The sequence below is a fragment of the Gossypium arboreum genome, chromosome 11 (assembly GCF_025698485.1).
Source record: "Gossypium arboreum isolate Shixiya-1 chromosome 11, ASM2569848v2, whole genome shotgun sequence".
Classification (NCBI taxonomy): Eukaryota; Viridiplantae; Streptophyta; class Magnoliopsida; order Malvales; family Malvaceae; genus Gossypium; species Gossypium arboreum.
In genome coordinates, this window is record NC_069080.1 from 123,904,033 (window position 1) to 123,976,121 (window position 72,089).

The 72,089-nt window shown below is 35.8% G+C and overlaps 1 protein-coding gene, 3 long non-coding RNA genes and 1 pseudogene across 5 annotated transcripts; 2 read left to right on the forward strand and 3 right to left on the reverse strand.

Moving 5' to 3' along the window:
- Window positions 1-24,473: 24,473 nt before the first annotated feature.
- Window positions 24,474-27,745, forward strand: LOC108471282 ((+)-delta-cadinene synthase isozyme A-like; annotated as a pseudogene).
- A 1,158-nt stretch (window positions 27,746-28,903) lies between these two features.
- LOC108473237 (uncharacterized) lies at window positions 28,904-29,802 on the reverse strand. Its single transcript, XR_001869699.2, has 2 exons — window positions 29,645-29,802; window positions 28,904-29,176 (listed from the first exon to the last, which is right to left on the reverse strand). It is a non-coding gene; the product is annotated as an uncharacterized LOC108473237 (long non-coding RNA).
- Window positions 29,803-43,152: 13,350 nt separating this feature from the next.
- Window positions 43,153-45,466, forward strand: LOC128284396 (uncharacterized). 2 transcript variants are annotated; one of them, XR_008274827.1, is made up of 3 exons: window positions 43,178-43,378; window positions 44,295-44,336; window positions 45,225-45,466. It is a non-coding gene; the product is annotated as an uncharacterized LOC128284396 (long non-coding RNA). The 2 variants fall into 2 exon arrangements; XR_008274826.1 differs by lacking the exon at window positions 44,295-44,336 and having other exon boundaries at window positions 43,153-43,378.
- Window positions 45,467-52,628: 7,162 nt separating this feature from the next.
- Window positions 52,629-53,266, reverse strand: LOC108471337 (uncharacterized). Its single transcript, XM_017772970.1, has 2 exons — window positions 52,920-53,266; window positions 52,629-52,857 (listed from the first exon to the last, which is right to left on the reverse strand). Exons 1-2 carry the CDS (start codon window positions 53,264-53,266, stop codon window positions 52,629-52,631), a joined length of 576 nt encoding a protein of 191 aa, XP_017628459.1.
- A 7,957-nt stretch (window positions 53,267-61,223) lies between these two features.
- Window positions 61,224-61,919, reverse strand: LOC128283526 (uncharacterized). Its single transcript, XR_008273886.1, has 3 exons — window positions 61,696-61,919; window positions 61,517-61,618; window positions 61,224-61,357 (listed from the first exon to the last, which is right to left on the reverse strand). It is a non-coding gene; the product is annotated as an uncharacterized LOC128283526 (long non-coding RNA).
- Window positions 61,920-72,089: the final 10,170 nt, after the last annotated feature.

Here is a 72,089-nt window from a genome sequence, read left to right on the forward strand (position 1 = left end):
CGCCAAATGTACCTTTGGAGCCAAGTCTGGAAAGTTGCTCGGATTCGTGGTTAGTGAGAAAGGGATCGAGATTGATCTAGACAAAGTTAAAGCCAAACAAGAGCTATCCCCACCGCACACTCAGAAAGAAGTTCGAGGCTTTCTAGGAAGATTAAATTACATTGCTCGGTTCATTTCTGGCCCGACCGAGAAATGTGACCACATCTTCGCCTCCTCAAGAAACATAACCTAGGTGAATGGGATGAAGAATGCCAAAGGGCTTTCGACAAGGTCAAACAGTATTTATACAATGCCCCGGTGCTGATGCCACCTAACCCCGATAAGCCGTTGATACTGTATTTGGCAGTATTCGAGAACTCCATGGGATGCGTATTGGGTCAGCATGACGAGTCAGCGAAAAGAAAAAGCTATTTACTATCTCAGTAAAAAGTTCACGGAATGTGAGGCAAGGTATCCGCCGATAGAGAAGTTGTGTTGTGCCCTAATTTGGACAACCCGAAGACTGAGACAGTACATGTTATATCACACCACTTGGCTTGTCTCAAAATTGGACCCCTTGAAATACATGATGGAGTCAACAGCTTTGAATGGATGGATGGCCCGATGGCAGATTCTACTTTTTGAATTCGACATAGTCTATGTGAGCCTGAAAGTAGTAAAAGGAAGTGTAATAGCAGATTTTCTGGCCAGTAGAGCCTTGGAAGACTACGAGCCTTTGAACTTTGACTTCCCAAATGAAGGCCTAATATGTGTTGCTACCACTGAAGAAGGTGCCTGGAAGAACTTCCTTGGAAATTGAACTTCGATGGGGCGTCAAATGCTGTGGGCAATGGAATCGGGGCCATCTTAGTATCCCCAAACGGAGATCATTATCCATTCACTAGTAAATTGGATTTTGATTGTACGAATAACATGGTGGAATACGAGGCGTGCATCATAGGAGTCCGTGCAGCTATAGAACGCAAGATTAAAGTGCTAGAGGTGTATGGAGATTCTGCGCTAGTGATTTATCAACTCAAGGGAGAATGGGAGACCAGAGACCCCAAGTTAATCGATTATCAAAAGCTGGTCCTGGAATTGGTTAAAGAGTTTGATGATATTACCTTCAACTACATTCCAAGAGAGGAAAATCAAATGGCTGATGCTTTGGCTACCTTAGCCTCCATGATCAAGGTGAACAAACAAGAAGATGTCAAACCCATCCGGATGAGCATTTATGAAACTTCGGCCCACTGTTATAATATTGAAGAAGATGAAGAGAGAGATGATCACCCTTGGTATCACGATATATTGCAATACGTGAAGAATCGTGAATACCCGGACCAGGCAAGCGAGAATGACAAAAGAATGCTAAGAGGATTGGCCATCGGCTATGTCTTAGATGGAGATATCCTATACAAAAGAAGAAAGAATCAAGTGCTACTAAGATGTGTAGATGCTGTAAAGGCTAAGAAAATCTTAGAAGAAGTCCATGAAGGCGTCTGTGGGACACATGCTAATGGCTTTACAATGGCCAGGCAAATTATGAGATTCGGGTACTATTGGTCCACCATGGAAGGAGACTGTGTCAATTACGCTAAGAGATGTCATAAGTGTCAAATCTACGGAGACAAAATTCATGTGCCTCCTTCACCGCTGCATGTCATGGTTTCTCCATGGCCATTCTCTATGTGGGGCATGGATGTAATTGGACCAATATCGCCGAAAGCTTCCAATGGGCATCGGTTCATCTTCGTGGTTATCGACTACTTCACCAAATGGGTAGAAGCTGCTTCGTATGCTAGTGTGACCAAGTCGGCAGTGAGCAAGTTTCTGAAAAAGGAGATTATATGTCGGTATGGAATGCCGGAGAGGATTATATCTGACAATGCATTAAACTTGAACAATAGTACGATAGCGGAAGTCTGCAGTCAATTCAAGATTAGACATCACAACTCGTCACCATATCGTCCAAAGATGAATGGGGCAGTGGAAGCGGCCAATAAAAACATTTAGAAAATTGTGGGGAAGATGACTGAAACCTACAGAGACTGGCATGAGAAGTTACCATTTGCCCTCTTTGCTTATCAAACGTCAGTCAGAACCTCAACAGGGGCAACCTCTTTCTCTTTGGTTTACGGAATGGAAGCGGTGTTGCCAATCAAAGTCGAGATCCCGTCTCTTCGAGTGTTGTCGGAGTTAAAGTTAGAAGAAGCTGAGTGGATCCAGTCTCAATATGATCAATTGAACCTAATTGAGGAAAATAGGTTAAGAGCTATCCGTCATGGTCAGATGTACCAAAAACGAATGATGCAGGCTTATGACAAAAAGGTTTGCCCTAGAGAATTCCACGAGGGAGACCTGGTTTTGAAAAAGATCCTTCCTATACAGAAGGACTTTCGAGGGAAATGGATGCCTAATTGGGAAGGGCCTTACATGGTGAAAAAAGCTTTCTCTGGAGGAGCATTGATTCTAGCCGAGATGGACGGTAAAAACTTGCCCAATCCTGTAAACTCGGATTCGGTCAAGAAGTATTTCACTTGAAGAAAGGGTGGCCAGAGTGAAAATCGACAAAGGTTGCTCTGAATTCGCCAAAAAAAAAAAGAGGAGAGGCCAATGTGAAAACCCGCAAAGGGCACTTTGGAACCAAAGGGGCCTTTGAGTTGAAAACCCGAAAATGGGCAGCTCAAATTTTGAATATGGGGCATATGACAGTATTGTCCTCCCGAAATCAGCAAGACAGTAGAATGTTACACCTTGGAGCATCAACAAAAGACGCAGGATCTCCTGAACACAAATTTGGTTCGAAGGAGCCTTTGAGAAATTAGAATAGTAAAACTCGTGCTGCGATATCTGGGGCACCTTTTCCTTATTTTATTTTGAGCCTTACCAGATTTGTTGTCCTGTTTAATGTATTCACTTCAAGTTTTGCTTAATAAAATTCCATCTTGTCCATTATGATAATCTCTTTCGAGCATTTTTTTGAAATCACGATTTTGGACTTAAAACATTCACATAAAAGAGGTTACGCATACTACTCTGGAAAGTTTCTAAATAGTACAAGGACCTGAAACAGGGCCACTAGGTAGAACTAACCAGACTCAAAAGCGGGAAACATTGGAAAAAGAATAGTCCAAGTTGTGACTATTTCTTTGAATCTTCTATCAAAGATAACGACTAAGCAGGAAGACACGATAGTGCATCAATGATAAAACCTGGATGAACTATGAGCAACGATACCTTAAACATTTAAAAAGAAACCACTCTCATGATGTTTATACATTCGTAATCATTCATTTAGTTAGGATCATTTGGCTCATTTCGATCATGGCATCCTAATTATTTGACATAAACATAGATTCAGGAAACCCACTCTACAAATCATGTCTTTAGAAGACGATGTAGCGATATTGATCAATTCTACAGACCTTGTTTCCCTGAGATTGCAGTGGAGCAGATCGAAAACGGCGAATCTAGGCTTCCTAATGTTGCAGTGAAGCAGATTTATGCCACCATCCTAGCTCCCTAAAGTTGTAGTGGAGTAGGCTGAAGATTGTAGATCTTGTTTCCCTGAGATTGTAGTGGAGCAGATCAAATATAACAAATCTTATTTCCCTGAAGTTGCAGTGGAACAGATTGAAGCTAAATTACAGATCTTATCTCTCTAAAGTTGCAGTAGAGCAGATTAAAACAGATCTTGTCTCCCTGAAGTTGCAGTGGAACAGATTGAAGACGGTAAATCTTGCCTTTCTGAATTTGCAGTGAAGCAGATTTAAGCCACCATCCTAACTCCCTAAAGTTGTAGTGGAGTAGGCTGAAGATTGTAGATCTTGTTTCCCTGAGATTGCAAAGGAGCGGATCAAATATAGAAAATCTTATTTCCACGAAGTTGCGATGGAGCAGATTGAAGCTAAATTACGATCTTATCTCTCTGAAGTTGCGATGAGAGCGATCAAAACAGATCTTGTCTCTCGGGTTACAAGGAATGATCGAAGACGATAAATCTTGCCTTCCTGAAGTTGCAGTGAAACATATTTAAGCCACCAAGCCTTAATCCCCTAAGCAGTAGGGTAATAGGCTGAAAATTACAAATCTTGCCTTCCTGAAGTTGCAGTGAAGCAGATTCAAGCCACCAAGCCTTAACCCCCTAAGCGATAGGGTAATAGGCTGAAAATCACTAGTCTTATCTCCCTAAAATTGCAGTGGAGCAGACTGAAGACAGCGGATCTTATCTCCTTGAAGTTACAATGGAGCAGATCAAGCTACAATTGTAGAAGAACACATTAAAGCCACAAACCTCATCTCCCTAAAGTTGCAGTGGAATAGGTTAAAGCCACAAGTAGTCACAGTGGAATGAATCAAAGCAACAGTTCTTATACCTTTGAGGATGCAGTGAGGCTACTTGAAGAAAAGAAGCTTCAAGAGAAGTCGAGGCTTGGTAGGTCCCGGCAAAATTTGGCCCTTCTTTAAGTCTTTGGTCTATTCTCGTTACACGACATTGAGTAAAGAGGGGCAGCTGTAGAAAGCCCAATTTGCTCGGCCCAATTTCAATTCAAACCAACCTTAGCCCAACCCAAACCAAAAAAAAAAAATCCTAGGTGTGCCGCCCTACTGTCTGCCACCACAACCTACTCCATAGTTGGCCACCCACCCCCATTTTGCTCCACTTGCCTGCAATGGAAAAGGAAAATAAATTAAAAAAGAACAAGTTGTAAAAGGGGAGAAAAACCTACAATCTCAAGGTAATGTGGGGGGATATCAATCAAAAATACAAAAAACGATAGCAAAGATTCAAGTAAAGATTTTGTAACTTTCCGAATACAAAGAAAATAGAGAAAACACTCAAAGATTGGAGGTGATTTACAATTCATATTTTTCTTTTTTCTTTCTTCTTGCTTTGAAGATACTTTATCATTAAAACAAATAAAGAAGAGATTCCAAAGACACTTACCTGCAGTTTCGATCGTCGGAGGCCATCCTCCGGCTTGGATATCGGACCAAAAGGGCGTAAAAGGGGTCTCCTCTTGTTTTTACGTGACTTAGGTCATGAACCGCGGCAGAGGTGGAGGCGTGAACGCCGATGATACCCGTGAGCAGCCCAAAAGTGATGGCTAAGGCTTGATCTTTGAGTTTGGTTGGAAAAAAATCAAAAGGGGGTTCTTTCGAAATAAAAAAAATTGTATCAAAAACAAAAAGAAAAAAGAAAATTTAGAAGGTTAATTTCATTTTTTTTCCTCTGTTATCTCAATCTTTCTATTTATCTTTGCCTTATTTTATTTTTTTTTCTCATTAACTTACTTTAAAGAAAAAAAAAGAATTAAGGAAGAAGAAGAGACTAACCCGATTTCACGTGGCCCCGACCACTGTCTATGGTGGAAACCACGGTGGCTTCAAGGAGGCATGATGACGGCGCATGAATGGGTTTCTTTTGAAACCCTGGCAGATCTAAAAATGAAGAAAATGGGGGGGAAGTGCTGCTGTTCATTTCTGGAAAAGAAAGAAAATGAAAGATTCATTTTTTTAAAATAATTGGCCCTTTCATACATTAACTAAAACAACGCCGTTTGGGTAAATGGAAATGGTCCATGTGCCTAAAATGGATAATTTGTGTGGCTAATCCCTTCCTTTCTTCTGGGTTCTCATTCTAATCCCATTTTCCTTTTATTTTCTTCAAATTCCCTCTTTAATTTTATTTCATTTTTATTTAACCTAGGGCCTTGTTAGTCAAAATGCAACGATATAAGGACTAGGATATTATCCCATTTAGTCCTGCTAGTTTCAGCAAGCACATAATTTGGTCCTTTGACTTTATTTTATTTCTATTTTACCCCAAACCCCATTTGACTTTCAAATTAGTCCATTTTGTTTGTTTACTCACTCATTCATCTATTTATTTGTTTATAAATATATTTTTCCATTATTTTTTTGTTTTACTTGTTCATTTATTTATTGGTGAATATTATTCGTTTACCTTATTGGAATCATTAATTCATAATTCTTTTATTTCTTTTCAATTTTATTTACTTTTGTTGTTGCTATTTTGTTATCTTTTATTATTTTATTCATCTATCATTCATTTTTATATATATTTTCTTTCATTAATTACTCACTTTATTTATTATCATCATCATTATTATTGATATTATTATTATTATTATTATTATTATTATTATTATTATTATTATTATTATTATTGTCATTATTATATCATTACTATTGGTATTATATTTATACTCATGTTTACTTTATTATTCTTTCATATTTTGTGTATTATTTAAGTTATCATGTACATCGTCAAATTTTTTTAAATGAATTTGTGTTTAAAATATTTTACATATGATTTCTTTTAAATTTATTCTCATCTTGTGTTACATAATCCTACATAATACATCTTTTAAATTATTATTATATGTACGTATATTTTTGATGTCTATGTTTAATCTATATGCAATTTATTAAATCCACGTTCTTTACACTTATAGTTTTCCTTATATGTAAAAATATGATTTCAAGTCTATTACGTGTAGTTTATAATGAAGTTGATTCAAACTTGGATGTATTACTAAAGTGTGTATTCTTTACAAATAATTATTTTTAAATATATTTATACGTATATGTGTTTTTATAAACCTAGTGTATGCATTTAGAAGATTATATTTAACAAAGCTTTTTGTTATTCTCGAATGCCCTATACGTTTTAATTTTTCATATATATATATTCCAATAAACATTTTTCCTTATGTATATTTCTATGATGTTTTTACAATCATTTTAAGTTTATTTATATACATATATACATACACATGACTTGTAAATCCATTATGTTTTAAAGATTATATTTTTATATATATTTTAACTATTATTTTTTTACTTTACACACAATTTAAAATGTTATTCATTACATGTAAATCGTCAATTTTAAAACAATATTCTTCATTACTTTGCATATCATTTGATTCAAAATAGTCATCCTATAACACATGATTTAGTAATTATGCATATATTTTAGTTTATTTTTACCAATAGTTCTAAATTCATCTATTTATACATTGTGTAAATTATGTGTTCATTTATTCGTCATCATCTAAAAATCATTTTTACCACATTGGCTTCTAATTGCTATGTTGTTCTTTTTACGTCTTGCATTGGTCATTCTATATCATGCTATGTACATTATTGTGGCATATTATTATATGTATTGTTTTGCTTGTGTGATTGTTATATTATCATTTTCGTCATTATATTATTATGTCAATTATTCTCCATGCATTATTATAATCGGGTTGCATTTTTAGGTTAGCTATATTTAATTATTAATTTGTTAATTGATTGTATCTCGTATGCGCCTATTACCCCATATCATCATTTTCCACTTGGTTTGTGAAATGCGGTTTTACAAAATCTAAATTTTATGATTAATTTCGTCTTATTTCAAATCGAATTAATGCGTTCTAAGCTAGTTTCACAATTATTAAAAATTCTTTAAAATGAAGACGAGACTCGATATTTGGCAATTCGCGGAATAGTGCCCTAACGTGTTGGGTTACAATTTCGCGTTTGCTCAAAATAATCGAATATCCCTTCAAAATTTCACTCATGCCTTTTAAAAATTCTTTAAAACGAAGACGATATTCGATATTTGGCAATTCGAGGAATAGTGCCCTATCATGCTGGGTTATAATTTCTCGTTTGCTCAAAACAATCGAATATTCCTTTAGGTTTTCACTCATGTTTAAACCTTTCAATACAAAGGATGTTCGATGTTTGGCAATTTGAGAATCGTGCCCTATCGTGTTGGGTTGCGTTTTTTCATTTGTTCTAAACAATCGAAGATTCCTTCGAAATTTCATTCACGTTTTCTAAAAACCCTTTAAAACGAAAGAAGTGTTCGATGTTTGGCAGTTCGGGGAATAATGCCCTATCATGCTGGGCTGCAATCTCCCGTTTGTCCAAAATAATCGAATATCTCTCCGAAATTTCACTTGTATTTTCCAAGGTGAGGCAATGGTCAATGTTTGAAAATTTGAGGAACCGTGCCCTACTGTGCTGGGTTTCGATTTTTCATTGGACTAAATAGTTGAGCATCCTTTTGTGATTTTATAATTATAAATTTTCGAACGTCGAAACAAGAAGATTTTTGGCAAAGGACTCGGGTTATTCAAATGTTATTAACAAGAACCACATTTCAAAAACATTTTTAATTTTAGACAAAAGGACAGTATTTAATTGATTTGGTAAAAATTTTGGGCGTAATGAGGGTGCTAATCCTTCCTCATACGTAACCGACTCCCGAGCCTATTTTCTCATATTTTCATAGACCAAAATCATTGTTTTAGTAAACCAAACTATTTTATTAAAACAACCCAAATTTCTAGGTGATCCGATCACACCTAAACAAGAAAAGATTGGTGGTGACTCCATTTTCGCTTTCCAAAAAGTCGATCCATCATTTTTAAATCGAAAAAAAAAATGTAATAAAAAAATGGTTTCGACAGCTTGGCGACTCCACTGGGGAAAATAAGAGAGTCAAGCCTCAAAATTGATTATTTTCTGTCCTTTTGTCAAAAATTTAAAATTTGATTTTTGACAGATGATCCTTTTACTTCATTTGTTTTGGTTCAAGTCCTATAGAATACTTTTGCATTACATTGCATGACCGTTGTCGTCACACCTTTTAAGTGGGAGTGAGAAACTATGCTTTCGTGAGGTTTTCACCTCCGCATGGGCTAGGGGATCGCTTCCGGAATACATCCGTACTTATGTCTTCGTGAGTTTTTCACCTCCGCATGGGCATAAGGAAATGTATTCCCTTGAACTGAACTTGGTCCATATGAGCCTATAATGGGTGAGGACCGAGTAATCTGCTTGTTCGGGTACCTTATCTCTAGAACTAAACCGCATATAGTAAACCTTAGGAACCATCCTTGGATGAAGCCTCATCGAGCCTTAGTACTTACCCGTATATGCATCATAATTATCGTTTATGTGCTTGCATTCTATCACTATTATTTGACACTAACCGGTGTTTTGTTTGGTTTTGTCTTTTTTGCATAACATTGCATACTAAAGGAGGCGTTAATCTGTATTCAATTACTAAGTTAGAAAATTTGACATGGAGAATGAATTTCTTAGTAAAGTCGAGGATAATGCGGTCGTTCGTGCATGGTCGGAGAGGCTGCAATCGGAGAGAGGGGATAGCTTGGCATAAGGGTATGTATCGGAGTTGCAAGATTTCACTCGCGTCAATGTAGTACAGAACGAGTTGCAAGAGTTGAGAGACATTTGGGCTAGTTGGAATGAAGGAATCAAGTAATTGTTTTACCAAAATTATGGTGACGTATCCTACCTGCTAGACATTAGAGTGGATAAGAATTTGTTCCGAGCCTTGGTGCAGTTTTGGAATTCTGCGTACAAGTGTTTCACTTTTGGAGAAGTGGATTTGGTACCTACCATGGAGGAATACACTACTTTGCTTAGGTGTCCCAAAATTTAGGTCCGGAATACTTATGCTCGGGTTTTTAGTAGTCAGACTTTCGTGAAGAAACTGATGAGCATTTCCGGGATGAGCGAGCCTTGGGTCATTACTCGGATTCAGCAAAAAGGTGATAGCAAATGTATCCCTTGGGAGAATTTGCAAGATTTGATCTTGACACATCCAGATGAAAGAAAGAGGGTTGATAGATTTGCCTTAAGCATCTACAGATTAGTGATCTTTCCTAAGGCTTTGAGGCACGTGGACGAGGCGGCCATTGACTTGTTTGATCGCCTTGAAAAGGGAATCACACCGGTGCCGGTAATATTGGCAGAAACGTTTAGATCTTTGAGCTCATGTCGGAAGATAGGCAAGGGGCGATTCATTGGATGTGCACAATTATTGATAGCATGGTTCCACGGACACTTTTGAAAGGTAGACAAAGTTTCCTATCGAGTCTTCTCCGAAGGTTATTTCCCGCTGAAAGAAGAAGCAGCTATACAGAGGAGAGAGGATATCTCAGAGGAGAAGTAGATGGACATTCTTCAGAACCTCAAGGAAAGGGATATCGAGTGGAGAGCTTATTGGATGGTTCCTGACGAGATCATGTACCGATGTGGTAACTTTGATTGGGTGCCATTGTTAAGAATTTGGGGAGCTACCGGGTATACTCCACTGTTAGCCTTGAGGCAATATAAGTCGAGGCAGTTTGTACCCACGACCTATGGGCTTGCTCAAAGTGAATTCTCATTTAAAGGTGCTCATTATAAGAAAAGAGTTCGGGAGTTATCGGATGCTTGGAAGCAAACTTGTTGGATGAAGAGGTTAGCCGTCGGTTCCATGGTAACGCCCGAGTATAGCGAGTGGTTTAAGAAGAGGATTAATGATAATATTCCTAGGCTAAGCTTGGAGAATGCTCGACCTATCGAGGAATAATTACAAGTCGCCCCATCAGAATTGGAAATTATAAGGCAAGATTTCGAGAAGAAGAGTTCAGAGCTCGAGAAGAAGATCAAACAGTTAGAGGAAGAGAAGATGCATCTAAGGTTAGACGCTGATGTTCAGAGGTCAGAGGCTGAGAAATGGAGAAAAGGAAAAACTAAGGCCGAAGAAGACCTAAACAGCTTGAAGACGGACTACAAGAAGCTGCGCCTATCTATGAGGATTGCGGGTTTAGGTAAGACTTTCGAACAATGGCGCCATGAAATTCGAGAAGAAAAAGCCAATACCGATCGGTGGGAAAGAAAATTTCGAGAAGCTCAATCACGAAACTAAGATTTAGAAAAGAGTCTGTCGGTAAGCAGAAATGAGCGAGGGGAATTAAGTGCTAGAGTGGCAGAACTCGAGAAGTCTCTGCATCAGTACCGAAACCGCAACACCGCAATAGAGTTGAGGGCAAGCTTGAGCAAGATAGAAGAAATGAAAGGAAGAATAGGAGAGTTAGAGGCATCACTGCAGAACTGTGAGATGCGGATCCAGTTTTTCGAGGCAAACGAGGATCGTTGGAAAGAGCAGCTTCACCATGCGCAAGACCAAGTCAGAAACAAAGATTACCTTATGGGGGAAGCCATAACCCAGATTCGGGAGGTAGCAGACTACTTGTAAACTTTAGCGGTTCAAGCGGACACACTGAGCGTGAAGTATGAGTTGGAGTCGGATCGCAGACAAGAGCTGGCCTCGTTGCTTAGAAAAATTAGGACTTTAAGTGTTAGAGCGAAATTTTATTTGTAATTCGACTTTATGTAAAAGATTTTATTTTCGAGTGAAATTTTCTAAGGGCAATTGAATCAAAATTGATGCCTCCTTTGCATTCATGCATTTGCATTACATCATATCATTATGCATTAAAGGCCATAAGAGTTTTCTAATTAATTAATTAAAAATTATTTCAGTAACCTAGAAACCAACGAAAACCAACCAACCACGCACCCCTACGGTACAAGAAAAAAATCAATGGATAAGAGACTCGAGAAATTGGAGCAAATGCAAAAGGACACGCAAGAACAAATGCAGTCTCAGATGGAAGAGCAGCTAGCCAAGATTCAACGAGAGATGAAGGAGCAAATGATGGAGTCCCAAAGAGAAATAGTGTCCCAGTTATCCAAATTGCTGTTGGGAGGAATAGATAAAGGAAAGGGCCCTATAGACCAAGTTGAGGAAACGAATGAAGATCTCCAATACCCCCTGGCTTTACTCCGACGCATGTACCGATGAAGCCTGAGATTAACCTACAAAAACCATCGGTCACAATCATACCCCAGCAAGTTCAAGCCGAAGCTTCAATTTCGATGAACTTCCAAGTCGGCTCAGGCTCTAACTTTGTCAACTACTCGAACTATTCGCCCGTTCCCAGCTTGGATGAAGTTGCTGAAGAGGAAAAGGCGAGGATGGATTCGCAAAAACAATTGGAAGAACGGTGTAGATGGCTCGAGGAAAAATTTAAAGCCATGGAGAACGCGAATCATCATCAAGGGATTGATGCCAAGGATCTGAGTCTGGTCCCAGATTTAGTCCTCCCCCCTAAATTCAAAATACCTGAATTCGAGAAATACAATAGAACAAGTTGCCCTGAAGCCCACATCACCATGTTCTACAGGAGAATGACGGGATATGTTAACAATGACCAGCTACTAATCCATTGCTTTCAAGATAGTCTGGTTGGAGCGGCGTCTAAGTGGTATAATCAACTGAGCCGAGCCAAAATTAACTCATGGAAGGACCTGGCTCAGGCCTTTATGAAGCAATACAACCATGTGACGGACATGACCCCCGACAGAATCACTCTCCAGAATATGGAGAAAAAGTCAAATGAAAGCTTCAGACAGTATGCACAAAGGTGGAGAGAGGTGGCCATACAAGTTCAGCCGCCACTTCTAGAAAAGGAGACAACAGTGCTCTTTATCAACACCTTGAAAGCCCCTTTTATCACCCATATGTTAGGAAGCGCCACAAAAAGCTTCTCCGACATAGTGATGATGGGGGAAATAATCGAGAATACTGTAAGGAGCGGCAAAATAGAGTCGGGAGAGAGTGCCAGAAAGTCGGCCCCAAGGAAAAGGGACAATGAAGTGAACAACACTAGCACATTCAACAATGGGTAGTCCAAGTTAATTACCGTGAATCAACCCAAAATGGTGACTACCAATCAACAAAACTCTGTAAGACAAGAATCCAATGCGAGGAAGAACACGGAAAGGCCACAATTCACCCCTATACCCATGACATATAGGGAGTTGTACCAGAACCTATTCAACGCTCATGTAGTATCCCCTTTCTACCTATAGCCATTGCAGCCCCTATATCCCAAATGGTATGACACAAACGCCCAATGAGAATACCACGCGGGAATTACCGGGCACTCAATCGAGAATTGCATTGCGTTCAAGCAAGTAGTCGAAAGACTCATTAAGGTGGGGATTGTGAGATTTGATAACCCAACCACGCCCAATGTAGCAGGAAACCCACTCCCCAATCATACCGACCAAGGAGTGAATGGGATAAGTGAAGGCTTGAACAAGAAGACCAAGTATGAGGTGGCAGAAGTCAGGACTCCATTGAGGCGGGTATGGAAGGAGATGGCCAAGAGAGGATTGATTGTGTTGGATTCGAGGGAAGAATCCAAAGAAGAGAGAAACTACTGTGAGTTTCACGACAAGGTGGGGCATGAAATCCAAGATTGCATGGAGTTCAAAGCCCTAGTACAAAACATGATGAACAATAAAGAAATTGAATTCTATGAAGAGACCGAAAACCCCGTAGAGGGAGATATATGTGCATCGGAGGGAGAATTGACGGCACAAAATCGAACGCCTAACTATCCCGTGGTGATCATTTCAAGACCCAAAAGTAATGAAGTCGGAGTACAAATGCCACCGAGGGTCATCATCCAAAGACCTGCAGTTTTCCCTTACAAAGACAGCAAAAAGGTCCCATGGAATTATAATTGCAGTGTGATGATGCCGAGAAAGGAGATCCCAGTTGACGCTTCAAGAGGGGACCAAGGCAAAGGTTTCTATACACGCAGCGGGAGGCGTTACGATACGGCGAATGAGGAGGTGCAGCCCACAAAAGGAAAAGCCCAGGTGGTTGAGGAAATGAAGGGAAAAGCAACCAAACCTATTAATGAGCTAGTTAACGAAGAGGAGGTCAAGGAGTTTTTAAAATTCCTAAAGCATAGCGAATACAGCATGGTGGAACAGCTACGTAAACAACTAGCTCGTATTTCGGTGTTGGCCTTACTTCTAAGCTCGGAAGTTCATCGTAGAGCGCTAATGAAGGTCTTAAACGAGACATACGTTGCCAATGACATCTCCATTAACAAGCTGGACCGTTTGGTGAACAACATAAGTGCCGACAATTATATCTTCTTTAATGACGACGAGATACCACCTGGGGGCATGGGGTCGACTAAAGCTCTGCATATCACCACGTGCTGTAAAGGGTATACGCTGCCAGGCGTACTGATTGACAATGGGTTGGCTTTGAACGTCCTGCTTTTGACCACACTGAATAGATTACCTATAGACAGCTCTCACATGAAGGAGTGCCAGAACATCGTAAAAGCATTTGATGGCACGGAGAGAAAGGTGATGGGCAGAATCGAGGTACCTCTTCAGATTGGGCCAAACATATATGAGGTGGATTTCCTCGTAATAGACATCAAGCCCTCATACAATTGCTTGTTGGGAAGGCCCTGGATACATTCGGCTGGGGTAGTGCCTTCCTCGTTGCATCAGAAATTAAAGCTAGTATCGGAAGGGAGATTGATAACGATCAAGGCTAAGGAGGATATTATTACAACTGTGAGCAATAAGACACCTTATTTGGAGACAGATAACGAAGAAATCGAATGCTCATTTCGATCTTTGGAATTTGTTAATGCGATGTTCATCACCGAGGGAAGTAAAATTCTGGTGCCAAAATTGTCCAAAACCACGAGGATAAGCCTCCAGCTGACGATCGAAAGAGGGACCCTACCCGGAAAGGGACTTGGGAGACATCTGCAAGGAAGGGTTGAAACGCCAATGCCGAAAGACAAGAGAGACCGCTTCGGTTTAGGATTTAAGCCGGATGCAAAACAAATGAGAAGGGAGCTGAAAAAGAAGCAAGAAAGAAGAAGAGCTCGATTAACGGGGGAGGAAATCAAGTAGGAACCAATGACATTCCCTCATATATCGAAAACATTTGTGCCCGGGGGAATCATTCATCCCGAGAGAGACACACCAATGACGGGAGCTATAGAAGAAAGGCTGGAAAGCTTGGACATCAACGTCATATGCGAAGAGGAGACAGGAAGAGAGAATTTGTCAAACATTTGTCTCTGCACGCTTGAAAGTGTTCTGGACAACTGGACTACGGAAGAGATTCCTGTAGTTTTTAGAACGGATTCAGAGTAATTTCCAAAACATACTTATTGCTCTAGGCCTACGAGTAATGAGAATCTTTTGTGAAATAGGCCGATGTTTAAAAACGACATTTCAGTAAAATGCACGGTTATTATCATTTTTGAGCAAATGTTATCTCGTCCTTTCAATTCCATTCATAACCATACAAATGATTACTTTCGAATTCTTTTATTCTTGAAACAATCTTTTAAATATTCTTTCATTCGTCATTCATAATCATATCACGCAAATAAATGTTTTGAATTCTTTTGATTCTTTGTATCTGTCTTCGTCCTCATAACAGGTCCCCAGATATTAATGATACGAGTGACACTGCTAGCGACTCAGAATTTCCTTTCGAGCAAGATGTGTGTATGGATGATTATCAGGATTTTGAAGATGACCAAGGCTGTAACCTCTCTCCTTATTTGTTGAGGATGGTAGAACAAGACGAGAAACAAATCCTACCTCACAAAGAATCAGTCAAAATTGTGAGCTTAGGAAGAGGACAAGAGGTGAAGATCGGAACATGTATCACAGCAGAAATGAAGCGAGACCTCATTGAATTACTTCAAGAATTCAAAGATGTCTTTGCATGGTCATACCAAGATATGCCCAGGTTGGGCACTGACATTGTGGTGCACCGACTCCCCATAAAAGAAGAGTGTAAGCCTGTTCAGTAAAAACTCCGAAGAATGAGGCCCGATGTCTTGCTAAAAATAAAGGAAGAAGTTCGAAAGCAGTTTGATGCTGGATTCCTGAAGGTGGTAAAATACTCAGATTGGGTAGCCAACATCGTCCCTGTCCCTAAGAAAGATGGAAAAGTGCGAATGTGTGTGGACTACAGAGATTTGAATAAAGCTAGCCCAAATGACAATTTCCCACTACCTCATATTGACACCCTAGTGGACAACACGGCAGGACACTCACTGTTTTCATTCATAGATGGTTTTTCGGGATATAACCAGATCAAGATGCATTCTGAAGATATGGAGAAAACCATATTTGTAACCATATGGGGCACGTTCTGCTACAAGGTGATGCCGTTTGGACTGAAGAATGCGGGGGCAACTTATCAAAGAGCCATGGTAACCCTTTTTCACAACATGATGCATAAAGAAATCGAGGTCTATGTTGATGACATGATAGCTAAGTCTCGAACAGAGAAAGAGCACATACAAGTCCTGGGAAAATTGTTCTTGAGGTTGAGGAAGTTTCAGCTAAAACTCAACCCCGCCAAATGTACCTTTGGAGCCAAGTCTGGAAAGTTACTCGGATTCGTGGTTGTGAGAAAGGGATCGAGATTGATCTAGACAAAGTTAAAGCCATACAAGAGCTATCCCGCCACAAGCACTCGTAAAGAAGTTCGAGGCTTTCTAGGAAGATTAAATTACATTGCTCGGTTCATTTCTGGCCGACCGAGAAATGTGACCCTATCTTTCGCCTCCTCAAGAAACATAACCCAGGTGAATGGGATGAAGAATGCCAAAGGGCTTTCGACAAGGTCAAACAGTATTTATCCAATGCCCCAGTGCTGATGCCACCTAACCCCGATAAGCCGTTGATACTGTATTTGGCAGTATTCGAGAACTCCATGGGATGCGTATTGGGTCAGCATGACGAGTCAGGGAGGAAAGAAAAAGCTATATTTAATTATTAATTTGTTAATTGATTGTATCTCGTATGCGCCTATTACCCCATATCATCATTTTCCACTTGGTTTATGAAATGTGGTTTTACAAAATCTAAATTTTATGATTAATTTCGTCTTATTTCAAATCGAATTAATGTGTTTTAAGCTAGTTTCACAATTATTAAAAATTCTTTAAAATGAAGACGAGACTCGATATTTGGCAATTCGCGGAATAGTGCCCTAACGTGTTGGGTTACAATTTCGCGTTTGCTCAAAATAATCGAATATCCCTTCAAAATTTCACTCATGCCTTTTAAAAATTCTTTAAAACGAAGATGATATTCGATATTTGGCAATTCGAGGAATAGTGCCCTATCATGCTGGGTTATAATTTCTCGTTTGCTCAAAACAATCAAATATTCCTTTAGGTTTTCACTCATGTTTATTAAAAACCTTTCAATACAAAGGATGTTCGATGTTTGGCGATTTGAGAATCGTGCCCTATCGTGTTGGGTTGCACTTTTTCATTTGTTCTAAACAATCGAAGATTCCTTTGAAATTTCATTCACGTTTTCTAAAAACCCTTTAAAACGAAAGAAGTGTTCGATGTTTGGCAGTTTGGGGAATAATGCCCTATCGTTCTGGGCTGCAATCTCTCGTTTGTCCAAAATAATCGAATATCTCTCCGGAATTTCACTCGTATTTTCCAAGGTGAGGCAATGGTCAATGTTTCGAAATTCGAGGAATCGTGCCCTACTGTGCTGGGTTTCGATTTTTCGTTGGACTAAATAGTTGAGCATCCTTTTGTGATTTTATAATTATAAATTTTCGGACGTCGAAACAAGAAAATTTTTAGCAAAGGACTCGGGTTATTCAAATGTTATTAACAAGAACCACATTTCAAAAACATTTTTAATTTTAGACAAAAGGACAGTATTTAATCGATTTGGTACCAATTTTGGGCGTAATGAGGGTGCTAATCCTTCCTCATACGTAACTGACTCCCGAGCCTATTTTCTCATATTTTTGTAGACCAAAATCATTGTTTTAGTAAACCAAAATGTTTTATTAAAACAACCCAAATTTCTAGGTGATCCGATCACACCTAAACAAGAAAAGATTGGTAACGACTCCATTTTCGCTTTCCAAAAAGTTGATCCATCATTTTTAAATCGAAAAAAAAAACGAAATAAAAAAATGGTTTTGACAAGTTTAGTTGCTACTATTTGATCAGGATTAAGATTTTAGAATTCGAAAAGTAGAAAAATTAAAATTAATTAAATCTGCAACTTAAACAAACTATAAGGATTAATAATAGAATTTGAACTATTTTACAGGGTAACAAACAAAGATAAAAAAAAACACGTGTTGGGAGGACACTTTCACTTGAAAAGACCATTTATTTTCTTTCCCTAGAAAAGAACTGGTCTCTAGGAATATTTAATGGCTAACAAAGAAAGAGGAAAAAAAAAAAAGGTGTTGGAGAGGATGGCTAGTCGAGAAAACAAAGTAGGGGACATTAATTGAATTTGGACTAATTTAAAGGGTAACAAAGAAAGGCGGAAAATAATGGTGTTGGAGAGGACGGATGGTCGAGAAAAGAAGCAACGAACAATCTTTTAGTTGAGGAAAAACCAATTTATAGATTTGGCAACTGTAGTTTAAATTAAAATTAAAATTTTGAAATTTAAAAATATAACAATTAAGAATAATTTAATTGGAGAACATAGACTAAGTTTTAAATAATTGAATTTGGACTATTTTAAAGGGTAACAAAGAAAGAGGAAAAAAGAGGTGTTGGAGAGGATAGATAGTCGAGAAAACAGTAGAGAACTATCTTTTAATTGAGGAGACACTAGAAATAATCTGGTCTCTATTGCTACAGCTGCATTTTGTCACCTTCTCCTACTTTCAGGCGTGTTAAAAAGTTGTTATCGTAAATTACCCATCGAGACATTTTCAGCCACAAAGTTTCAATAATTGAATTTTGACTATTTTAAAGAGTAACAAAGAAAGAGAGAAAAAATGGTGTTGGAGAGGACGGATGGTCGAGAAAACGGAGTAGGGAATAATCTGAGTTGAGAAAACAGTTTCAAGTGTTGAATGGATGGTGCCTAAAAATAGAAGCTACTCATAAAAGCATTTGGATCACACAAAACTCAAACCAGCTTTTACCATACTTCAAATTTTGATTTTTTTACAAGTTTTTTTTTTTTTAGATTTTTAATGGTTGATTTTAGGGTTTTATTGGAACCCACCCATTTGTTTGAAAAGTCAAAATGGGTGGGCACCGAAAGTAGAAAGTAATATTGGTTGGCAAGTTGGGTTAAAAGTTGGCATGGGATAATTGCAATTTTGGTCCCTAATTGTATAGGGACATTGCAAGTTGATCCTTGAACCTCAACTATAAATAGGCCTAACCATTTCTTACTTTCTTCATCCCATAATTGTCATTCTCTACTTAAGGCATTATTCTCTCTCTATTTGTAAATTTCACTTATAATTTTTGGAGTGAAATATATTTGGTAGTGCCCGAGGCGTAGGCAAAATTTCTTGAACCTCGTTAAAATTCGGTGTTCTTTATTATTTATTTTGCATATTTTGTGAATGTGATTGTAGTGATTTATTGTGCTATTAAATTACGATAGAGGGATATTCTGGCTAGGAAAGACTTGGTATTTAAGTGATCTTCGTGATCTACCTTTCTTTCCTGGGAATTGAACTTAGTGTGATTTTTCAGTATAATAATTTTACTCTTTCACACGCTTCCGCACAACAATTGGTACCAGAGCCAGATTCGTACTTGGGGAATACGACACTATTCACGTATACGGTACTATTCATGTATACGATACTATTCATATATACGACACTATTCACGTATATGGTACTATTCACGTATATGGCACTATTCACGTATATGGTAATGTTCATGTATCTGATGAGTTGGGATTGAGGAGAAAAATGGCGTGACATCGTCATCGCAAGGACTCATGTGACAAATGCAAAATTTGAAGTAGAGAAATTTGGCGGTACCAATAATTTTGGTATGTGGCAATGTGAGATCTGGATGTCTTATGTCGCAAGAGCTAGATATAGCCCTTGAAGAAAAACGACAAGATGGATGACAAGGAGTGGGCCAAGATCAATAGACAGGCGTGTGGTACAATCCGCCTATGTTTGGCCAAAGAACAAAAGTACTCATCATGAGGAGACATCGTGAAGAAGTTATGGGATACAATTTGGAAGAAAAGTTTCTAATGAAAAGTCTTGAAAATAGGCTTTATATGAAAAAGAAACTTTATCGATTCACGTATGCACTCGGTATGTCGATGAATGACCATGTGAACTCATTCAATAAACTTTTAGCAGACTTGCTAAATTTGGATGAGAAATTTGAAGATGAAGACAAGGCATTATTGTTGTTGAATTCCCTTCCTGATGAATATGATCATCTTACCACCACATTGCTTCATGGGAAGGACACGATCACATTTGATGCAGTCTGTAGTGCGTTGTATAGATCTGAGACTCGAAAGAAAGATAAAAGAGATCACAGAGACACAACCGCAGAAGTCTTGACAGTAAGAGGTCGTTCACACAGCAGCAAATCTGGTAGAAGGGGAAAGTCCAAAAGGAGACCCGCCAAAGATAAATGTGCCTTTTGCCGTGAAAAAGGGCATTGGAAAAAGAATTGTCCTAAGCTACAAAAGGGCAAGGCTATTTCTAATGCATATGTAGCGAACATGATGAGAGTCGGACTTTAGCTTGGTTGGCATGGCAATGGCATGTCAAGCGGATGAGTGGATTTTGGATTCGGGATGTACTTACCATATGTGTCCTAATAAGGACTGGATTTCTAGTCTTAAAGAGCTAGAAGGTGGAATTGTTCTCATGGGCAATGATAGTGCTTGTAAGACAATGGGAGTGGTACAGTCAATTGAAGAATCACGACGGCTCAATCCAAGTCTTGACAGATGTTCGCTACGTACCTAGCTGAAGAAAAATCTCATCTCATTAGGGGCTCTAGAATCTAAAGGGCTCACAATCACTTTGAGAGATGGATTACTAAAAGTAGTAGTTGGGCAACCGACAAGTGATGAAAGGCACAAGAAGAAATAACTTGTACTTTTTAAATGGAAATGCAGTTATTGGATCAACATCAACAGTTTCTACAAAGATGTAGATTCAGAGGCTACAGATTATGGCATATGCGATTGGGACATCTTTGGTGAAAAAGCTTTGCGGACATTGGCGAAGCAAGGCTTGTTGAAAGGTGCAAATTCTTGCAAAATGGAATTACGTGAACATTGTGTTCGGGCAAGCGAAGAGGGTAAAATTTGGTCCACAATTCACAATCTGAAAGGAATTCGGACTACGTTCACAAAGATGATGTGTGGGACCTACCAAAGTAGCTTCTTTGGGAAGTATGCACTATTTTGTTACTTTTGTTGATGATTATTGAAGAAAATTATGAGTATATCTAATGAAAAGAAAAAGTGAAGTTTTGGATGCATTTTAAAATGGAAGAAGATGGTGGAGACTCGGGCCGGTCGAAAGGTCAAACCACTTGATCGATAATGGTACCGAGTACAAAATGATCCATTTTACAAGTATGCCAAGATGAGGGCATTGTGCGACACTTCACCTGTTCGGGATACACCACAATGAGAATGGGGTGGCTGAACGTATGAATCAAACTATACTGGAGAAAGTTCGATGTATGTTGTCCAATGCTGGATTGGGCAAAGAATTTTGGGCTGAGGCAGTTACATATGCGTGCCATCTAATTAACCGTTTGCCATCAGCTGCAATAAATGGAAAAACTCTTATGGAGATGTGGACTGGTAAATCTGCTACTGATTATGATTCTTTACATGTATTTGGTTCCACTACATATTATCATGTAAAAGAATCTAAGTTAGACCCAAGAGCAAAGAAAGCATTATTCTTGGGTATAACTGATGGAGTAAAAGGATACCGTCTCGGTGTCTGATACAAGGAAAATTGTTTTCGATGAGATGTGACTTTTGATGAATCAACCATGTTGAAGTACAAGGATTCACAAAAGGATGACAAAAACAGTAGTACTTTGCAGTAGGTGGAGCTTGAAAAGGTTAACGATGATCCAGCTAATATTGAAAGGACAAATGATGAAGAGGTTCCTACCCAAGAACCTCTACAGCAACAAGATTCAATTGCATATAGGAGGCCAAGAAGAGAGATTCGTAAGCCTGCTCGCTTTGATGATATAGTGGCCTATGCACTTCCAATTGCAGATGATGATGTTCCTTCTACTTACACAGAAGCAATAAGTAACCCTGATGGTGTAAAGTGGAAGCAAGCAATGAATGAAGAAATGCAGTCTCTTCATAAAAATAGGACCTGGGAGTTGGTGACACTGCTCAAGGGAAAGAAGGCAATTGGATGCAAATGGGTATATGCAAAGAAAGAAGTATTTCCTGGTAAAAATGAAATTCGATACAAGGCTAGATTGGTAGCAAAGGGTTACGCTCAGAAAGAAGGAATAGACTACAATGAAGTGTTTTCTCCAGTTGTGAAGCATTCCTCTATTCGGATTTTGCTAGCCTTGGTTGCGCAATATGATCTTGAACTAGTTTAGCTTGATGTGAAGACCGCGTTTTTACACGGTGATTTGAAAGAGGAAATCTATATGACTCAGCCAGATGGATTCAAGGTTGCTGGAAAATAAAATTGGGTTTGCAAACTGACAAAGTCGCTTTATGGATTGAAGCAATCTCCGAGGCAGTGGTACAAGCGATTTGATCAGTTCATGAAAGGGCAAAGGTACGCAAGAAGTAAATTTGATCATTGCGTGTATTTTCAGAAGCTACAAGGAGGAACTTTCATATACTTGCTCTTATATGTTGATGATATGCTAATAGCATCTAAGAGCAAAGTTTAGATTGAAAGATTGAAGACTCAACTCAATCTCAAGTTTGATATGAAAGATCTAGGAGAAGCTAAAAAGATTCTCGGCATGGAAATATGGAGAGATAGAGCTCATGATAGAGTTAGCTTGTCTCAGAAGCAGTATTTGAAAAAGGTACTACAGCAGTTTGGCATAAACGAGCAGACAAAACCTGTAAGTACCCCGTTGGCTTCTCATTTCAAGCTTTCTGCACAACTATCTCCTTCGACGAATACGGAACGAGAATACATGTTGCAAGTTCCGTATTCTAATGCAATGGTAGCTTGATGTATGCAATGGTGTGTACAAGACCCGACATTTCACAGCAGTTAGTATAGTGAGCGGTATATGCATAATCACGAAAAGGACATTGGTAAGTCAGTGAAATGGATTCTACGGTATATTCGAAGACCGTGGATGTTGGATTACTTGTTCAAGCGGGATAATACACTTGGTAAAGGTGTTATTGGATACGTTGATTACGACTATGCGGTGATTTGGACAAGCGAAGATCAACCACCGGTTATGTGTTTACACTTGCTGGAGGACCAATAAGTTGGAAGTCTACACTACAGTCTACAGTTGCGTTGTCAACCACAGAAGCCGAGTACATGGCATGTAACAGAGGTCGTAAAGGAGGCTATTTGGTTACAAGGTATGGCTAAAACCTTGGGGTTGGTTCAGAGCATATTAACGTGTATTGTGATAGTCAAAGTGCTATTCATTTAGCAAAGAATCAAGTCTATCATGCACGTACAAAGCATATCGACGTACGATTCCATTTTGTGCGGGAAATTATTGAAGAGGGAAAAATTTGTCTTCAGAAGATCAAGACTGCAGATAATCCCGCAGATATGATGACCAAGGTGGTAACAGCAACCAAGTTCGAACATTGTTTGAACTTGATTAATATCCTGCAAGTTTAACAGTTGAAGAAGGCACTATCAAGTATTGTTGTCAAAGGCAGAAAGAATTGTGTGAAGATAAGATTATCCTAATCAAATCTTCAAGGTGGAGATTATTGGAACCCACCCATTTGTTTGAAAAGTCAAAATGGGTGGGCACCGAAAGTAGAAAGTAATATTGGTTGGCAAGTTGGGTTAAAAGTTGGCATGGGATAATTGCAATTTTGGTCCCTAATTGTATAGGGACATTGCAAGTTGATCCTTGAACCTCAACTATAAATAGGCCTAACCATTTCTTACTTTCTTCATCCCATAATTGTCATTCTCTACTTAAGGCATTATTCTCTCTCTCTATTTGTAAATTTCACTTATAATTTTTGGAGTGAAATATATTTGGTAGTGCCCGAGGACGTAGGCAAAATTTGCTGAACCTCGTTAAAATTCTGGTGTTCTTTATTATTTATTTTGCATATTTTGTGAATGTGATTGTAGTGATTTATTGTGCTATTAAATTACGATAGAGGGATATTCTGGCTAGGAAAGACTTGGTATTTAAGTGATCTTCGTGATCTACCTCTCTTTCCTGGGAATTGAACTTAGTGTGATTTTTCAGTACAATAATTTTACTCTTTCACACGCTTCCGCACAACAGGTTTTTTTTCAACTCGCGCATATGATTCTTTTTTTTTTATCATTTTTTTAATTTTAATTATTGATTTAAGTTTTTTCAAATTCTATCTATTTTTTGTTATGTTTTTTTTCCGGCATATAGAGGTTTCAACATTTTCCCAAAAAAATTAATATTTTAAGTAAAGTTAAATTATTCCAACAAACATTATCCGTTTAATGCAAATTGAAGGCGATATTTTCCATTAAAATCACGTGAAGACGGTGTCGTGCAATTTGAAAGCGATATTTTTATTAAAACCACGTGAAGACAGTGTGTAATTGCTGATTAATGACTTTAGTTAGTAAAACCCTTGTTTTTCCTCAAAAATATTATATTTAAATATAATGATGGTACATAAGTTTTATACGCAATAAATAAATTACATCATCAATGTTGAATAAAACCTAAAACTTTTAAATGTTGAAAATCTTCTCATTGAACTTAATAAGTCTAACTTCGTAATAAATAATGTAAAAGAATATTACATAGAACCAAAACAAACAAGTCATCAACTTGGAAAGGAAAATCAACAAGTCATCTAGAAATCTAAAATCAATATGCAGGAAGGTGAAAGAACTCAAAGGATGGTGCCTATAAATACAAGCTGCTCATAAAAGCATTTGGATCACACAAAACTCAAACCAGCTTTCACCATACTAAACAAAAATGTCTTCTCAAATTTCTTCGAATCTTGTTCCATCTCATGATGTTAACACGTCCAAGGAAAATCGTCATTTGGCCAAATTTAGACCTAACTTTTGGGGGGACATTTTCCTCTCTTCTACTTCTGAAATGGTATGTTCGGACTTATGATAATCACTTTTAATTTGTGTTTGTGTGGCATCATATACCTATATTTGATGTAAGTGCTAATATGTGTTTCATACAAATGTATTCAATTTTTAAAAACTATTTTGGTAATTGAAGAGACATACATCTGTTCTCATTTCAATGTGTCGGATACATGCATGTGAATAATTTAAAATTAATGTAAAGCTTTTGATTTGAATAGGAAATGGATGCTGGAACTCAACAAAAGTATGAAGAATTGAAGCAAGAGGTGAGGAGAATGTTAGTGGCAAATATGGATAAATCGTCCCAAAAGTTCCATATAATTGATGCAGCCCAACGCTTAGGTGTGGCTTACCATTTCGAGAAAGAGATAGAAGAGGCCTTGCAAATTATATACCATCATCATTGCAATCATACTGAGATTGATGGTGATGATCTTTACACTACTGCTGTTCGATTTCGCCTGCTAAGAGAGCATGGTTTCGATGTTCACTGTGGTATGGTTATTATATTTAATACTTATTTTATATTGAAAAATTTTAATATAATCAATTGGTTTAACCAGTGTATGGATTGAAATTGTTGAATCCAACTCACCATTTTGACTCAACTTGATATTTTAAATATTAGATTGTATGAATTAATTCGACCAAGCATTAGATTTAAAGTTATTATTCAATATTCAACTTGATATTTTAAATATTAGATTGTATGAACTAATTGAACCAAACATTAGATTTAAAGTTATTGTAATATTGAATGAACCAATTTTATTATCGAATACAAATTTGATTTGGAGATATAATTGAATTAAAAGGTGATTAGATTTTAAAGTTGAATCCTTCCATAAATAATTTTAAATTTGCAAATTGTAACTTAGAAAATAACGTCTCAAATTTGTTTGATGATTAAGCAGAGACATTTAACAAATTCAAAGATGAGAAAGGAAATTTCAAAGAATCTTTAATTGGTGATGTGAAAGGCATGCTAGAATTATATGAAGCTGCACACTTTCAACTACATGGGGAAAATATATTAGAAGAAGCCCTTTCCTTCACTAAATTTCATCTGAAGTTGGCAGAAACTACGGTAGACTATCCTCTCTCCGCACAAATTGCTAATGCTCTAAAGCGACCCCTTCGCAAGAGTGTGCCAAGGTTGATTGCTAGGAGCTACATTTCCATATATGAGGCATACGGTACCCAAGATGAAAATTTGATGAAATTTGCGAAGTTAGATTTCAAAATCTTACAACATTTACACAAGATGGAGATAAACAAGATAAACAGGTAATCGATAGTGCTAAGAGGTTTCCATAAATCAAGCCAAATAAAACCTGTATTCATAGCCTAGCTATTACACAGGTCTACTAATAATATATATGTATCATAATTTCTTCTTCTTTCTTGTTTTAGGTGGTGGAAAGGTTAGATGTTGCGACCAATTTTCCTTTTGTAAGAGATAGATTGGTGGAATGTTATTTCTGGATGATGGGTGCATACTTTGAACCCCATTATGCCGTTGCTAGAGCTTTTGTGACCAAAGTGACATGCCTCCTATCAATTTTGGATGATATTTATGATGCATATGGCACATATGAAGAACTTGAAATCTTTACAAAAGCAATCCAAAGGTCATTCAAAACATATTTCCACCTTTACTTCAAATAATTAGAAGTAAATGTTTTTTTATTGAATAATAGAGAAAATTGACCATTTGCATGAATGATATATTGTAGGTGGGATACCAACTGCATTGATCTACTTCCAGACTACATGAAATTGTGGTATAGTGAAACCTTAAATGTTTATAAAGATATGGAAGATTTGATGTCCAAAGAAGGAAAATCATATCGAGTCCAATTCGCCATAGAAGCAGTATATATGATCTTTACATTTTTTTCTTGAAAAAATTCTTATTTTGCAATATTAATCAGCTACATTAGTTGGTTTTGATAACTTTTATTTCTTTTTTTTTGTTAATAGATGAAACGACAATCTCAAGTTTACTTTGTTGAGGCCAAATGGTTGCATGAAAATTACATACCAACAATGGAGGAGTATATGCCGATTGCATTAGTTTCTTGTGGTTATTGGCTTATTACGATTTCATCTTTTGTTGGCATGGAAGAGAGCATAACAAAGAGACATTCAATTGGGCATTTAATGACCCTAAGATTATCAGAGCTTCAAGCATTATTTGTAGGCTGATGAGTGATATTGTTGGCCACAAGGTACAATAATTTATTTGTTTATTTTTATTATGTGAGTTTGATTTGGTTTGATATAACCATGGACAGCTCTACGTTAGCCCAAATTAGTTTATGTTTATTGTAGGTTGAGCAAGAGAGGACATGTTTCCTCGGCAGTGGAGTGTTACATGAAACAATATGGGGTGTCAATGGAAGAGGCATACGATGAGTTATACAAGCAAATAAACAATGCTTGGAAGGATATAAATGAAGAGTTCTTGAAACCAACAGCAGCACCAACATCGGCTCTTAATCGAATTCTAAACCTTGCAAGGGTCATTGATCTCCTTTACACGGGCGAAGATGCTTATACGGAAGTTGGGGAGTCAGCGAAAACTAGCATCACTGCTTTGCTGATAGATTCAATCCCAATTTGATCAAGAATTTAAGGTTGAAATGAACATGAACTCACTTTTGAAAAGTGACATTCAGAAGATTATTGTCTTATCCTCAAGTTGTCAGCTGATTTGTAAAACAAATAATTATTTGTCAGTGTTTTGTTTTATGGTGCTCTTCAATCTCTTGGCATGTGCTGGAGTTTTAGAGCTGTCTAGTGTCACTGGGATTGTGTTTGTGTTTGCGTCCGTTGTCGTTGTCTTTTAGTGTTGGTTATGTTGCTTTAAATTCAAGTAGCTCCAGTTGTTTAAGCGTGTATTACGTATTGTCTCTTTTGTATTAATAAAACTTAATGAAGGCTCATTATCAGATTTAATTCCCAAATCCAAAACCAGAAAAGTGAGCTCCTTGTTTTATTACGTGTCTCTTCTGTATTAATAAAAGTTGATGCTTTTTGTTTTTGATGGTAGTTTTATGGGAACTATGCTTTTTGTTTTTTGATGGTTTTTGTTGGATGAGAATGCTAGATTTGTTTCTATTGGAGGTAAAGGTGATGCTTAGTTAATCCACTGTGGTCTTAAGGTGTGTTTTCAGATGTATTTATGTTTCTAATATTAAAGGAAATAAAGTAAATTAGGTATTTGTGTTTGGTTAAATAAAAATTTTATTTATATCCCAAAGGTTACAAAGCTTGCATAAAGTTGATGAGATTAGAGCAAAACACTAGAAAATGCCAAAATTCAAGCTAACATAATCCCGAAACAAAACGAACCTAATACAACTCCAAACACACCAAGACCAAATGCCGAACACTTAACACGTACAAATAAAACTCCTTACTCCTAAACCAAGTAGTAATAACAAATCTCAAGGCTCATCATAAACATGAATCCCACCGCTTATACAACTTTTATAAGCCAATATTTGTTTCAAGGATGGTCTTGTGCTAGTCGATGTGTTTTTTATGGTTGTCCATGCTGCTACGATGGTTTTTGCTATCTTCGTTTGATTATCTCGGATTGCTTGATATCGACGTTCGTCTTATAATGATTTGTGGGACTAAATTTTAAAATAATATATAGACTTAGTATATTTAAACCATTTAAATTTTAGACCAGCCGGATGCCACTATTTAAGGATGGCTACATTTATGTTGAAAAAATGAATCATAGTTGTCTCTCCAACCTCTTGAATTTGTAGTTCGTTCCATCCAGAATAATCATCAAATTGCTTGATTTTCTAATGATAAAAATCAACCAGAAAATACTTTAAATCTGGAACAACAACAGATTTTAAACCTTTTCTTTTAAAATTTCAATAAAATTAGGTTAAAATATGTCATAAGTTTACATACTCTTCATAAATTTAAAATTTAGTCTCTGCACTTTTGTTTTCTAGGAATTTATTCCTTTACTTTTCAAATTTTAAAATTCAAGTCCAATTGTTAACACCTTTAACCTTTTTTTTTTGTTAAATTTGTTGGTGTGATATTTTGAAATAAAAAAAATACTCACTTGGTAGCCATGTAGCAAAAAAAATAACGTTGTAATTGTAGAACCCAAATTTTGCCCGGGGCCCATAAACCATTAACCAAGATAAAAATAATTAATAGTCCATGACCCAAAATCCAAACCTATCCAACCCAATTACAGCCCCCCAAAAAATTAAAACCCTAAAAGCCCAATCAGCCCACAACCTTAACTAATTTTCAGCAAACAAAAAAAGAAAAAAACTAGCAGCTCCTCCCTCTGTCCCCAAGATTCAGTCGCCCCATGCTACCTCTGCCCTTGGCCATCACGTGCACCACCCACACCTGACACACCTGCAACAGAGACAAAAACAATAGCAAGAGAAAGCATGCGAGGGATGGGGGAAAGAATAAATAAAAGAACGAAAACAAAAAAAAAATAGGAGATGAATGTTTTGTAGATCGGCTTTAAAAAGCCAAAATCTATCATTTGTAATGGGGGGGATTTTTAGAAGAGAATCGATTGTATTTTAGTGGGGATTTTTTTTTTGATATTTCGAAGGGAGAAGGGATTGTATTTTAGGGGGGATTTTTAGAGAGAAATCGATTGTATTTTGGGGGGATATATATATATACATATTTTTCGGAGATAATACAAAGTTCAAGAGTAAATCAAGAATCGGAACTAAGTTTTGAAAGGTGATTTTTCTTTTTTTTTGGAATTTTCTCTTGATTTGGATTTCGTTTGTTCTGTTTTCTTTTCAATTTTTTTTTAAAAACGGTTTTTTTTTAAAAAACAAGAGAGGGAGAGAGGGGACTTACCGACGAACTAGCGACCTCGGCTCGCCGATCTCCGATGAGGGTGGCGTAGGCCTAAGAGAAAATTTGGGAGCTTTCTTTCTGTTTTTCTTTAAGGAAAATAAGAGAGGTGATGGGTAATTTTTTTTATTATCTTTTTTAGTTTTCAAAAAGGGGTGTTCAATGTTATAAAAATAAAAAAATAAAAAAGTAGGCTTCATTTGTTTTTTTCCCCTCAAAAGTAGAGCCTGGGGAAGGGGAAAAGTTGACCGTGCATTCAAGGGATAGAAATGTGCACATTTCTTTTAAATGGGAAATTTTCGCGATTAGTCCCTATCCTGGGTGCCTACGTTCAGTCAAGTCCTTTTTTTTTGTTTTCTTTAAATGCTTTCAAATTACCCCGAAATTTGCGCCCAGACCCCTCCCTCCATACCCACGTGTGCATTTTGGTCCCCTTGTATCCTTTTATTCTGTTTTCACTCCAGAATTTTATTTTTTAATTCAATTAAGCCCTATTTTATTTATTTTAGACACTTTTATCACAAATTTTTTTTGGTATTATTATTAATCTATTATTACTTTTTTACTATCATTTTTTAAATTATTTTCCTATTATTTATTATACTATTTTTCTACACTATTATTTATTATACTTATTATATCATTTTCATTATTTCTTATTTCTTTTCATCTAATTTAATCAATTGGAGTTAAGTTTCACATTATTATTTTATTTATTTATTTATATATTTGTTATATGCTTCATATATATATATATTTATTTATTTAAAATAAAACTAACTATTTTATGTACAAATTGTCATTATATGTATCACATTACTTGTTATATTATTTTTGTTTTACTAATAATCATTTTTTTCTGTACTATTTCTTTTTATATACATATTTTATAATAATTTTAAATATAGTTTATTATACTTATTATATTTTATTTATCATGAAGACGAGATTCAATATTTGGCAATTCGCGGAATAGTGCCCTAACGTGTTGGGTTGCAATTTCTCGTTTGCTCAAAATAATCGAATATTCCTTTAGGTTTTCACTCATGTTTATTAAAAACCTTTCAATACAAAGGATGTTCGATGTTTGGCGATTTGAGGATCGTGCCCTATCGTGTTGGGTTGCGCTTTTTCATTTGTTCTAAACAATCGAAGATTCCTTCGAAATTTCATTCATGTTTTCTAAGAACCCTTTAAAATGAAAGAAGTGTTCGATGTTTGGCAGTTCGGGGAATAGTACCCTATCGTGCTGGGCTGTAATCTCAAGTTTGTCCAAAATAATCGAATATCTCTCCGGAATTTCACTTGTATTTTCCAAGGTGAGGCAATGGTCAATGTTTGGAAATTCGAGGAATCATGCCCTACTATGCTGGGTTTCGATTTTTCGTTGGACTAAATAGTTGAGCATCCTTTTATGATTTTATAATTATAAATTTTCGGATGTCGAAACAGGAAGATTTTTGGTAACCAACTCAGGTTATTCAAATGTTATTAAAAAAGAACCACATTTTAAAAACATTTCAATTTTAGACATAAGGACAATATTTAATCGATTTGGTACCAACTTTGGGCGTAGTGAAGGTGCTAACCCTTCCTCATACGTAACCGACTCCTGAGCCTATTTTCTCATATTTTCGTAGACCAAAATCATTGTTTCAATAAACCAAAATGTTTTATTAAAACAACCCAAATTTCTAGGTGATCCGATCACACCTAAACAAAAAAAGATTGGTGGCGACTCCATTTTCGCTTTCCAAAAAGTCGATCCATCATTTTTAAATTTTAAAAAAAAAATGGTTTCGACAGCTTGGCAACTCCACTGGGGACAATAAGAGAGTCAAGACACAAAATTGATTATTTTCTGTCCTTTTGTCGAAAATTTAAAATTTGGTTTTTAACAGATGATCCTTTTACTTCATTTGTTTTGGTTCAAGTCCTATAGAATACTTTTGCATTGCATTGCATTGCATTGCATGACCGTTGTGGTCACACCTTTTAAGTGGGAGTGAGAAACTATGCTTTCGTGAGGTTTTCACCTCCGCATGGGCTAGGGGATCGCTTCCGGAATACATCTGTACTTATGTCTTCGTGAGGTTTTCACCTCCGCATGGGCATAAGGAAATGTATTCCCCTGAACTGAACTCGGTCTGTATGAGCCTATAATGGGTGAGGATCGAGGAATCTGCTGGTTCAGGGACCCTTACTCTAGAACCAAACCACATATAGAGAGACCTAGGAGCCCACCCTAGGTAGAGCCACTCTGAACCCCTAGTGGTCACTCGAATTGCTTTATTTGTTATTTATTCTGCACTAACGTGTTTTGTTTTTTTGTTTCTAATTGCATTGTATTACATCATCCTAGGAAGGAGGTGTTGATTCAAATTTAATTGCTAAATAGAACAGTTTGTCATAAGAAAACAAATTTTTTGATAAAGTGGATTATAACACGGTTGTCCAAATATGGTCCAAGTGAATACATGAAAGAAGGCTGATAGTCTGTGAAGAAATACAAGACTTTGCTTCATTGCCTGAAGATAGAAACTGACAAAGATTATTCGAGAGCCGTCACGTCTTGACTTTCTTAAAAGAGCTAACAAGTATCATAGAAATAAGTGAGCAACGAGTCGCAGCCTGGATCAAGCAAAAAAGGAGTTAATATAGACATTTCTTGGAGAATTTGTCAGACTCGACTATAAGATCCAGATATGAAGGGGAAGAAAGGTGTCTTCACTTGGAATATGAGAGAAAGGCCGTATATGTAGTCCGTTTTATGTAAAAGAATTTGTTTTCTAGAAAAGTTGTTCTAATGAAATTAAATTCAGAATCAATGCCTTCCTTTATTTTTGGATTCATGCATTTGCATTACATTACATCAAAGAAAAGAATGTGTTGATTCAAAATTCGATTCCTAAATAGAATAGTTTGTCATAAGAAAACGAATTTCTTGATAAAGTGGATTATAGTGCGGTCGCCTGAATATAGTCCAAGTAAACACGATGAGAGAAAGCCAGAAGTCCATGAAGGAATGCATGACTTGATTTAATTACCAACAAAGATTATCCAAGAGCCGACACTTTTTGATGAGTATCATGGAGATAAGCGATCAAGAGATCGAGGCTCAGATTAAACAGCAAGGAACTAGCAAAGGCATCTTTTAGAGAATTTACAAGATTCGACCATGAAGAAAAGATCAGCATTTACTTGGACTATGAAGGGCAATACCACATATGTAATCTATTTTCATGTAAAGAAATATGTTTTCTAGAAAGTTATACTAATGGAATTGAATTCAAGATCAACATCTTCCTTTCTTTTGCATTCATTCCATGCATTTGCATCTCATAACATTTCATCACATCATTTGCATTCAATGTTATAGAAAGACCTTGATTAGTTAAAGTTTACTTTACAGAGAGGTAGAAAAGAGAGAGGTAGAAAAGAAAATCTGGAAATCACACATCCTTACGGCACTCGTACTAAAACTAAGAACATAGATCAAAGGTTTGAGCAATTACAAAAAGACATGCAAGATCAAATGCAAGAGCAGTTGGCCAAAATGCAGAATGAAATGAGGGAGCAGATGCAAGAGGCTCAGAGAAACATGATGGCTGAAATGGCTCAGCTGCTGAGAGCCATTAATAAAGGAAAAGCTCCCATGGCGATCACTGAAGAAGAGAATGAAGGTCCTCCTCCGGGTTTTACCCCGCCTCATGTGCCCCTACAAACTGAGGCACCTCCTAGAAGGCCATCTGTCATAGTGAGGCCTCAACATGGGCCAGTGGATGCTGGAATCCCCATAAATTTCCCATCTGGGTTGGGAAATAATTTGGGTGATAGCTCGGTCAACCCTATTACTCCTGATCTAGATTTAATGGAGAAGGAAAGAATGGCCACTGAATCCTCGAAACAATTGGAAGATCATTGCAGGTGGTTAGAGGAGAAGTTTAGGGTTTTAGAAGGCGCTGGCAATCATCAGGGGATCGATGCCAAAGACTTAAGTTTGGTTCCAGATTTGGTGCTTCCTCATAAATTTAAGATGCCAGAGTTTGAAAAGTACAACGGGACTACTTACCCAGAGGCGCACATAACAATGTTTTGTAGAAGGATGACTGGCTATATGAACAACGATCAACTATTGATCCATTGTTTTTAGGACAGCCTAATGGGAGCAGCGGCTAGGTGGTACAATCAGTTGAGCTGTGCAAGGATCGGTTCATGGAGAGATCTTGCACAGGCTTTCATGCAACAGTATAACCATGTAACTGATATGACGCCAGATAGGATCACACTACAAAACATGGAAAAGAAGCCGAGTGAGAACTTCAGGCAGTATGCACAATGGTGGAGGGAAATAGCGGTGCAAGTCCAGCCACCTCTTTTGGAGAAGGAAACGACCATGCTCTTCATTAATACTTTGAAGGCCCTATTCATCACCCATATGATTGGGAATACTACCAAAAGTTTTTCTGATATGGTAATGGCAGGCGAGATGATTGAGAATGCCATAAGAGGTGGCAAGATAGTTGGAGAAACTACCAAGAGGTCAGTTCCAAAGAAAAGGGAGAATGAAATGAACAGTATGAGCTCATACAATAGAGATCACTCAAGGTCAATAACTGTCAATCAACCAAAGGTAACTACGAGGGGGCAACAAAGTTCGACAAAGCAGGAATCAAGTGTAAGGCAAAATTTTGAAAAGCTCCAATTTACACCAATCCCAATGTCATATAAGGAGTTATATCAAAGTTTATTTGATTCACACGTGGTGTCCCCATATTATATAAAGCCGTTGCAACCCCTGTACCCCAAATGGTATGATTCAAACGCTCAATGTGATTATCATGCGGGAGTATCGGGGCATTCAATAGAAAACTGTACTGCCTTCAATAAGACGGTTGAAAGACTCCTCGAGATGGGGATTGTGAAGTTTGATGATACCCCTGGTACAAAGAGTCCGTTACCAAATCACGATGATAAGAGCAAATGATTAAAGGACTCTATCAAAGATGGAAAAATAAGAAAAGGATTAGTAGCATTGGATCCTAAGTAGAGAAACTTGTGAGGCATTCGTCCTTACAAACCTGGAAATGTTTTGAACGATTAGTCTGTAGAGGAACCTCTTGTAGTTTTTAGAGCTAATCTAGAGTAATATTCAAAACACGCTTGTTGCTTTAAGCCTAGAAGCAATTAAACCCCTTTTGTGAAATAGGCTTGTATCCTAAGTCTTTATTTCAATAAAATGCATCTTTTTGAGCAAATATTCTTTGATTCCATCTCATACGGTACAAATAATTGTTCTTCTTTGGAATTTATTTCAAATATTCATTTATTCTTCATTCATGATCATACCATACAAATAATCATCCTTAGAATCATTTATTCTTTGGAATCTGCCTTCAGCGGTCCCCAGATATCAATGATGTGAGTAACGCTGTCATTGACTCCGAGTCTCCTTTTGAGCGAAATATGGGCCTAAAGGGATCTCAACACTCTGAAGATGATAGAGATGTAGACTACTCTCTAATTTGTTAAGGATGGTAGAGTAAGATGAAAATAGATCCTCTCTTACAAAAAGACAATAGACAGTAGGCCTAGGACAAGAGAAAGAGGCAAACATCGGAGTCTGCATTACCACAAAGGCAAAGCGAGACGTCATTGAGTCACTTCCTAGAATTTAAAGATTTTTTTCACGATCATATTAAGATACGCCTGGCTACTAAGATAGGAGGATGTTGCAGGGTTTTGAATGACATATGCTAATGGTTTTACGATGGTCAGGCTAATCATGAGATTTGGGTTCTGCTGGCCCACCATAGAAAGGGATTGCATCAGTATGCTGTAAATGCCAAATTTATAGAGAGAAAATTCATGTGCCCCTTCATTCTTTCGACTTTCTCTATGTGGGGCATGGAGGTTATGGGCCGATCTCTTTGAAAGCTTCTAACCAATACCGATTCGCCTTTGGGGTCATTGTTTACCCCGCGAAAAGGATAAAAATTGTTTTATATGCCAATGTCACTAGGTCGACAGTCATCAAATTTCAAAAAAAGGGGTGCCAATAAAGAGTGCCAGAAAATCATGTCTAACACAGCTGTACAATGTCAAAAGGTCGCAGTCTGTTTAAAGATTAGGTGTTATATGGCAAAGGCAAAGGCAAAGGCAAAGGAAAAAAAAAAAACATAAAAACACAAAAACACAAAAGTAAAAAAAAAACAAAAAAATTCTAAAAAAAAAGAAGCGAAAAAAAAGAGAAGCCAGGGTGAAACCCCGCAAATGGAGCCTTGAGACTAAAAGGAATTCGAGTTGAAAACCCGAAAAGGGCAGCTCAAATTTGGATCAAAGTGGGGCATACATTAGTCTTGCTATGCCTGAATTAACAATGAAGAAGTATGCTACGTCTTGGGGCATCGACAAAGTACTCCGGATCCCCTAAACACATATTGAACTCAAAAAGGTCCTCAAGAAGTTGGTACTGAGAAGCTCAGGCTGCGATATCTGGGGCATCTAGCTTCCATTTTGCCCATTTTGAATTTGTTATCTTTGATTCTTCTCAAGATATGTCCAAATAAATGTTCTTCTTATTGCATTGCTATCTTTGATTAAATCATTCGTTTTGAGTTGATTTCATTCTTATTACATTTGCAATCTTTGATTAATTTATCCATTTCGAGCTATACTCATAATTAATTTCCTTCTTGTTAATTGTTTTGATCTTTTTCAAGCATTTTGCATTGAAATAATGATTAATGGACTAATAACACTTTCATAAAAGAAGTTTTACATATTACTCTGGAAGTTTCTAAATAATACAAGAACCTGAAATAGGACTATGGTTTAGAACTCACCAAGCCTAAGGGTTGGAAATATTATCTCTTTGGACTCTTTATTGGTTGAACCAAAAGACAAGACATTTCGTCAGTGATATAACCTCGACAAATGACGAGTAATGTTAACCTAAGTGTAAAAGAGGGTTATTCTCGAGAAAAGAAATGATACTTTGCATTCATATACATCTGGTCATTACACCTAGGGAATAGTGTAACAGATCAAACTGATTGAAGATGATACAAATCCTATGCCTTTGAGTTGCAGCGGAATGGATGGAAGAAACCAAATGTTATTCCTCTGAAATTGCAGTAGGAGGCACAAACTTTATGTCCCAAAAGGTACAGTGGAAGAGACTCTAAAATTACAGTGGGCCAAGCTTGCTGAGCAAAATGTGATTGTTTCTTTGACTTTTCTGTCAAGAATACCAGTCAAACAAGATGCCAGCGTAATACGTCAGCGATAATGTCCTAATGAACAACGCACGATGATACCTTAAGCCTTTTTAAAAAAAAGGGCTCATGACATTTCTACATTCATATAACAACACATCTACTTAGGAGCATTTGATTCATTTTGATCATCGCATCCTAATCATTTGACATAAGCATAGATACATGAAACTGATTTTACAGATCATATTCCTCAGAGGACAGTGCAGTGGAATCAGTGAATTCACAAGCCTTAAACCCCTAAGCAGTAGTGTAACAGGCTGAAAATTACAGATCTTGTCTCCCTAAGCAATAGTGGAACAGATCGAAGACGATAAGCCTTAACCCCCTAAGCAGTAGGGTAATAGGCTGAATTACAAATTTTCTCCCTGAAATGGCATTGGAGCGGCTAAAAGCCACAGCAGATCTCCTTGAAGTTTCAGTGGGTCCCTTTTCCCTGAAATGGCATTGGAGCGGCTAAAGTTACAGCAGATCTCCTTGAAGTTTCAGCGAACCTCTTCTTCCTGAAATGGCGTTGGAGCGGCTAAAAGCCACAGCAGATCTCCTTGAAGTTTCAGCGAACCTCTTCTTCCTGAAATGGCATTGGAGCGGCTAAAAGCCACAGCAGATCTCCTTGAAGTTTCAGTAGATCTCTTCTCCCTGAAATGACATTGGAACGACTAAAAGTTACAGCAGATTTCCTTAAAGTTTCAGCGAAAGAAGATCAAAACAAGTCTTATCTCCCTGAAGTTGCAGAGGAGCGATGAAGATAGCAGATCGACATTCTGTGCTTACAAGATGAAGCGGATCGAAGATTTCAAAGATGGCATCCACATGCTTATAGGAACAAGTTGAAAATAGCGATTTGGCATCCACGTGCTTATAGGGAACGGATCGAAGATAGCGAGATCCGACATTCTTGTGCTTACGGTGAAACAGTTGAAGATTTCAGCATGGCATCCACTGCTTATAGGGAACAAGTTGAAAGCAGCAGATTTGGCATCCACATGCTTATAGGAACGGATCGAAGATAGCGGATCGACATTCTGTGCTTACAAGAAGCGGATCAAAGATTTCAGCATGGCATCCACAGCTTATAGGAACAAGTTGAAAACATCAGATTTGGCATCCCTGTCCTTATAGGGAATGGATCGAAAACAGCAGATCTGACATTCTTGTGCTTACAGTGAAGTAGATCGAAGATTTCAGCATGGCATCCCTGTGCTTATAGGGAACAGATCGAAGATAACGGATTTGGCGTCTCTGTATTGACAGAGAGCAGATCAAAGATAGCAAATATCGCCTTCGTAAGTTGCAGTGAAGCAGATTGAAGCTGTCAAGAGGCCTTTAAAGAAGATCAAGGATCAAGAACTCAAGACTCGGTGAGCCCGGGCAAAATTGGTCCTTTTATAGTCTTTGCTCTATTTCTGTTAACACAGTAATGAGCAAAGAGGGGCAGCTGTAGAACCCAAATTTTTCCCAGGGCCCATAAACCATAAACCAAGATAAAAATAATTAATAGTCCATGACCCAAAACCCAAACCTATCCAACCCAATTACAGCCCAAAAAAAAATTAAAACCCTAAAAGCCCAATCAGCCCACAACCTTAACTAATTTTCAGCAAAAAAAAAAAGAAAAAAACTAGCCGCTCCTCCCTCTGTCCCCAAGATTCATTCGCCCCATGCTACCTCGCCTTGGCCATCACGTGCACCACCCACACCGACACACACCAACAGAGACAAAAACAATAGCAAGAGAAAGCATGCGAGGGATGGGGGAAAGAATAAATAAAAGAACGAAAAAAAAATAGGAGATGAATGTTTCGTAGATCGACTTTAAAAAGCCAAAATCTATCATTTGTAATGGGGGGATTTTTAGAATAGAATCGATTGTATTTTAGTGGGGATTTTTTTTTGATATTTCGAGGGGAGAAGGGATTGTATTTTAGGGGGGATTTTTAGAGAGGAATCGATTGTATTTTGGGGGGATATATATATATATATATACACATATTTTTCGGAGATAATACAAAGTTCAAGAGTAAATCAAGAATCGGAACTAAGTTTTGAAAGGTGATTTTTCTTTTTTTTTTTGGAATTTTCTCTTGATTTGGATTTCGTTTGTTCTATTTCCTTTTCAATTTTTTTTAAAAACGGTTTTTTTTTTAAAAAAAAAACAAGAGAGGGAGAGAGGGGACTTACCGACGAACTAGCGACCTCAGCTCGCCGATCTCCGATGAGGGTGGCGTAGGCCTAAGAGAAAATTTGGGTGCTTTCTCTCTGTTTTTCTTTAAGGAAAATAAGAGAGGTGATGCGTAATTTTTTTTTTTTTTTAGTTTTCAAAAAGGGGTGTTCAATGTTATAAAAATAAAAAAATAAAAAAGTAGGCTTTATTTGTTTTTTTCCCCTCAAAAGTAGAGCCTGGAGAAGGGGAAAAGCTGACCGTGCATTCAAGGGATGGAAATGTGCACATTTCTTTTAAATGGGAAATTTTCGCGATTAGTTCCCATCTTGGGTGCCTACGTTCAATCAAGTCCTTTTTTTTGTTTTCTTTAAATGCTTTCAAATTACCCCAGAAATTTGCTTGCACCCTCCCTCCATACCCACGTGTGCATTTTGGTCCCTTGTATCCTTTTATTCTGTTTCACTCCAATTTTATTTTTAATTCAATTAAGCCCTATTTTGTTTATTTTAGACACTTTTATCACAAATTTTTTTGGTATTATTATTAATCTATTATTACTTTTTACTATCATTTTTAAATTATTTTCCTATTATTTATTATACTATTTTTCTACACTATTATTTATTATACTTATTATATCATTTTCATTATTTCTTATTTCTTTTCATCTAATTTAATCAATTGGAGTTAAGTTTCACATTATTATATTATTTATTTATTTATATATTTGTTATATGCTTCATATATATATATATTTAAAATAAAACTAATTATTTTATGTACAAATTGTCATTATATGTATCACATTACTTGTTATATTATTTTTGTTTTACTAATAATCATTTTTTTCGTACTATTTCTTTTTATATACATATTTTATAATAATTTTAAATATAGTTTATTATACTTATTATATTTTATTTATCATGAAGACGAGATTCAATATTTGGCAATTCGCGGAATAGTGCCCTAACGTGTTGGGTTGCAATTTCTCGTTTGCTCAAAATAATCGAATATTCCTTTAGGTTTTCACTCATGTTTATTAAAAACCTTTCAATACAAAGGATGTTCGATGTTTGGCGATTTGAGGATCGTGCCCTATCGTGTTGGGTTGCGCTTTTTCATTTGTTCTAAACAATCGAAGATTCCTTCAAAATTTCATTCACGTTTTCTAAGAACCCTTTAAAACGAAAGAAGTGTTCGATGTTTGGCAGTTCGAGGAATAGTGCCCTATCGTGCTGGGCTGCAATCTCCCGTTTGTCCAAAATAATCGAATATCTCTCCGGAATTTCACTTGTATTTTTCAAGGTGAGGCAATGGTTAATGTTTGGAAATTCGAGGAATCGTGCCCTACTGTGCTGGGTTTCGATTTTTCGTTGGACTAAATAGTTGAGCATCCTTTTATGATTTTATAATTATAATTTTTCGGATGTCGAAACAGGAAGATTTTTGGTAACCAACTCAGGTTATTCAAATGTTATTAAAAAAGAACCACATTTTAAAAACATTTCAATTTTAGACATAAGTACAATATTTAATCGATTTGGTACCAACTTTGGGCGTAGTGAGGGTGCTAACTCTTCCTCATACGTAACCGACTCCCGAGCCTATTTTCTCATATTTTCGTAGTCCAAAATCATTGTTTTAATAAACCAAAATGTTTTATTAAAACAACTCAAATTTCTAGGTGATCCGATCACACCTAAACAAAAAAAGATTGGTGGCGACTCCATTTTCGCTTTCCAAAAAGTCGATCCATCATTTTTAAAATTTTTTAAAAAAAATGGTTTCGACAGTAATAAACTTAAATTTAACAAAATAACTTTAACAATTTTGAAATATAAAATTAGAGGTACAAAGTTTTCAAATAAAAAAGATAGGGACTAAATTAAAATTCATGAAAAGTACAAATTTATGACATATTCTAACCAAAAATAATATATGTGATTAAATTTCAACTTTTATCCTTTACTTAATTTTTAGTTTTAATATAATATAAAGACAACGCAACTGTCTAACCACAATATGGAGTTTTTAAATTTATCTATAGTGGACAACAGTTCAATTGTACTTAATCAAATAAATATTTTATCTAATATTTTTATATTTAATATTAATTTTTTAATATAATCAGTTGGTTCGACCCGTCCAATCGATTGATCTATTTCAATAGATAACTAAAGTAAGAATAAGAATATTTTTATCATTTCACACATAGCAATGAATGCATTTACCAACACCTTATGGTATTCTGATAATGGTTACTCAGGGAATATGATTTGAGATATGTCAAATTTGAAGCATTTTGTGAGGTGCGTAGACCAATCCCACCAAATGATCTATTTCAGTAGATAATTAAAGAAGGAATGAGAATATTTTTTTTCATTTCACGCATTGCATTGAATGCATCTACCAACACCTTATGGTATTTTGGTAATGGTTACTCAGGGAATATGATTGGAGGGCAGAGTGGCCTTCGAAGATGGGAAGAAAGGTGGATGATTTTAATCATCTGTCATGAAATTATGTAATGACACATTGATGAGCTACATAATCTATTAAACATAATTGCACATAAAAGTAACACAAAGATATTGAGGTGCCAAGATTTATATAACTCCTTAAATACAATACGACATGTAAAAATAACACAACCATATATCAAGAGTTATTGAGGTTTCAGTCCCTAAATAACACCTTAAACAAAATATGATAACATAAAAGTAACATAAACATATACCATAGAGTACTGAGATGCTAGGATCTATATATCAACTTAAATAGAATATGACACATACCAATAACACAAAGATATACACTTCAAAGAAATATCAAGATCTATAAAACACCTTAAACACAACATGACAGACACATAAGTCACTTAAAAGAAACCCAAACATAAAAAGGATCGTGAGATAAGAAAAATTCTTAATTCCTCAAGCTTAGAGTGAGACTGGATCAATGAGCAAAGAAGTGATCCCATCTTTAGAAAATTTTCCAACATGTGTTAGAGTTGTGACCCAAATTCTTATTAAATTAAAATAAAAGTGGTAAGATAGGGGATCGACAAGGGCGAATAAGGTGTTTACTTTCTTTGTTTTTTGAATAAGGTGTTTTTATTAGATGTTGATTAGAATAAAATTTTCTAAACCTATAAATAGATGCAATCTATACTCATTGTAATTATTCGAATTCAATATAGTGAATTTTCTTCTCCTCTACCCGTGGTTTTTTTTCCAAAAAGGTTTCCACATGAAATCTCTGTGTTCTATTTTTCTCTCTTTTCTTGCCATTATCAATATTCTATTTTGACAATGTGTGTACTGATCTTCTCCATCCTTGTAAAGAAAATCAATGGCCCTTGTAAGATTGAGACTTCGCATAAGAACCGAACTTGGAACAACCTTGGATGTCTCACTAAACATCAACTCATGATTTATATCTTTCCAAGCATTCTCCACTTGCTTCTTTAATTCAATGCATGTTTCTTGTTGTGAAACTCCATATTCTCCCATGTAGAATTCAACAGCGGATGCACAATGCCTTCTCTCTTGCTCAAACTATTTGGCTGAGAAAAAAACAAGTTGGACTAATTAATAATCATATACAAAGTAAGATGGTCAAATTATGTTGTATAGAAGCGAAATGTAACGCCCCAATTTTCGGGAATCCTGTGAATGTTGGCATAGGTTTAATTATGTTAGTGGGCCTCTAGAAAGCCCAAGCTTAAGATAGAACCCGACAATTTTAGTTAATTTTTGTTCCATAAGAAAAAGGGGGTGAAATTATGAAATAGAACCTATGTGAAAATGTTTGAAAATGCTATAGGCTAAATTGAAGTGGCCAAATAAATAGGAGTGCAAAATAGGAGGATTTGCATGACAAACCTCCCATTTTACATGAAGTGGCCAGCCATCATGTTGTTGTAGACAAAATGTACACTTGATATCCATAATTTATGGTACAAATTGATACAAATTGATAATAGGTTAGGTAAATGTTTCATGATAATAGGTTAGATAAATGTTCCATGATAATAGGTTAGGTAAATGTTCCATGATAATGGGTTAGGTAAATGTTTCATGATAATGGGTTAGGTAAATGTTTCATGATAAGAATTTCATGTCTTTTGTATTAAAGAATTAAATGGATGAAATATGAAGTTTTATTAAAAGAAAAAGGGGTGAAAAGAACAAAGTTTTGTCCATCTTTGTTCATCATAGCTGAAAGTTAGAGAAGAGAAAGGAGAGGAGAAAGCTCTTGAGTATTCGGTCATTAGGAGGAGGAAAATTGAAGGTAAGTTCTTGGTACCTTGCTTCTATTTTGAGGTTCATGAGTTCTTCTTGATTCTACCTTAACTCTTGAAGTATATTTTGATTTTTAGTTGTGTTGTGAGCATTTAGTCATGAATTAAAATGAAGGAAATGGTTGTTGTTTCATGTTCTTTTGATGAAAAATGGAAGATAGGTGAAGTTGAGCCAAACAAATGAGCATGCATGTGCCTTAGATGTTAAAGGGAAAAATCAGCTAACATGTTGTGCTTTAAAATGATGAAATGGAGATTATACTTAAGTAAAATCATAGATATGTGATGATTGATTGGTGATATACATGTTTAAATAACAAGCATGCAAGTTAGGTGTGAAAGAGTGATTTGGTAATAAATCTGCTTGGGACAGCAGCAGTAACGTGACTTTGGAAAATCACCATAAATTGTGGGAGATGATTTAGAAGCTGAATAAATTATGTAATTAAAGCTTGTTGAGTCTAGTTTCAAATGAAATAAACGAGAACATATTTTGAATTCTGTACAATGAGAAATTTGATTCGTAATGAAGAGTGGTCAGATTAGTCAAACAGTGAAACATGCGAAAATTTGAGAAAAATATGGTATTGATTGGCCAAACCAAAAATTCTGAAAATTTTATGGATAGAAGATATATGAGTCTATTTTCAAGGAAAATTAACGGAACTTGATTTGGAGTTTCGTAGCTCCAGTTATAAATGATTTAGTGACTGTTGCTCGGGAAGACAGCTTGCAGTGAAATTATGATTATGTGGTAAACATTGACAAAAATTTGTTAATGAGTTGCTTATTGATTTCTTATAAGCTTACTATGATCTGTAGGTGTGGTTGGCCGAATATTGTAAGGGGTTAATACGTAGTTCATATTTGAATAGTTAGATTAACGTGTTAGTAATCCAATTGTAGGTGGTTTGTGTGTGGATCTCGTCAGCATATCGTCGCAAACAGGTGTGTAACTAACACCCTCTTTCTTAGTCTGGATCGGCAAAAGTCGAAAAGCTGAATGCCGAAAACCGGCATTTTTTTTTAGATTTGCGAGTGTGCGAATGCTCGTGAAGTAAATCGATTAATGTTTTTGGTAAGCTGCAAAATTTGGACTGCAAAGTGCATGATTTCCGTGCCCTCAATATTTTTGGGCTTAATGGGCCAAAATTGGAATGATGGGCCAACGGACCCAATTCGGTAAGAACCCTCAGTACGTGATTCTGTTAGTACGTGAAAAGTAGGAATATACATGAAAAACCCTAAAATAGATAAATTACTGAAATACCTTTAAAAGTGGAAAATTTACAGTTTTACCCCTAGTAGATGAATTACCGAAATACCCCTAGGGTTAAATTGACCTAAATGCATGTTTGACTGTTGTTATTTACTGCATGCCATGTTATTATCGATGCATGAGACGGGATATTGACGGAGGAAGTCTTGAAAGTGGCTTGTCCACGTCTTGGAGGCTTTGCCTCAATTCTTGATAACTGAGCAAACAAGTCAGCAAGCTGTGGAGTGTTAAATGGGTGGGTTGAGCTATTCCCCACATGGAGTGTATGGCTGGTATGGGTGGAGTGTAGTGGTTGGTGGGTTGAGTAGTCTCCCCAAATGGGCTTGCATATGTTTACTGATGTTGCATGTATTTTGAAATGGGCCTATGGGCCATACTGTTATCTGAATAAGGGGCTAAGGCCCAGTTTATTGTAATCTGAAAAGGGCTCTGGCCCAGTACCACTGTTACCTGAATGGGCTTAGGCCCAATGGGCTTGAGCTGACTTGGGCTTTGAATGGGTTTTCCTTACACACTGAGTTTCCCCAAACTCACCCCTTTTATTTTCATCCACGCAGGAAATCCCCAACCATAGTGGGCTTGGAGCTGTGAGGGAATTCGGAGTGACCACCCGTTCTGAAAGTTTGATTTTCTTCTGGTGAACTGGACATCCTTTTAATTACGTTTGAGGTTTTGGGCTTTTAAATGTAATAAGGCCGCTTATTTATTTTTGATGGTTTTTAATATGTATTACTAAGATAGGTAATACTTATTTTAACTGTTGAAATTGGATAGCTTTAGGGCGCGTTTTCAAAAACAACAGTTGATTTCAAAATAACACGACAACAAGCAAAGCTTCCGTAATGAAAGTATTTTCCAAAATTAATCACTTTTCCTAAAAATGACTTAATCGAATCGGTTTCCTAGAAATATCCATGACGTTAAGGTGTGGCAATGGCGGTATGCATGTCTAGGATTGGATCCGAAGGGAGCTTGGTACTTAAGCAGTCCGATGGACTCACCACCTCTTTTCCGGTTTCCTACCTGGTGCACAGCTTCCATTCACTTTAACCCTTAATGAATTAATCTTTTGAACATCAAGTACGATTTTCTGGACTTAGAATGCAAATATTTTTTTTACGTTTTTGATGTGGCATTACGGATCCGACCATAACTTCTGGGCCGGGTTTGGGGTGCTACACGAAATCCCTAAATTTAGTATTGTAAAGAGACCAAAATCATAGTTTAACTGATAATATACCTACCTTAGAGGCCTTTATATTTATAAGAATTTGATCAAATTAGTCCTTCTACTATTAAAAAGAATCAAATAGAGTCAAATTGGAATAAAGTTAATGTCGAAACTATTTTTCATTTGAAAGAAAAAACAGAAATTGACTTTTAAACATGTGGAGTCACCACCAATCTCTTTGTTTAGGTGTGAATGGGTCACCTACTAAAACGTTTTGTTCCACTTAAAACAATTTTGGGTCACATAAATTAAAAAATGGGTTCGAAAGTCGATTACGCATGAGGAAGGGTTAGCACCCTCATTATGCCCAAAAATTGGTACCAGGTTGATTCAATGCTATCCTTATAACAAAGATTTTAGAAAGGATCTTTCAAAGTATGGTTCTTTTTAAAATGTTTGAGTAGTTTAAGTTAGCTGTCAAAATTCTCTCGTTTCAAAGATATGCAGCATCATATCCAGCATGATTGGACACGATCCTTTATACCTTCAAAAATAGCATTGATTTTTGACTTTCAAAAGCTCGTACGCTAAAATTATAAAAGGATATCCAAATATTTAGTTCAACAAAAAAATCATTCCCAGCACGGTAGGGCACGATTTCCCGAATTCCCAAATATTGAATATTGCCTTATTTCAGAATTTTTGAATAATAAGAAAAATTGGAAATTAGCTCAAAACACATTTATTTGTTTTAAAATAGATGGAATACTTAATGTATTGTAATGAAACATTTGTATAGAAAATGATTAATAAACATGAAATAATATGCACACATAAAGTACAATAAACCACAATTAATAAATCCAACAATTAAGTACAACTATTCTAAGTAAAATGTAACCAAATTATTAATCATGGATGGAGAACAATTGATATAATAAGTAAAACAATGACTAAATAATATACATCAACAATAAATATGGCACAATATAAAGCGATCCACAAAACATGTACAAAATAAAATGGAATTAGAAGTCAATATGGTTTAAGACATTTCCAAAATAATGATGAATTAATGAACACATAATATATATAATATATAAGTTGACAAATTTGCATAAAAACTAGGGATATATAATTATTGAAATAGATATTATAGAATAAAAGTTTGAATCAAATTATATGCAAAATATTTTAAACACAAATTCATTTAAAATTGACAATGTACATGATAACTTAAATAATATATAAAATATGAAAGAGTAATAAAAATACATGATAAGATATAATACACATAATAGATTCACAAAACATGCATATATAAATAGATTTAGGAATAATTATTTGTAAAAAGAGCATGAGATTAAAAGTATATATAAAATTGAGTTAATCTATAAATTATATACGTGCCGTTATACATAAAAAAACATTTAAATGAGATACTATATAAAACATAAAAATAATATAATATAAAGAAACATTCCAAATTAATAATTTTATAAATACAAAGATGAAATTCCTAGAATAGTTTCATATATACATAAAGAAAAATACTAGGTGAATCATAAAGCAAGAAGTATTTTAAATAGAAAAATCTATTAAAATAATAGATGTATTAATATGTATAAGAATATTTAAACAAAAGGTTATATAAAAGTATTAAAATAGTTGAATGTAAAAAGAATTTTAAAATGATGATTTTATAAAACAAAATAAAGTTATTAAGATGACTCAACTCATATATAAAAATGTTGTGAACTTCAAAATAATAGGTATTATAAATTGAAAACTCAATGAGAATAATGTGTATACTTATATATATAAAATATTTAAAAAAATATTGTGCAAAATGTAAAAATAATAAGATAAAAGAAACCTCAAAATAACTGTACAAATAAAAACAAGCAAAATCATTAAAATGGATTAACACATATAAAATATTAAATGTATTTTAAATTAACAGATTATACAAATGAAAGACCAAATTGAGATTGAATCCAAAATAAGAACAAATAAAATAATTGTAAATATGATCAATGTGCAAGGTGCATAAATGTATGGGGACTAGAATTGCAAATTTCCCTTAGCCTAAAACGCAAAGATCAGTATCATGGACTAAAATGAAAATGCACACGAATTAAATAGCCAAATTAAAAAAATAAGGCAAAACAAATAAGGTGCAATTGAATGCTCGCGTTGAAGGAAGGATTTAACTCGAAAATTCCCCATTTTGAATGAAAATGCGCAGATCCAGCCTGCCAATTGGGTTGACGTGCGGGTCCTTATTGTTATAAACGGCGCCATTTTTTCACAAATGATTTAAAGTCTTTTTCCTTTCTTTTTTCAAATGCAGCCAATTTTAACAAAAAACCAAACAGCTCTAAAATTAATCTGCAAGGGTTTCTAGCATCCGCCGAATCCACCATTTCAATTGGTGGTCGATGGTGTACCAACAGTGACCAGATCCAATACACGCCGACGGAGATTCGGTAAGCTACTCTTTTTCCTTTTTCTTTTTTTTTTAAAAACTTTTGATCCAATATTACTTATTTTTTAAAAAAAGAACGAAATTAAAAAAAATGAACACAAATTCAATATCGTTCGACCCTTGCCCGAATCTACATAGTTCTAAGATGTTAGGGTTTTCATCAGCGTCGATTCAGGTATCTCTCCTTTACGGTTTTATACCGAAATTGCAAGTTAATCAAAAGAAACGGAAAAAAAATAGATTTGGTAAATCACTTTTTGACAGTCTTTTTTTTGATTGCTCTATTCTGGTATTCAATATGTGTACGTAATGTGCGTTCGTAAGTCTTTACAGAGATGAAATTGACAACTTTTTATAGCCAGATTTTCTTAGAATAAATAAAAATAAAAATTACATTTATTTGTTGTATTCTGTTAGTGGTTCTTCTGGTGTATTCTTTTGCAGATTTGGCCGTACAGAGGAGCAGGGAAATGGCTCGTGGGAGCCCAAACCCCACGCATATTTCGAGTATTCGAAGTTTCGTGTTCTCGGTTGTTGATTTTCTTTGGGTCCAATTGGGTCTCGTGTTTAGGTTATTAGAATCAGGTTTCGGGTTTGGGTTTATTCAATTGGGTTTTAAAAAAATGTATTTGGGCTGCTTTTAATTTAATTTACTATTTGGGCCTGATGGTTTGTAAAAAACTCAGACTTTATTTATTTATTTTTAATTGATTTTTGGTTTTATTGTAGGCTAGGCGAATTGGGCCTATTACAACTGTCACTCTTTGCTCATTGTCGTGTAATGAGAATAGAGCAAAGATTTTAAAAGGGCCAATTTGCCCAGTTTTGCTGAATCTTGACACTCTTCTTCTTCAAGTAATCTCAGTCAGTCTCACTGTCTTCAAAGATATACTCCACTAAAAATCCTCGACTTCGATCATCGCTTCCTTGCTACTTCAAGAAGATGATACTACAATTGCCAATCTATTTTCTTGCTTCCTCAAAAAGATAAGTCTAACGGTTAAAATCTGCTCTATTATCGATACATGGAGATAAGATCTGCCTTTCAATCTATTTCACTACTACTTAGGGAGATAAAATCTTCCATCTTCAATCTGCTTTCTGACTGCCTCAGAAAGATAAGACTCATTTTTCAACCTACTCTCTTGCTACCTCAGAGAGATAAGGCTTGAGGCTTAAACTTGCTCCATTGCCTACACATGGAGATAAGATTCGCCATCTTTGATCTGCTCTGCTGTAACTTTAGGGAGATAAGATCTTCCATCTTCAGTCTGTTTTCTTGCTTCCTCAGAAAGATAAGACTCAATCTTCAACCTGCTCTCTTGCTACCTCAGAGAGATAAGGCTTGTGGCTTAAATCTGCTCCAGTGCCGATAAATAGAGATAAGATTTGCCATCTTTGATCTGCTCCGCTACTATTTAGGGAGATAAGATCTTCAATCTTCAGTCTGCTTCCTTGCTACCTCAGAAAGATAAGACTCATTCTTCAGCCTGCTCTCTTGCTACCTTAGAGAGATGAGGCTTGTGGCTTAAATCTGCTCTATTGCTGATACATGGAGATAAGATTCACCATCTTCGATCTGCTCTACTACTGTTTAGGGAGATAAGATCTTTAATCTTCAGTCTACTTCCTTGCTACCTCAGGAAGATAAGACTCATTCTTTAGCCTGCTCTCTTGCTACCTTAGAGAGATAAGGCTTATGGCTTAAATCTGCTCCATTGCCAATACATGGAGATAAGATTCACCATCTTCGATCTGCTCCGCTACTGCTTAGGGAGATAAGATCTGACTTTACCACTGTCGCTACATTGTCCTCTGGGGAACATGTCCTGTAGACTCCATTTATATACGCATGCTTATGCCAAGTAATTAGGATACTATGATTGAAATGAATCCAGTGTTCTTAACTAAATGTGGTATGAATGATATATGCAGAAATGAGAATGATTCCATTATAAAGTATCATCACTCGTTGTTCATTAATATGTTGTTACTGACGCATTCGCTCAACCATCATCTTGACAGAGTATCCCAAAGAAACAATCATATTCTACTTAACAAGCTTGCCCCACTGTAATTCCAGCGTCCCTTCCATTATTCTTTTTGAGACAAAACATTGCAACTCATAATTGAATTTTCCTCTACTCAATCTGCTACCTCACTCCTTGGGTGTTATAGCCAAATGTGCATTTTTGATATTTGCATGAATACAAAATATCATTTCCCTTTTCTTGAGAATAAAATTGTATTATCAACGTCATATCTTGTCCTATTGTTCAATCATCATTTGGACAGAAATCTCAAAAAGGTGATTTATTCAAATATATCCTTGAACTTAGGTGCATTCTAAACAATAATCCTGTTTTAGATTCTTGTATTATCTAGAAACTCCTAGATTAATATGCAAAACTTTTATTGTGAAAACATTACTAGTTCATTCATCATTATGTCAATGCAACATTCTTGTAATCAAATTATAATGGATAAGAATGGAATTGAACTTGATCTCAAAGTGGATAAATCATCAAAAGAAAAACAATGGACATTAATTTGGGAATGTATATCTTGAAAAAGATGGGATAATTCAAAGATAGCCAATTTGTTGGAAATAAAATGAAGACCAGCTACCTTTGATATCGCAAACTGAGCTTCTTTGTACAAACTTCTTGAAGACTAATTTAAACTTGACATGTGTTTAGGAGATCAGAAGTACTCTGTCAATGCCCTAAGATGCAACATACCCCCTTCTTTGTTAACTATAGCAAGATCACCGCCTTCCCACTTTGGATCCACATTTGAGCCGCCCTTTTTAGGTTTTCAACTCAAATCCCGTTTAGTCTCAAGGCACCCTTTGCGGGTTTTCACATTGGCCTCTTTTTTTCCTCTTTTTTCTTTTTCCTTTTATTTTTATTTTTATTGAGTCTCAAAGCGCCCTTTGCGGGTTTTCACTATGGCCCTTTTCCATTTTTATTTGGTCTCAAAGTGCTCTTTGCGGGTTTTCACTTTGGCCCCCCCTTTTTTTTAGAAAGTCTCAAAGCACCCTTTGCAGGTTTTCACTTTAGCTTCCTCCCCTCATTAAGTGTAGTACTTTTTGACTAAATCCGAGTTTACTAGATTAGACAAGTTTTTTCCATCCATTTCAGCTAGGATTAATGCTCCTCCGGAGAAAGCCTTCTTCACCACATAAGCCCCCTTCCAATTTGGCATCCATTTTCCTCTAAAATCCTTTTGTATAGGAAGAATCTTTTTCAGAACCAAATCTCCCTCGTGAAATTCTTTTGGACGAACCTTTTTATCATAAGCTCGCATCATTCTTTTTTGATACATCTGACTATGTTAGATAGCCCTTAGCCTCTTTTCTTCAATCAAATTCAACTGATCATATCGAGACTGTATCCATTCTACTTCATCTAATTTCAATTTCGACAAAACTCGAAGAGAAGGTATCTCCACCTCAATGGGTAGAACAACTTCCATTCCATAACCTAACGAGAAAGGCATTGCCCCGGTGGAAGTTCTGACAGACGTTCGATAAGCATAGAGAGCAAATGGCAACTTCTCATGCCAACCTCTGTAAGTTTCAGTCATTTTCCCCACAATCTTCTTGATATTTTTATTGGCTGCTTCCACTGCCGCATCCATCTTTGGGCGATATGGTGATGAATTATGATATCTGATCTTAAACTAGCTGCAGACCTCTGTTATTGTGCTATTGTTCAAATTTAATACATTATCAGATATACTCCTCTCAGGCATTCCATATCGACATATAATTTCCTTCTTTAAGAATCTGTTGATTGCCGATTTAGTTACATTGGCATACGAAGCAGCTTCCACTCACTTGGTAAAATAATCAATGACCATAAAAATGAAACGATGCCCATTTGAAGCCTTCGGTGAAATTGGCCTAATGACATCCATGCCCCACATGGAAAACAGCCATGGGGAAGTCATAACATGCAAAGGTGAAGGAGGTACATGAATCTTATCATCATAAATTTGACATTTGTGACATTTCTTAGCATAATTAATGTAGTCTCCTTCCATGGTTGACCAATAATATCCAAACGTCATAATTTGCCTGGCCATTGTGAACCCATTGGCATGCGTTCCACAAACCCCTTCGTGAACTTCTTCCAAGATTTTCTTGGACTCCACAGCATCCACGCATCTCAAAAGTACCTGATCCTTTCTTCTTTTGTATAGGATTTCTCCATCTAAAACATAATCACAGGCGAGCCTTCTCAACGTCCTTTTGTCATTCTCCGTGGCTTGATCTGAATATTCATAATTTCTCACATATCACAATATATCTTGATACCAAGGACAATCATCTCTCTCTTCTTCCTCTATATTATAACAATAAGCCGAGGCCTCACAAATACTCATCTGAATGGGTTTCATATCTTCTTGTCTGCTTACTTTGATCATGGAAGCTAAAGTATCCAAAGCATCCGCCATCTGGTTTTCATCGCGCGGGAGATAGTTGAAAGTAATATCATCAAACTCTTCAACTAACCCCAATACCAACCTTCTTTAATTGATTAATTTGGAATCTCTTGTCTCCCATTCACCTCGAAGTTGGTAAATTACCAGCGCAGAATCTCCATATACTTCCAATGATTGATCTTGCGTTCTATAGCTGCTTTGAGGCCCATGATGCATGCTTCATATTCTGTCATATTATTCATACAATCAAAATCCAATTTACATGTGAACGAATAATGATCACCACCTGGAGATACCAGAACTGCTCTAACTCCATTACCCACAGCGTTTGAGGCTCCATCAAAATTTAATTTCCAAGAGTGACCTTTTATAGTGTCCTCTTCAGCAGCTGCCACATACATTATCTCCTCATTGGGGAAAGCAAAGTTCAAGGGGTCATAATCTTCTAAAGCTCGACTGGCCAGAAAATCTGCTATTACGCTCCCTTTCATGACTTTTTGACTTATGTAGATTATTTCAAATTCAGAAAGTAGAACTTGCCACCTAGCCATCCTTCAGTTTAAGGCATTTGACTCCATCATATACTTTAGAGGATTCAACTTTGAAATTAACCAAGTCGTATGGTATATTATATACTGCCTCAACCTTCGAGTTGTCCAAACCAAAGCACAACACAAATTTTCAATTAGCGAATACCTTAATTCACACTCAGTGAATTTCTTACTGAGGTAATATATCGCCCTTTCTTTTCTTTCTGATTCAGCATGTTGACCAAGCACACATCCCATAGAATTACCAAACACAGTTAAATACAATATCAACGGCCGGTCTGAACTTGGAGTTGATAACACTGGAGGACTCGACAAATAATTTTTAACTTTATCAAAAGCTCTCTGGCATTCATCATCCCATTCTCCTGGGTTATGCTTTTTAAGAAGACAAAATATGGGGTCACATTTCTCTGTTAGTTGAGAAATAAACCAAGCAATGTAATTTAATCTTCCCAGGAAGCCTCTAACTTCTTTTTGGGTGCGCGGTGGAGACAACTCTTGTATAGTCCAGACTTGTCTGAATCAATCTCAATTCCTCTCTCACTGACTACAAAGCCCAATAGCTTTCCGAATCTAGCCCCAAAGGTACACTTGGTTGGATTAAGCTTTAGCTGAAATCTTCTTAATCTCATGAACAAGTTTCTCAACACTTGAACGTGCTCCTTTTCAGTTTGAGATTTGGCTATCATATCGTCAACATATACTTCAATCTCCTTGTGCATCATATCATGAAATAAGGTCACCATGGCCCTTTGGTATCTTACACCAACATTCTTCAATCCAAATGGCATCACTTTGTAACAAAATGTGCCCTACAAGGTTATAAACGTAGTCTTCCCCATATCCTTAGGATGCATTTTTATCTGATTGTACCTTGAGAAGCCATCCATGAAGGAAAACAACAAGTAGCCAGCCGTATTGTCCACTAGTGTATCAATATGAAGCAAGGGGAAGTTGTCCTTTGGGCTAGCCTTATTTAGATCTCTGTAATCCACACACATTCGCACCTTGCCATCTTTCTTGGGAACAGGTAAAACATTGGCTACCCATTTTGAGTACTTGATCACCTGAAGGAATCCCACATCAAATTGCTTTTTAACTTCCTCATTTATCTTTAAGACAATATCTGGCCTCATTCGTCGAATTTTCTGCTGTACTTGCTTACAATCTGTTCTTATAGGAAGTTAATGTACCGCAATATCAGGGCTTAAACTGGGCATATCCTGGTATGACCATGCAAAAACATCTTTGAATTCCTGAAGCAAACCAACAAGGTCTCGCTTTATTTCTTTAGTTATGCATGTTCCAATTTTACAACTTTCCTCTTCCAAATTCACCATGTCTACGGTTTCTTTATGAGACAAAATTTGCTTTTCCTCTTGTTCTACCATCCTTAACAATTTCAGAGATAAATCACAGTCTCTGTCATCTTCAAAGTCCTGAGATCCTTCTAAATACATGTCTTACTCAAATAGTGATTCTAAGTTAGTAACAGCGTCGCTCATGATATTAATATCTAGGGACCTATTATAGGTACAAAAATATACAAAGAATGAATGAATTTGGTAATTAATATTTTCTATGATATGTTTATGAATAAAAGAATGATTAAAGAAAGAATCAAGATAATGACACAATTGCTTGTGAAAAGAATAAAAGAATGTTTGCTCAAAATGATAGGAAAAATGTCCTTCATTGAAATAATAATGTTTGAACATGAGCCTATTTCACAAAGAAATCTTTATTGTCTCTAGGCTTAAAACAACAAGCTTGTTTCAACATTACTCCGAGTAGGCTCTAAAACTACAGGAAGATCTTCTACAGTCCAGTTGTCTAGAATACTCTCAGGCTCATATGGACGAATATCAGACAAAATCCCCTCTTCAATTATCTCTTCAAAAGTGGCATTGATGTACACATTTCCCAATGCTTCTTCCATGCTTTCTTTCTCTGGCATCCCTCGTTCAGGATAAATAATGCCTTCTGATACAAAAGACTTGGAGATGTGAGGAATTATCATGGACTCCCACTTAATTTCTCCACCACTCACTCGTGTTCTTCTTCTTTCTTGCCTTCTTTCTAATTCCTTTTTCCTTTGTCTTGCATCTGGCTTGAACCTCAAACCAAAGCGATCATGCTTGTCTTTCAGCATCGAAACCGTAATTCTTCCTTGGAGACATCTTCCAAGTCCCTTTCCTGGTAAAGCTCCCCGTCCTACCATCAACTGCAAACCCATCATCGTAGTTTTAGACATTTTCGGTTCTAGAATTCTACTTCCCTCAGTGATGAATGTTGCATTTACAAACTCCAAAGACCGAAAAGAACATCAATAGCTTCATCATTTGTCTCTAAATATGGTGCATCATTGTTTACAACCCAATAATAATATCCTCTTCACATTTATCATTACCAACCATCCTTCGGATACCGACTTTAGCTTCGATGTAATGATGAAAACATTGCCCCTGCCAAATGTATCCAAGGCCTCCCTAACAGGCAGTTGTAAGAAGGCTTAATATCTATCACTAAGAAATTTACCTCATATGTGGTTGGGCCAATCAACAAGGGTACTTTTATTCTCTCCATAACTCTCCTCTCCGTGCCATCAAACGCTCGTAGCTATCTACAGGCAACCTGTTTAGTGTGGACAAAGGCAATACATTTAGTCTTAGAACCATTATCTACCAAGGCGGTGGCAACGTGTATCCTTTACATCTTGTGGTTATATGCAAAGATTTGGTAGATCCCATTTCTCCTGGTGGTATCTCATCATCATTGAAAAAGAAGAAGTTGTCTACACTTATATTATTAACCAATCGATCCAACTTATTGACAGAAATATCATTGGTTACATATGTCTCATTCAGCACTTTCATTAATGCACTTCGGTGTACCTCTGAGCTTAGGAGCAAAGCCAATATGGATATGCGAGCTAGTTGTTTATGCAACTGTTCCACCACACTGTACTCACTATGCTTCAGAAATTTCAGGAACTCTTTAGCTTCTTCTTCCTTCATTGGTTCATTAACAGGCACCCCAGGTTCAACCATTTTTCCCTTCTTTTGTTCGACTATCACATCTCTTCCCTTTACTGGCTCTGTTTGGGTATTTGTGAAATCATATCGTCTTCCAGTGCGTGTATGAAAACCTATATTTTGATCTTCTTTTAACGAGCTGACCGAACTCACTTTTCCCGGGATTGTCACATTACAATCATAGTTCTAAGGGACCCTTTTACTATCTTTGTAAGAAAAACTGCTGGCTTCTGAATTATAATTTTTAGCGTCATCTGAATTCCTGCTTCATTCTTCAGACATGAAATAATAACCACGGGATAATTGACTTTTGGGCTTGACGTAGATTCTGATGCGCATATATACTCTTCCCCCGTAATCTCTTCATAAAACTCTATTTCCTTGTTGTCCATCGGGCCCTAGATAACAATTCTGAACTCTTCGTATTCCTAAATTCCGTGTCCTTCTTCATGATGGAACTCACAATAATTCCCTATCCCATCATCTCTTCTTTTTTGTATTTGAAGTAACTAATCCCCTTCTTTCCATTTCCTTCGAAACCCATTTCAAAGGAGTTTTTACTTCTGAAACATCTATCTCGGTTCTTTTTCCAATATCTCCATCCATCGCATTTATCCCACCATCAGTATGACTAGGTAGTGGATTTTCACAATACCGTCTAAATAATCTCTCAACCAGCTTCTTAAAAGTAGTAAATTTTCTATCGAATGTCCTACAATTCCCTTGTGATACTCACATTGAGAATTGGCATCGTACAATTTAGGGAACGGAGGTTGTAATGGCTTTAAATAAAAAGGTGGCACCAGATGTGCATCGAACAAAATTTGATATAACTCTTTATACGTCATGGGAATTGGTGTAAATTGAATCTTCTCATTGTTCTGCCTTGCTCCAGATTCCTATCTTGATGAACCTTAACCAGCAGCTACTGCTTTTGGTTGACTTATAGTAACAGACTTTAAATATCCCATGTTTGCATTGTTCACCTCATTTTCCTTTTTTCATGGCGCTGACCTTTTAGCACTTTCTTCTGCATTTATCATTCCATTCTTTATGGCATTCTCAATCATTTCACCTGTCATGACCACATCCGCAAAGCTCCTCGTGGCACTTCCTAACATGTGAGTTATAAACGGTGCTTTCAAGGTGTTAATAAAGAGTATTGTAGTTTCCTTCTCCAAGAGTGACAGCTGAACTTGAATGACTATTTCATTCCATCTCTGTGCATACTGCTTAAAACTTTCATTTGGTTTCTTCTCCATATTCTGTAGAGTAATCCTATCAAGAGTTATATCTGTCACATGACTGTACTACTTCATGAATGCCTGTGCTAGATCTCTGCATGAACTAAATCTGCTTTGACTCAACTGATTGTACCATTTAGCTGCTGCTTCCACTAAACTGTCTTGGAAGCAATGAATCAATAGTTGATCGTTATTAACATACCCAGTCATTCTTCTTCAAAACGTAGTGATATGAGCTTCAAGACAGCTCGTTCCATTGTACTTCTCGAGTTCTGGCATCTTGAACTTGTATGGCAGTACTAAGTCTGGGACCAAACTCAAATCTTTTGCATCGACTCCAGGGTGTCTATCAATGCCTTCCATTGCCTTGACCTTTTCCTCCAGCCATTTACATCGCTCCTCTAGCTGTTTCTGTGATTCTGTCCTTACCCTTTCCTCTTTTGCAACTTCATCCAAATCAGGCACCATTGGATTATTCGAGTTATTACCAGGATTAAAACCTGAGCCAACTTGAAAATTCATTGGTACTGAAACTTCAGCCTAAAACTGCTGAGGCCTGATCGTAACAGATGGTTTCTGCAAATTAATCTCAGGTTGTGTCTACACATGTGTAGAAGTGAAGCCAGTAGGATACTGAGGGTCTTCATTATTTTCCCCAACATTATCCATAAGACCTTTTCCCTTATCCATCCTTCCCATCAGCAACTGGGACAACTAACTCATCATCTCTCTTTAGGACTCCATCATTTGATCTTTCATCTCTTGTTGAATCTTAATTAGTTGTTCTTGCATCTACGATTGCATTTGTTCTTGCATATCTCTTTGCTTTTGCTCGAACTTTTCAAGCCTTTTGTCCATTAACTTGGTCTTTTTCCTTGTACCGTAGGGATGCGTATTTGGTGTGTTTTTGTAGGTTTCCAAATTACTGAAATAGTTTTTAATTAATTAGAATCTTGTTATGGTCTTTAATGCATATGATGTAATGTAATGCAAATGCATGAATGCAAAGGAGGCATCAATTCTGATTCAATTCCATTTAGGAAACTTTACTAGAAAATAAAATTCTTTACATAAAACTAAGTTACAAATAAGACTTCGCCCTAATGCTCAGAGCCTTAATTTTCCTAAGTAATAAAGCTAGTTCTTGTCCCTTATCTGACCCCAACTCATACTTCACACTTAATACGTCTGCTTTTACTACCAAAGACTGCAAGTAATCAGATACTTCTCGAATTTGTGTCACAGCTTCTCCCATGATGTAATCCACCTTCGACTTGGTCTTGAGACCGATGAAGTCAACCTTTCATTGCTCCTCATTTGCCTCCAAGAATTCGATCCTCATTTCACAACTTTTTAATGCGGTATCTAATTCTTCTATTTTCCTTTCATCTCTTGATCTTGCTTAAGCTTGCTCTCAACTCTATTACGTAATTGTGATTCGATACAAACATAGAGATCTCTCCGCCCGCCACTCTAGTCCTTAATTCGTCTTGTTCATTTTTACTCTCGACAAACTTTTCTCCAAGGCCTCATTCCGAGCTTGAGCCTCCTGGAACTTCTTTTCCCATTGATCTGCCTTAGTCATTTCTTCTCGAACTTCTTGACGCCATTGTTCTGAAGTCTTCCCTAATCTAGCAGTCCTCATTGATTGGCGTAGCATCTTATAATCTATTTTCAAACTTTTGAAATCTTCCTCAACTTTATTCTTCCTTTTTTGTAACTTTTCTGCCTCTGAATTCTGAACCTCCACATCCAATTTTAGATGTATTTTTTCTTCCTCCAACTACTCGATCTTCTTCCCAAACTCAAAACTTTTCTTCTTAAAATCTTACTTTATAATTTCCAACTCTGACCGGGCAACTTGTAATTGTTCTCCCACTAGTCGAGTGTCTTCTAAGCTTGGTCTAGGAATATTATCATTAAATCTTTTCCTAAACCATTCATTATATTCAGGTGTCACCATAGATCCAACAGTTTCGCCTCCAAGCATCAAATATTTCCCGAACCTTCTTCTTATAATGGTCACCCTTATATGGGAATTCACACTGAACAAGCCCGTAAGTCATAGGTATGAACTGCCTCAATTTGTACTGCCTTAATACAAGCAAGGGAGTATATCCAGTAGCTCCCTAAATTCCTGACAATGGCACCCAATCAAAGTTACAGGATCTCATCAGGAACCATTCAAAAATCTCTCCACTCTATATCCTCCTCCTTGAGATTTTGAAGAATCTCCATCCATTTCTCCTCTGAAATATCGTCTCTCCTTTGCATAGCTACCTCCTCCTTTAATGGAGAATAACTTTCAGAGAAGACCTAGTAAGATACCTTGTTCACCTTCCAAAGATACCCATGAAAGCATACCATCAATAGTTGTGCACATCCAATAAACCGACCCTCACCTGCCCTCCGACACATTCTCAAGGATCTAAATATCTCAGCCAGTATTGCAGGTACAGGTGTGATTCCTTTCTTAAGACGATCGAATAGGTCAGTGACTGCCTCATCCACATGCCTTAAAGCCTTAGGAAAAATCACCAATCTATAGATGCTTAAGGCAAAGATATCGACCCTCTTCCTTTCATCCGGATGCGTCAAAACCAAATCTTTCAAATTCTCCCAAAGAATACATTTACTACCCCTCTTTTGTTGAATTCGTGCAGTGACCCAAGGTTCGCTCATTCCCGAAATATTCATCAATTTCTTTACAAAAGTTTGTCCATTAAAAACCCTAGCATAAGCTTTTTTGACTTGAACTTTTGGACTCCTCAACAAGGTACTATATTCCTCCAAAGTAGGCACAAAATCCAAACTACAATAAAATAGACTTTTAGCGGCGCTTTTTTTAGCCTTTAAGCGCCGCTAAAACTTTTTGCGGTGCTTTTTAAAACACCGCAACAAGCGCCGCTAAAGGCAACTCCACTAAAAGCCATGGTTTTTAGCGGCGCTTTTTTACAAACGCCGCTAATTATAGCAGATTTGCAATATATTTTTTTCACCAATATCCAGCCCTTCCTGCATTAAAATCCAACCAAATACAACAAATATAGTATAGAATGCAGCTAAAAACAGTAAATTTAGCATAAAAACACAACCAAAAATATTAATTCTAAATAATACTTCAAATTTAACGAAAGATATATGATATAATTAATAAATAAAGTATATTTTTAAATATTCTTACAATAATGTTAAACGTGACAAAGTTAAAAACATTCTTACAATGAGAAAACTAATGTCTAAGATGACGGCTTTTGCGATTGCTGAAACATCTGCATCATCTTCTGAAGCTGTAACTGGAGGTCATCGTACTTTTTGCTCTGCTCTGCTGCCATCGCTGCTGCCTCTGCCTCCCTCGCTCGTGCCTCTACCTCCCTTACTGCTGTCGCTGCCTCCCTCATTGCTGCTGCTTCCACCCTCTCTGCTGCCTCCACTCTAAGTTGTTGCTGGAGTTCTTCATATTTTCGTTGAACCTCGGCAATTTGCTCAAACGTGTTCGCTTGCATCTGAGCTATCTGGTCTCTTAACCTTTGAACATCAGCTTGAGCTTGACTTCCGGAAGGCATGTATTGCTGGGAGCCGGATCCAAAATATTGAGTCGGGGTAACACCAGATCCTTGAAATCGAACCCGACCGTACTTTTCAGGAGCCAAAACTTTAGTGATAATTCTGTTATCAATGTTCTCAAGATTAACAGAACTATCAGTCGAAGCAATCGCTTCATATTCCGCCTTCTTCTCCTTTAGTTTCTCCTAAAAAATCAATTAAACAGTTAAAACGAAATATATAATAAAAAGGAATGCAACATAACTTAACATTAATTAAAGCTAGTAATGATGAATCGAATTAAACAATTATAATTAAACATTATAAATATTTAGAATAAATCAAATATTATTAAGTAAATATACCATAATTTCTCCAGCTTCAGATGTCATAGGAGATCCATCTTTCTTCCTATGCGTAATCTCAAAAAGTTGAAGGCGTCCAACTTTTTGTCCAGATTTGACTTCCTACAATATAGTAGTAAAAATATTATTTAATAGTAGAAAGTAATTAATATTTGAAAGAATTAATAAATTCATAGTACCTCGGCCTCAGCTACAGAAGCAAAACTTCTCGACCCTGCTGTGTGCGTGAATTTTTGTTTTTGCTTGCTGCTTGTTCCAACTCGCTCACGGTCCTACATAATGAAATTATTATTACGTATATAGTAAACACTATATATAAGAGTTTGGAAATACACAATACCTCTCCTTTCTTTGAATTCCAGAATCTAACCGCATCTTCCCATTGATACCTCAGCATTCCCGGCGGGACATTTCTCAATTTTTCCTCGAGGCTTATGTCTTTCTTAAAATAATGTTTTTTTAAAGTGCTTTTATTGTCTCTCCATTTTTTACCCAATGCCTTCTTGATATAATCATCGGAGACCTCTAAAGCAAATCTCTCCTAAAAAAACACAAGTTTAGAATATAAATATAAATGAAACTTAAACCAAGGTATTATAAATTACATTTACAGTTTGTTACCTTAATATTAGTGAGAGCCTGATTTTTGTTGCTATCAGGCATGTGATGCCATGATTCATAGTTGATGGGCAACATATTGGCATTTCGTGCTAAAATGCCCAAATAGCCTGCTAAAAGTTGAGCTTCAGATCCAACAGGCTGACCATGAGTATTTCTACTTACTTTGACACGCTCGACAGGATCTAAGTCGTATAAATCTCTAAGCAGCGTACGTCCTCGAACTCTACGCGTCTCACCACTTTCAGCTGAAAAATGATATACTATTATTATATTAAAATTGACAAAAAATTAATAATAAAAGTCAACACATGGAAAATTAACTTAACATTACTTTGAAATTCTTCAGGCTCGTCAAGTGTCTCCGGCACATTCGAAGATCCAACAACTGTCTGCTGTTCACTATTTCCTTCTTCCGAATTTGGAGTATTCTTGACAATACTTAAATCTCGTAATCTTCTTCTACGCATTTTTCCTACAATACACATAAAATAGTTAATGTTTTAGTAACAAATTACAACAATAATAGTACATATAAAATAGTTAAATTATATAACATGACCAAGATTAAAATTATAATAGTACATATAATTAAAAAATCGTAAAATCTTACTACATCATTATTCGTAAATATCTTCATCTACATCATGTCGAACCCATTGATGTTGTGTACTAGTACTAGGGATATTTTCATCTAAGTTTTGTTCTGGAAAAGGTAATGTTTCTGATCCTTCGACGATGTCATCTCTACTTCCATTACCCATGTCAAACAAGTCTCTAGGGGTGTTCCCGTTTCGCAAAAAACATTTCCACCAATATTACAATCGTCGAATGCAATAAAGTTAGGTAGAAACGATTCCTCACCATGACTGTGCATATTAAATGCATCCCGCAACATACATTCCATGTCATCTTGTCTAACATACTGGTGGTAATCAGTATCAGGATAAGTTGAATTAATCATTGAAGAAGTTCCATTAGATGTACACTCTCCATGGAAAATCCATTTTTTATACCCCCGAATAAAGCCATCAACAATTAGATGCTCGTAAACAACTTCACGAAAATGCCAATTGATGTTGCCACACTTCTTACATGGTCAAAGAATCATATTCTCTTGGCTTGCATTTTGAAATGCAAAATTTAGAAAAGTTTGAACTCCATTTTGATAGGCATTGCTTACCCTTGACAATTTCATTCACTCCTATCCATTTCGTAGTTCTTGAAATCTAAAGTTGACAATAAATTGCGTTTACTAAAATAGATAATATATATCAAGTATAAATTATCTAATAAGTGTAAACTAATTCAGGTAGGGGGATTTTGAAGTGTATATTTATGTATTACGTAAGTTAAGTAAGCTTTGTAAGTTATGTAAGTTATGTTATGATATACATTTATGTAAGGTATGTAAGTTATGATATGATATATATTTATGTATTATGTAAGTTGTGTAAGTTATGATATGATATATATTTATGTATTTTGTAAGGTATATAAGTTATGTAAGTTATTATATGATATATATTTATGATATATATTTATGTATTATGTAAGTTTTGTAAGTTTTATATGATATATATTTAACATTAAGATAAATATTATTTCCCAAGCTAAAAAAATTATTTTAATTAAATAAATTTTAAAAAAATCACATGAATAAATTTTGTTCTCCAACTTCGAGCCTTGTTGTTGGATCCGTGTGGTGAGATAGTCCATTTTTATTAATATCAAAATCACATGAATTGATTATTTTAGGCATTGATATCACAATATTAATTTATTTTTAATATTAAATTTTCAAATTTCTAAAGAAATCGAATTCAACTTTTATTTAATTGGTATTATTGTTGTTGTAGCAATTTCGAGAATACAAGTTTAAGTGCATTTAAACATATTCTTTTTACGTTTTAAGAATTAAAGAAATGTTATAAATAAACGTAGAGATTATATAAATTTTTCTAAAAACCCAAAATTAAAATTAAACAACTCAAAAATACAAAAAAATAAAATAATCATTAAAATATAAATATTAAATTAAATAATTTATACAAAATATAATGATTAATAATAAACTTTTGACCAAATTCAAAATGATTTTGTATATAGTAATGGCATCATTATCATGTACTAATTAAAATTATTTTATTTTTCTAAAAAATATCAATTAAATTTTCTCAAAGAATAACTTTAAAAACAATAATATACATTTATAACTAAAATGATGACTTCAACATCAATGAGTTAAACTATTTTATTAAGAGAATATTTCTCTCAAAAGGTCAATTAATATTTAATTTAGTTTTGTAACGATATTTTTTACTTTAATTTTGTTTCAAAGTAACCCACCCTTATCCTGTCTCATAAAGTAAAGTGAAAGTTTTAAATAAATACTTTTTTATAAATCAATTGATTTAATAAAATAAAAATATATAAAAATTTAAAAATAATTTATTACCGTCGTCAATTTTTTTTAGTCTGAAAATATGTGAAGAACACTAAAATAGAAAAGTATGATCGTAAATGTCTAATCAAAAGCCTAGAAAAAAATGCATCACCTTGTATATAGTGAACAGAAAGCCGAAAAATAATATATTTAAACCCGCCTTTTATGGGTTTTCATTTTCTTTATACAAAGCTCGTTGGTATATCAAATTATAGTTGGTATATCAAATTATAGTCAAATCCAATTAATAACACAAGATTTCAAAGTAACAATTATGGTTAGTTTGTCTTACTTTTCTACCAAAAGATGTTTTGAATTTCATTTTTTGGAACCCTTCCATTAAAAAAATACATTACATTGCCTCAACCAAATATTTGCTGTTATACTGATGATGTACGTTTAAATTTTGGGTTTGGGTTTGATTCGAGAACTAATGATTATAAGCTACTTATAGTTTGCCAGAAAGTTTAGTTTGGTTGTGTCCTATCACTAGTGTATAAGCTGCTCTAAGTCAACCTTCAAGTTAAATAGTGCACCCTCACAGCTTTCATAAAGGGAAAAAAAGAAGAGGGAAAATCTTGAAAATAATACCTTTTCCTTTCGATAAGCTTGCAACCTTCAACAGACCAAGATACTTGCAAAAACCTCTTGGAGTAGTGGTTCATCACTTGTGAATGAATGTTTCCCACATACCTGCAGTTTCTCAAAAATAAAAAAACTAAAAGTTAAAGAAAAAATAGAAAAAAGAAGAGATAAATAAAACTATATAAGTAACTTTCAAAGTTGTTAAAAAGATGCAAGAACAGGCATCTATCACATTCCAAAAACCATTTAACTATCAATTAAAAGAGCCATTACCTTAGAATTTTGCACGGAGAGTCATAGCAACATATCCAATCAGCAGACTCATGAAGGAAAGTGTCTCTAATTCATGCGGTTATAAGCACAGAAGTGACTAGGATGGGTGCTTAAGCAAGAAGGGGAAATAAGTGACTCACAATATACAAACAAAACCAAATGGAGAAAGGGGAAAAAAAAGTAAAAAAAATCTAGGCAAACACTCACACACTGCGGCAAGTACTTGGATCAAAACCAGGAGGCAGATTTCCACTTGGGATTGGCTCTATCTGCAGAAAAGAAAAGTGAAAAATAAAAAAAGAGGGGAAAAGAAGGAACGATGTACAAAAAAGTCAGGTCCCACTCAACTCAATTCTAAAGCCTCCGTATCCAGGAAGAAGGATGAGTTTTTGAAGAAATCCAATAGTCAACCTAAAAGAACAAACAAGATGCTAACTACAACCATCACAAATGTAAGCATCACTTCTCCTACTTTGACAACACTTTCCACTTGAAAAGACAACAGACTATCTTGCTTTTACTATTATCACATTTTCCCCCTCTATTTTTTCAGTGCCGATCGGAAAAAAAATATTTCATCCTCATCTAAATAAGACATACTTCAGCAGAACAATAGTCTACAGATCAGACCAAATTCAAGGGTAATGCAGTCCAAAGTTCCTTGAACTCCCTTCTCCAAAGTGAAAAACAAATCTATATCTTTCTGCATGATTCAAATAGAAAGGACTGTTTGACATGTAACTCAGAAAGTATGCAAATACATTGAAAGCACCATAGACTTTACAAATTAGCTTCATACTGTTATATTTTAGCACTATAAACCTAAAAATTCCCAGAACAAAATGCAGGAATCACGCCTTAAACTCCAATACTCAAACAAGAGACAGATAAATTGCACCTTTTTTTTATATAATATTTACAAACTAGAGATAAAGATATATAAAAATATAAACATGGATATGGACAAAAAGACTGATTGACTGTGCATGTGTACCAGAGAGATGGCAACTAAACATTATCCAAACACAATCATTTCTCAACATTTGCAAAACAAAATGAAGATTAAAATTAGCAGTAAACTAAATAAAACCAAAGAAGTGAGAACCACAAGTAAATGAGAAAGACAACACAACAGAGAACCTAGTAGCTTTCCTATTAAACTTCGTATAAGAGAAATAACAACATTTGAACTTCAAGCAAATGAAGATGTAAAATATCCAGAATCAAAACAATCTTTTATCAAAATTCAAACCAAAAACAATGAGCTTCACTCTATACAATAAGCATGTTAAAGTCACAGGCTTTCTCATTTCTGGAAACCAAATCCAGAAACGTCTCCCACCAAAAATCAAGAAAATAACTTTTTTTTTTTTGAAAATCATATTCAAATCGTAAAATAGGAGCAATGTCCATCGAATTCAAGCAAAGTTTATTGTAAAAGCTTAGCTTTCAAAGGTCAAACATCGCAGCATTAAATATAAAACTAACCCAATCTCCACCAATTCAAAAATAAGAAACCAAACACAAACCCGAAGATCCAAACACGATTTCGAAAAAAAGAAAAACAGATATTCCTGAAAACCGGATCAAAAACTAGCAAATACTTAATGAAAAGAGAAATTGATGAAAAATCCTAAAAACAAGATTACAAAATTAGAGGATATCCCACATCAAATTCTTCAATGATCCACCTTCCCAGCCTATAGAATGAAATAGAATACTCTTAAGCTAAGTTTACATCTGACCCAGACAATCAAAAACAACACATTTGAATAATCGAAAACAAACAAACAAGTAGGTGATTTACAGAAATTAACCGAAAACAGACAAGCACACACTTACTTGTTGCGTAGTTGAGCAGAAAGTTGGTGCCAAAAAATTCGGTTGCTAAATTCCAAAAGCACTTGAGGGAAATCTCAGGAGCAGTGAGGACGGCGGACGACGACGAGTAGGTGGTCGGGTAGCCTCAAGAGCTTCGGATGCTTAGGGATTTGGGGGAAAATTTAAGGATTAGGGGAATTGGGGGAAATATGTTAAAGGGTGGAAATTAACGCTGGAAATGGCTAAGTGTCGGGTATGAGGAGGATAAAATGTTAGAAAAGAAAACGACGTCGTTTCATCAAAAATTTAAATGTTTGTGGCGCTTTGGAAAAGCGCCGCTAAATCCCATATATTGCTGCGTTTGTAAGGTAGCGCCACTAATCCCTTTCAGCTCCAATTAAAATGACAGCGTTTTAGTTAAAGATAAATGCTTTTTGTGGTATTTTTTTCAAAAACGCCACTAATCTCCATTTTATATTCATTTTATTTGTATTTAATTTTTATTTGTTATCATTTTTTTAAATCTAATATTTAAATATATAAAGTTTATCTATTATCTCTTAAATAATTTAATCTAAAAATTTAATCTAAATAATTTCATTTTTTTCAAAAACACCACTACTCTAATATTTTATGATATTAAAATTGATATTATATCTTTTACAATTAAATAAAAAAATATTTAATATATAAATTAAAAAATACTAATTTATCTAAACCCTAATCCTCTAATCCCTAAACCCTAAAATCCTAAACCCTTCACATAAACCCTAAACCCTAAACCCGTAACATGTAACCATTAACCATATAAACCTAAACCCTAAAACCCAATTTATTAACCTTAAACCCAAAACCCTAAAACCATAAACCCTAAAACCATAAACCTTACATATAAACTCTAAACCCTAAACTGGCCCCTAACCCGTAACCCTTAACCCCTAAACCTTAAACACCAGCCCTTAAACCATAATTCACAAACCCTTAAGTTGTAACTCATAAGCCCTAAAACCCTAAACCATATACCCTGATTTGTAAACCGTAAACCCTAAACTATAAAGATAATTAATTTAATATTTTAGAATTAACACTATCTCTTTCACAATTACATAAGAAATTATTTAATATATAAATTAAAAAATACTAATTAATCAAAACCCTAAACCCATAATCCCTAATCCATAATCCATAAACCCTGAATAATAAAACATAAACTCTAAACCCCTAACCCTGACACTTAAACCATAACCCTTAAACCCCATAATCCCTAAACCTTAAAATAATAACTCATAAACCTTAAACCCTTAACTATATACCCTAAACCGTAAAGTACCCTAAACTATAATGATAATTAATTCAATATTTTGAAATTAATACAATCTCTTTTACAATTATATAAGAAAATATTTAACATATAAATTAAAAACAATCAGTCATATACCAAAATCTTTAAAATTATTTTAAATAATAGTATTTTATCATTTTTAACATATATTTTCTATGTTTTACATTCAAATTTTTCCTACGTGTCATTATTTTTCTGAAGAATATAAATATTTAATTAAAAATAAATTGTATTTTAACATAAATAAACCACTTAAAGTATAAAAAAAAAGATGAAAAGATTTTTTGCGGCGTTTTCGAGAAAACGCCACTATAGATTAGAATTTGCGGCGTTTTCTATAAAAGCGCCACTAAAAGCTCTACACAAGCCGACATCGTTTCACAAAATTTTTTGCGGCGTTTTCTGTGACAACCCGAATTAGGGCCTAATCGGAATAGTGGTTTCGTGACCACAAATCCGAGATAGAAATAATTGTTTTATAATTATTTTGGGGTTTATGATATGATTGCATGATTGTGTGAAAATTTCGTGATGAAATTCTATGCCTAAAGTGCTTAAATTGAAAGTAGGGACTAAATCGAATAAGTTGCAAAATTTGCATCCCGGAAGTTTTTAGTATGAAATTGTTTTGGAATATTAATTAGGAGGTCTTAAATAGAAATTTGACCAATTTTAAGTTCATGGAAAAAATTAGGACATGGAAGGAATTTTTGAAAGTTTAGTAAGGAGGGGCATTTTGGTCATTTGGATATTAAATGAAATAAAATGGGAAAAATAACACAAAATTGATCATCATCCTCCTTAGTTGCTGCCGAATTCTCCTCTCTCCATAGCTAGGGTTTCTTCAATTTTCAAGCTCCATAGTAAGTGATTCCAAGCCCGCTTTTTAATGTTTACGTTTTTGGAATCCTTAAGCTCGATTAAGCTTATGCTAGTAATAATTTAACCTAGGGTTCATATTTGGAAAAATACCCATAGGTGAAATTTGTGTATTTTGATGTTTTATAATAGAATATGAGGTTTTAAATTATGTTAAATAACTTGTGCTACTCGGTTTTAAGTGAAAACGAGTAAAAGCAAAGATAATCGGTAAAAATACCTATTGTTCATAACTATATGATAGAGTGAGAATTTGATGTTGTTGTAGAAGAGAAAAATGTTCAGCATATCATAAAATATAAGAATAAGGGCTGAAATTAAATTCCGAGCCTAGGGGCAAAATTGTAATTTTGTAAAGTTAGGGGCAAAATGTAATTTTTCCATGATGTGATTTTGGATTGAAATAAATAGTATGAGTATTAAATGAGCTAAATGTGTTATTATAGATCAAGAAAGACGCGAATTGATCTCGAATGGGGAAGGAAAAAGTTTTGGACTAAATTGCAAAATTTCCACATTTTGTACCAAGGTAAGTTTGTATGTAAATATTACAATAATTTCATGTACATTCTTATATTTCAGCCTATTATATAAATATACTAGCTGATGTTAAAATATAAATCGACTATTGGAAGAATGGAAATAAATATAGAGAGATCTCGGTTGAACATTGGAGAGATCGAATGAAATAGAGGAGCGTAGCTAGGTCACATGTATGATGCTGAGTGCACATCATGTGTACAAGAAAGCTACGAGACACCTGTAGTAGCTAGGTCACATGTGTGATACGAGATGTATCCCATGTAGACAAGAGAGCTACGTGAAAGATAAATGTAGCTAGGTCATGCGTGATTCCAAGTGAAGGACACCATGTAGACAAGAGAGCTACGAGACAAATCGGTTAGGTCGCATGAGTGGTACTAAGTGTTCACCATGTGTACAAGAGAGCCGAACTAAACGAAGTATGATGGTGGGGCTATGTGCTGAAACCATTAAATATCGAGGATTGATCCGAATTGTTCAACGGGATGGTTTTGTGGTGATATTATGGTTTGGACCTACACTTATGGTGAATGAAATGTGGTGAAAATGATTTGTGGTATATACATATATAAGATAAAATGAGGTTAGCATAAAGAATGTGTGAAAGAGTGAAATTAGCATTAAAACTATTTTTATATGGTAGCAGTGACGTGATTTTGAAAAATCACCAAAAATAGGAGGAATATAATTAGAGGTTTAATGAGATGTGAAATTAAAGTTTAATGAGTCTACTTTCATATAAAAGAAACAGAGCAAGCAAAGGAATTCTATATTTTGAGATATTTACAATTGTATGTGACTTGCTCAGGATGAATACGTGATCCCTGTTCCAACTTTGAAAAATCATTAAAAATTGTACAAAGCAAATTAAGAAATATAGTTTACATGCCTAAATTCCTTATTGAGACTAGTTTTAAATGAAACAGACTTCAGGGTTGTTTGAATTGTGTACTGAGAGAAATTCAATTCGTAGTGAACAGAGGTCAGATCAGTCGAGCTGTGTAACAGGGGAAACTTTAACTAATAAACTGTACTAATCGGCAGAACCAAAATTATAGAAAAAATTAGCAAAAATCTTTATGAGTCTAGATTCAGGAAATTTTACGGATTTAAATTTCGAGTTTTGTAACTCAAGTTATGATTTATTTAGTGAATATGACGCAGCAGAGACAGCTTAATCAAAGTGGAATGAATAGTGAAGTTAAAGTAGATATACTTGAATTGTTGTGTAAACATGTTAGATTCTTTAATTAGTATTTACATACTTACTTACTAAGCTATAAGCTTACCTTGTTTCTCTCTTTTGTCTTATAGTGTCCTTCGCTTGCTCGGGAGTTAAGGATCGTGAAGATCTACCCGCACTATCATACTTTAGGGTATTTAAACTAAACGTTTTGAATTATGGCATGTATAGTAGGCTTAATTATTTTGTTACGTGTCATATTTGTATAGTTTTAAAACATTAGTTACAGTACTCGACCAGCTACTTTGTACAAGCCATTAAAGTTGGCTAATATTGTTCAAGACATATGTTATACGATGCACTATCAAATTGGATGGCATATTTATATCTCGGTTATGTTTAATGGTATGTGTTATATTCTGGTAATACCTTGTATCCTGTTCCGGCGACGGTAACGGGTAAGGGGTGTTACATTTAGTGGTATCAGAGCTATGGTTTAGTCGGTTCTCGGACTAATAAAGTGTGTGTAAAAGTCTAGCTATACATGCCATAAAAATATTGTGATAGTGTGGTGACTCTGATTATTCTAAAGCGTGTTTTGTTTTAATATAGTAATGGATCCTCAAGGAACTGCTACGGTGATGATCTTTGTAATGCGCCGGCTCCCGCACAAGGGACCGCTACTGTGGAAAATAGACTGAGACATTGAGACAAGGAGATGAGGCTCGGGATGCCTTTCTCCAAATGATGAACAATTGGTATCTTGAATTTATTCGAGCAAATCCAAATGCTCAACCTCCTCCACCCCTCCTATACCTCGGACGATTCTCAGAGCTGCTCAAGGTATAGATTTGGTAAGAATGAACAAGCCTCCGGTTGACAA

Excerpts from the sequence above, each read along its gene's own strand:
- LOC108471337 (XM_017772970.1), bottom strand. The coding sequence starts at position 53,266 with ATGAAAGGGAGCGTAATAGCAGATTTTCTGGCCAGTCGAGCTTTAGAA. Across the intron at positions 52,858-52,919 it reads TATATGGAGATTCTGCGCTG|GTTGGTATTGGGGTTAGTTG; the intron begins GTAATTTACCAA and ends CAATTAAAGAAG.